The sequence below is a fragment of the Dermacentor silvarum genome, chromosome 11 (assembly GCF_013339745.2).
Source record: "Dermacentor silvarum isolate Dsil-2018 chromosome 11, BIME_Dsil_1.4, whole genome shotgun sequence".
Classification (NCBI taxonomy): Eukaryota; Metazoa; Arthropoda; class Arachnida; order Ixodida; family Ixodidae; genus Dermacentor; species Dermacentor silvarum.
In genome coordinates this window covers 30,822,857-30,894,945 of record NC_051164.1, presented here as the reverse complement: position 1 = coordinate 30,894,945, position 72,089 = coordinate 30,822,857, and the positions used below count along the sequence as shown (strand labels likewise).

The 72,089-nt window shown below is 47.8% G+C and overlaps 2 protein-coding genes across 2 annotated transcripts; both read left to right on the top strand.

Moving 5' to 3' along the window:
• Positions 1–35,258: 35,258 nt before the first annotated feature.
• LOC125941278 (uncharacterized) lies at positions 35,259–38,717 on the top strand. The gene is made up of 4 exons (XM_049658264.1): positions 35,259–35,405; positions 35,861–36,089; positions 37,219–37,273; positions 38,592–38,717. Exons 1-4 carry the CDS (start codon positions 35,267–35,269, stop codon positions 38,715–38,717), a joined length of 549 nt encoding a protein of 182 aa, XP_049514221.1. The 5' UTR covers positions 35,259–35,266.
• A 3,701-nt stretch (positions 38,718–42,418) lies between these two features.
• LOC125941489 (alpha-protein kinase 1-like) lies at positions 42,419–50,354 on the top strand. Its single transcript, XM_049658877.1, has 4 exons — positions 42,419–42,722; positions 43,273–43,600; positions 45,796–46,025; positions 50,024–50,354. The coding sequence occupies exons 1-4, from the start codon at positions 42,429–42,431 to the stop codon at positions 50,327–50,329; spliced, it is 1,158 nt and encodes a 385-aa protein (XP_049514834.1). The 5' UTR covers positions 42,419–42,428; the 3' UTR covers positions 50,330–50,354.
• Positions 50,355–72,089: the final 21,735 nt, after the last annotated feature.

Sequence of the window (72,089 nt, the reverse complement as noted above, 5' to 3'; positions counted from 1 at the left end):
ATCGTGTACCAACGCTTCGATACAATAAATTTGCCCTGGAAAATATTGAGAGATGTCCCGCCATCCACCTATCTGCTTTTTCTTTTATCGCTCTTGTTTTCTTTTACTAATATTCTGCATTTTCTTTGTAAGCCTCGAGCGAGACGCCAAAATACTTAACTTCAGTTATGACCCACTTTACGTAGTGTAATGTGTCAGCGTCGACTGTCATTCGCCCTGCCAGAACCCCAGACACTACCCCCAGTTTGCGCAGCTACCCGCGAATTCAATAAAGCTTATCTCTTTCACAGTCGAGCATACAGCCAATCGTCTGCATACGCCAAAAGCTTTACTTCAGTGGCTTTTAGGCTGTTCTTCTAAAAATGTTCTCACTGACCATGTATTCGTATGTAGTGTGGGAAAAACGCCTCGGTCCCGCGGCTCACGGCCACAGCTCCAGCCCTGGCGATCCGTGCCCAAGGGCGCCCAGCCGCAGCTCGCGCGTTCCTCGCACCCCTGCTGGCGCGCCCGTCCTCTTCTTTGTCCAGGGTTGGCTCCTATTCACTATTCACGTCAGCGTTCCCAGAGTAGTTAATAGAAAAGTTATAGAAAATTTATCTTGCGACTGGGCTAATTTGCATTCTTTTCACTCGTTTTAACACATCCATACCCTGGATTGCACTGCCAATGCCCCTATACATAGGCAAATGCTACATCACATACAACCCGATATTAGCAGCACTCAATAAATATTTGTTCGAGGGCCTTGCAGTCACAAACCGTACACTTGTTACCACTACTTTTAAATTACCGTGAATCACACCACACATGATCTCGGTGCCCGCTACAAACTCGGATAGTGCACATTTGAGCCTCAGCTGAATCACAGTCCACAGAAAAGCGTCGGTTACACCTCGAAAAAAAAAGCAACCGGTTTACGAACTGCCGTAAAAACAAGTGTGTATAACACACACCCCCGTCTTTCACTCAATGAAACAAATTCGTGCAACTACAGAGCTCCCAGGTAGAAGCCCATACAAACGTGGCGAAGACCTAAGAGCAATGCAGCACTTGCACTGTGTACCAAAGCTTCGACACAATGAATAAGTTAGATGCAGTGGCCCTGGAAAATAGCGAGAGATGTCCCGCCATCCACCTATCCGCTTTTTCTTCAATGGCTCTGGTTTCCTTTTTCTAATATTGACACGTATACATCTTTATCTTTCACCGGTGGCCGCTTTCCACCGGCTAACAAATGTTAAACGTTATCGCTCGGCGCAGGACGCGCCTGTGTCGGATGTTTCTAGAACGTTATCGATGCTTCTTTCCGTTGCCTGTTTTCACAGACGCTTATGTTATCTGATTGTGTGACCGATGCGAATTGTCTAGAACTTTCTGGAAGACACGCGGGCATCAGGGATTAATCTGGAACCTTCGATGACTCAGGTATAAAAGCCGACGCGTTTCGCCGCTGATCAGATTCCGACGATCGCCGACTGTGTTCGCCGCTATCGTTGTGCTTCAAGTGTAACTTGCTTTTGTGGGCACAGGTTCGCCCAATAAAGAATCAGTTTCGTCATTCCCAGTTTTACGACTGTTTGCTTCATCGTCACTACTACGTGACAATATACTGCATTTTCTTTGTAAGCCTCGATCGGGGCGCCCAAATACTTAACTGCGGTTATGACCCACTTTACGTAGGCGATTGGTCAGGGGTCGACTACTATTCGCCGTGCCAGAACCCCAGGCACTTCCCCCAGTTTACACAGCTACCCGCGACGTCACGAAAGCTTATCATCTCTTTATCAGTCCAACATACAGCCAGATCATCTGCATACGCCAAAATCTTTATTTCAGTGAACTTGTACACTTTTTCAGTGAAGAGGACTTGTACACTAAACCCATGAATAGAGTGATTTTCAACAATACTCCTACACAATGTGTCGATATATATGCTAAACAATAGTGAGCTGAGATGACATCCCTGGCGTACAGAACGCTTCAATTTGATGGGGGGCCCCCAATGTCTGATTTACTATTAATCTCGTACTACAGTTACGATACGACATGGACACCCCCTTATAGTTACGATAGTGTCTTGATTAACATGATTCAACACATTGAAGAAAATGCACTGATCTACACAGTCAAACACTTTTCGAGGTCTAGTTGAAGGGCAGCGACTCGAGCTTGCATGACCTCGCAACACTCCAACACGCTCCGCAATTTTTGTGTGTTCTTGACAATGTTGCGATTAGGTATGCCGCACGTCTGATGTGTCCCAACTAGGTGTTTTATCAGATTCTGAAGATGTCGCGCCAGAACTTTCACAAAAAGTTTATAATCGCAGTTTGTTGGGGATGTTGGCCTGTAAGACGAGTTTGCCTTAAGTTTGTCTCTGTCTTCTGTCTTACGAATCAAAACTGTATGCTGCACCAAATGACGCAGGTAGTGCCTTTAAGTTATATGCCTCATTAAATACTGCCGCCAGAACTTCTAATTTTCTAATTTAGCATCTTTTAACACGTCACTGACTCTTTCTGTAATTACTGAGTCCTGTAGCAAGGTTGAATTAATTTTCCAAAGACCCCGTGACACGGCATCGGGCCTTTTCTGGAGACCAACGCGACAAGTTACCAGGTAGTGATCAGAAAAATGAACAGGAATTACTGCGTAACTATTAAATTTATCCATAAGTTCAACAGACAAATAGGTTCGATCTACACGCGCATAACTCTGCCCCTGAAAATGCGTAAATTTTACCACTCGTGACACGTCCAAACATTCGGCTATATCACCAACGTCAAACTGTGACATGACCTGCGACGAGATGTCACTGCTTCTATCGCAAACTACCCGACCAGGAGCTCTATCGTTCGCTTCAAGCACGCATTTAAAGTCCCCAAGAAATATAGTCATTTTCTTTGGCAAGAAAAATTGATAAGCACTCGAAAAAAAAATCACAGCCCAAGCACTCCGTACAGATGTTTAACCAGCGAAGCTGAAACGTCCGGCCCCGGTGTTTATAACTGGGTTAATCCCGACGGTTCATTAAACTATTTCTCAGTTATTATTTACGTCTTTGTGTTTCTTAATGAGGTTCCACACAGGTTCGGGGTCGACGGAGAGAACTACGTCAATGATGGTATACGCCCGCAGTCCGCCGTTGTCGCTTTCGCGCTTGCAATTCTTCAAAATTAAATTGCTTCAAAATTAAATCTCTCCGTAACGCAACATAATGAATAGCTCATAGCCACCATAAGTAATGGCCTATGCCACCGTAAACGCGGCCTCCCCATTACGACGACTACGACTACGACGGACGGACGGACGAACAGACGCTTGTAAGGCGAACCTTTTTATGGGTAGGCGAAACGAAATAGCGTCTGTTAGTCGCATGTCTACCGAAAATATCGTCACCAGCATTGGCTCGAACGTCGTCGTCTTTTCCGCAGGTGGCTCGTTGATGCCCCTCGGGTTGCGCTTGTGCTCAGCACGCGCTCGTCCACAGCTCCCAAGTTCGTCGTCGTCTTCTTCCACAGCTGGCTGCGTTGCGCTAATCATTCCAGCGTAGCATTTCGCTTCTGTCATCGTAATGGGGAGGCCACGTTTACGGGGGTATGAGCCATTCGTCGTCTTGCGTAACCGACAGATTTAATTTTGAAGCAATTTCGAAGAATCGCAATGGGCAATACAGGGCGAATGCTGCTAACTACGCCGCCGAACAAACTCGAGACATCGAACGCAGCCGACAATGATGTACTGTCGGCTTACCGTCAGTGACGTAGTTCTCTACGTCGAAGCCGAACGTGTGTGTAGCCTCATTAAGAAACACAGACATTACCACGATTAAGAAATACATTAACCAACCGTCGGGATTGACGCAGTGATAAACACTGGTACCGCACGTTTCAGCTTCGCTAATTAACTATCTGTATGGAGTGCTTCGGTGGAGTGTTTTTTTTTTCATTTCGCCTAACCATATAAAGCTTCGCTTTAAAAATAAACTTACTTGTCTGCTCCATTTGGCGCGTGTACACAAATGATGCGCCAATTGATACCAAAAAACACAATCACATACAAATCTTCCTAAACTACAAGAAATAACGCTCGCAACAATAAGGACAACACCCATTCTAATGAATAAAACACACTTCGCTGACTTCCCATCGGCATGGCTCACTAGAGAATAGTTCCGGGGAGTGAAGCTAAAACGGTCTGCTCTTGGTCTGCTCCTCACCTTCAGCATTCATTTCCTGAACTTCATGGTCATGCTCGTCCAACAACCGATACACCAGAGCCTATTTTTTCTTAGCGACTAGACCTCGAGCATTTAGTGTACCGATGCTAATTGGTTAGATCGACGCCATTTTAGCTTAAGGGAGTAAGTAGGCCAGGATAATGGCGCTTAAATGGCGCGTCTAGAAAGCCTCTGGACGCCTCCAGGGCTGTCCGGAGGACAGCGTTCAGAGTTCTGCGGTGGTGGCCTGTCGACAGGCCTCCTTTCAGGTTGGGTATGAGGCTTGGTCCTCAAGGTAGTACGCCTGCCTGAAGGCGCGTTTGCTAGCGGTTCCTCAAGCTTCTTGACGACGGTGCCGTCTCCCGTGCTTGTGGAAGCGTCTCGAGGCTGCTTGGTCGGTACGTCGATGCAGGCACTCCGAGCGGCACTATCGCCAGATGTACCCTCGTTCATGGCCTTGGCCTCCGCAGCGATATCCGCGGCTCGACAGCCTTCACTGTCTTTCACAGAGTCTGCCACTTCGTCTTGAAGTACTACCTCGATGTGGTCATCGGTTGCCCGATTCTGTTCTTTTTCGTTTTCTGGAGAAGATGCCACTCCCGCCGGCACTGACGCCATCACGTCTTCGACGCCATGGGCCGCGTCTACCGTCTCTTTTGCTTCCATGACGTACTCGCTCGGCGTCTCGCTAGACGTAAGGGATCTTAGCTAGACGCGCTCTCCGTTACCGTGGCGTGGACATGTTCGAACCGCCGGCACTGGGAACAACGTGGCACCTTACAGTCTCGGCGAACCTGACCGGACCCCTGGTGTAGTGCAAGGGCTTTATGAGTGTTGCTTATGTGAACGTGGACCTTTTGAGAACTCTTGAGGCTTGTGAACTTGTGTTGAAGAAAATGAGGAAAGAAGAAACAGAAGTAGGCGATCGAGCCAGGGGAAGCTTGCGCGCTTGGCAGCGTCGAGAAAATTGAACAGCAAGAAAGGAAGAAGAGAGGTGGGTGCCGAACGGGCAGAAACATAGGGTCCGCTTCATAAGCATCGACATCATCAGAAGCATCATCCAGCTAGCTCTCTCGGCCTATGCAAAAAGAATCTAGCAAGCAGTCAGAATTTGCAATTCGATCTCATAATAATAATAGTAATAATAATAATAATAATAATAATAATAATAATAATAATAATAATAATAATAATAATAATAATAATAATAATAATATAACAATGAAGTTCGTTGCCAACAACATATATTCCTAGAAACACAGTTACGATCTCGTTTGTGGACATTGCGGTTATTAAGGGTCCAAACAAAATGGTTCAGCGAGTTTCTAAATGCGCGCGAATTTTATTGTTATTTGAAAGGATATGCTCTGGATAGACGTCAACAATCGCGTGGGGTTCCACAAGGAGCTGTCACGTCACCTTTACTATTTATTATATTTCTAAGCTCTATACCTTGTCATAATGACATATACACATATGTATACGCCGATTACATTGCGTTTTTTTTGCATCTGTCAATGACATCCACTCTTTATATAATCGATTGCAAACATACCTGTGCGCTGTAGAAAACTGGTTACAGAATATTCGCCTGTCCCTTAACGTCAGAAAAGGCGGAATTATAGTTTTTCCTTTAATAGTCCCATTGCATATTAACCTAACCTACCACCTGCAGAACATACCTCAGGTGGACTCGGTAAAATACCTGGGCATAATATATGATAACCGGCTAAATTGGCGCATGCACATTGCATACATAAATAAAGAAGTAGTGCGAGCGATTGTAATGCTAAGAAGGCTTTGCAATAGACGACCAGGAATGCGCAGAGATTCTCGTGTGATCGTTTATTAAATGTATACACGGCCAATTTTGAAATTTGGATGTGTTCTATATTTAGGTGCGCCGGCATACAAACTACATCACCTTGTCCTTTTTGAACGGGGAGCTTTACGCCTGTGCCTTGGTATGCGTAAGTTCGTTGCCAACAGCGTATTATAAGTAGAAACACATTTATCATCTTTCTTGTGCAGATTTCGGTTATTAATCGTCCGAACATTCTTAAAGATGCATGAATTTCCTATAAAATTACAAATCATTTTTATTTCTCAGCCTGCAATATTTTTTCAATCTTTCTAGCCTCGATTCCACATTCTTCAGGTCGTCTTTGTGCAGGCACTAGTTGGTCCCTTAGATGTACGATTATGTGAGATCCTTTCTATTTACAGTTAGAGGGAGAATGTTCGAAATATTTTCGACGATATATATCCAAACAACGCAAAACTTCTCTCTTACAATATATTAAATGGGCAATTAGAAAACTTATTGGAGTTAAAAATAAAAGACGCCATAGTGACAGATGCATCGTAATCGGAAGAAAAATCTCGAATTGGAATTTTCTCTACCGCTTTTGACTGATCGTTCCCTTTAAGAGTTCCAGACTACATACCAGTATTTCTAGCTGCGTTTCTGGCGGTTACATTGGCTCTACGAAAAGCGTGCTCTTCAATCACGGAAATTGTAATAGTAACGGATTCTTTGTCATTTGCACTGACTGCAAATAGTGGCTCACAAATTTGACATAACACTAATTAGATTGGTATGGGCACCTGGTCACAAAGGGTTCCTTATCAATGAATTAGCCGACAGCTTGGCGAGAGCTGCCCTTAGTCGTCCAATCCTTCCGATTCTTCCTGTATCAATTTCATAACGGCTATTAGGTTCAGGAGACGGGCAGCCACGCAAGACTCTGGGAACCTGCCATTAACAAATATAGCTTATTATCGACACCCCCTATTGCTTTGGACCAGACAATTCTGCCGTAATAGAAAACTTGAAGTCCTCTTCACCAAATTCTGATGTCGCATTCCTACATTAAACTTTTATCTGCATCGATCTGGTGTGGCGCCCTTCTCCTTGTGCTCACACTGCGGTGAAGAGGAACCAATATAACACTTCCTCGCACGCCGTCGTTTTCCCCCATTAAGAAAACACGCTTTAGAAGAAAAACTTCACAGTGCTGGATTGAATATTACGATTCCTGATATCCAATCTTTTGGTGCCTCTTCTCTAGGACATTGTGATAGGAATGTTGGTGAAGCTGTTGTGGGATATATAATTCAATCAGGACGATCTCCTTGCTAAATTCTTCAGTTTTATCTGAGTTCACTCCTTAATTTATTCAATATTTATCAAAAGTGATTCTTTTTAGACTGCGATAATTTTTTTTTCTTATATTACCCAATTCTTGGCCAATCCGCCGTAGAAGGTATCAGCCACTCTTGAAGGCAAGCAAGCAAGCAAGCAAGCAAGCAAACCAGCTCACGGGCTCGCACACTGACGTGTTCGAGAGGGGATTGACCACATTTTAACTAATTGTAGCGCTTTGTTCCTTGTGTAGGTTGTTTCTTATTTAGGGGCGAAGCACCTTAGGGCCGAGCCTTGTCCCTCCCTCGTCGTCGTTCGTAGCTCTGGTTTACATGGAGTCTGCTAGGGGCGCTGCGGTGCACAAGCGCGTTCGTTCCCGACGCGCGCTCTCTTTCTCTCTTCAGCCATGGATGATAACGGTCGCTTCTGATAACGGCGCGCCCGCTATGGATGAAAAGGCGAGAGTGGCGGCTCAACTGGAAGCGGAGTCGAGGGCTCGCAAAGCTGCCGCAGCACGGCGACGCAGACAACAAGCCGACCCGGAGTCTAGGGTGCGGCAAGCTGCAACAAAACGGCAACGCCGGCAAGCGGACCCGGAGCTGAGGGTCGCGAAGCTGCAGCAGCACGGCAACGCCAGCATGCGGACCCGGACCTGAGGGCTCGCAAAGCCGCAGCAGTATGGCAACGCCGGCAAGCGGACCCGGAGCTGAGGGCTCGCGAAGCTCGCGCTTGAACCGAGCATCGGCGCCACCAACCTCAGGTATAGAACGCTTCCGGCGTGTTGCCGCCGCTTCCCGCGCTCTCGCCGCCTCCGAGTCCGCTTGCCGGCGTCGCCGTGCTGCTGCACTGATCACAAGGCAGTCTTAATGAAGGGAAAACGAAGTCCGCGCCTAAATACCATATACGACCAATAAAACAGCATCGTATATACTATACACATGTGTTGTCACTCATTTGCATGTTCGAGTGGGAAATCTACGGGGGATTCACGGTTACACGAATGATGCCCCGGTGCTTCGCCCCTCATCATCATTCACTTCGTGGATATGTGGTGTTTTTTTCTTTCCTTTCGTTTCCAGGGACCGTGAATGCCGGTGTCCGGTGCCGGCCAGAGCTCACCATGGTCGGCTAGCCAGCCTACTGAGTCGGTTCCTATGGATGGAGTGTTTCTGTCGGAACGGAGTGAATACGTCGCCCGTGGCGCTCGTTCCCACAGATGAGGATCCATTCGACTGACTTAGTTGGAAAGCTTCCTGGAGGAGCTGCGTGCTATAACGAAACCTTTAATTGACATCTCGGCGGTGAGGCGTTTTGGCAAGACTGGTGTATGGTGTTTACTAGCGCAAGGGCCAGGTATGGCCAAAGAGCACCAAGAAATTCTGACTAGGCTGGCTTTCTGTGAACGTCGTCAAATGTTCAATGCCTCAATGACTTAGCTGCACGAGACTCATTAGCATCGTGGCTCGTGCTTTCGTCCCACCGCATCTTGCATGTGTGAAGGGCATTCTTCGTGGGGTACCCACTAATATCACTCTTGAGGCCTTCTTGAAGCTGCTTTCTGCGGCTGGTGTTGTTTTTGTCAACAGATGCAATTGATCATTGGGTGATAACCGTATTCCAACTGAGAGCGTTATTGTCTCGTTCACTGGTTTAACACGCCCGCCCGAGGTGAACGCATGGCCGTAGTTATCCAGCGTGAAGACTTTGACACCTAGACCCCTGCAGTGCCGAAACTGCTGGAGATATGGACACAGTGCGAATGCCTGCAGATCTTCAGTGAGATGCTGCGGCTGTGGCAGTTCTCATTCTGAAGCAGCCTGCGACGTAGATACACCAAGGTGTTGCTTGTGCGATGGAGCACATCGTACTACAGATAATTAATGACCGGTGCTAGGGCATGAGATTCACGTGCTTAAGATTGCAGAGGAACGCCACTGTTCCCGTGCGGAAGCAAAAGCAGAAATTAAAGAGCGTAATTTTGGATATATGCTGCTCCTGCATCCCGTCGGTCCACATCTCTATAGAAGTCAGAGTTTCGGCCGCAGTAGCAACAGCTATTGACAAGGCAACGCCAATAGTTATGGACCGACGTTTCAACAGGTTTGCCTAAGATATTACTGAGATGCGAACTGCCAAATTCAACGGCCTCATTCAATTCCACTATATTGCCGCTGCCCCCAATTTAACCAGTAGTTCTGCTCAATATTCAAAAGAAAAAAAAAACGCTGGGAATTCAGGCAGAGGTTGAGTGTAATACTTATGTGTGTTATCCGGTATCAACGACTGCGGGGCCCAGCAACTCATTTGGACACATGAGGCTTGGAACCATCAGCAATAGATGTAAGAGTTTCCCACTGCCTCATAATGATTCTCCTAAACCTAAGGCGAAAAAAAGGAAAAAAAGAACAGTGAACACCACGAGCAGTGTGTGTTGGGTTCTGCCGTGGAATCATCCATCCTGGGATCACCATAGCATCAGTAAGAGTTCTTCAATAGAATCGCCGCTCTATATCCTCATTACATTGTCCTTCTTTGTATAGCTCATAACCTAAATCCAGATATAACTTTACTTCAAGAGATGTGGCTTTCGTTACATGAAAGATTTGCTATTAATAATTTTCGAACATTTTGTTTAGATCGCGCCCTGGTACAAGCGGTGGGCTGCTAGCTTTAGTTTCATCAAAAACGGAAAACAAGGTAATTAACTTTTGAACATTTATGTACAGACTGATAAATTTTAGGATTACATTTTTAATGCCTGATTGCGCTGCGTTAACAGTGATTAATGTGTACTTCCCGAAGGGAGTCAAGTGCACTGATCCCCTGGTCTTGTGCCGAAATTGTTCGAATCCAATCATCCTCGCAGGAAATATTAAGTCTCATCTTACATCATGGCGAATTAAAACGGATGTTTGTGGAAAGAGGTTATGAAATCGGGTCAATGATAACAATTTTCAATGTCACAATTTAGGTGAAAGTACTTTTCTACGTGGGTGATTCTCATTTGCAGTAGACCTGACTGTCTATTTCGCACAGATGGACATTTCATCGTGGGACAACCTTTGACAATGAAACAAGTAGTGACCCTTTACCCATTACATTTGAAATTATGCTTTCACGTCAGGCTCCTACTGTCGTCGTCGTAGCTCCCCGTCACACACGCAGTGCACATACCGACCGCGCACAGGTGTTGTGCTGCGCCGGCATCGCTCCGAAACCCCTCTCCGAGCATGCACACGACGTCATGCGCAGAACCGTTCGCAAAGCGTTGCTTTCTTCGCAAAGCAACTCTTTTCAAACATAAAAATGCATATGCAGTTCGAACGCTTGAATTCCACGTGCCGACAATAAATCCATTTTTTCTGTACTGCAATTTTTATCTCTGTAAAAAGAAAAAAAAGTCTCCTTTTCCAATGCTGCGAGTGAAAGTAATCGCATGCGACATTTCAGGTAAACCTTGCAAATGGTGTGGCTGACGTGCGTATTCTTGATCACAAACCATTCATGTGAGTTTGGCGAACCCGCTAGGAAGCTCTACGTATAAATCTTCGACGACGCGGTACTGTGTCGCCAGCTAGCTTGCTGAATGACAATTTTTGCCTCCGAGATCTCGTAAGCGAGTGTGGCCCTACAGAGGCTTCACAAATTGTTGCTGGTGCTAACGCTTGTGACAACAGATACCACTTGCTTTATAAAGTAGCAGTATTTGTCTAAGATTGGGAAGAAAGGCCAGAATGTAAGAAATAAAGTTGATGCGCGTGTTAGAGAGACCACAAAGAAGCATAGCGGCAAGAGGAGCGCGGAAAAGTCACAAAAGCTCGACCACAGTCTGCGAGAGGGTCAAATACGACGCAAACAAGTCAGCTCTGATGCGAACTTTCTCTAGCAACGTCACAACTTTACGCGTAACCACTAGTCGAGTTCAATATTTGCCTTATCGTGGCCTTGGCTGTGCCTCACAAGCACCTATAAAGACGCTCAACAATCAGAAGGGTGCCGCGTTCTCTGCTCAGTGCTACCTTGGAAGCTGTGTTAGTAAAGTTTGTGCATTAGTTTGTACCCCACCTCCATCCCGCGCTGCCTTCCCGCTTTCCTCCTTTCGCGTGCGAGACTGAGTCGCCAGTTCCCCTTACACCGTTGGTGCAGCGTGTTTCTTTACGACAGGACAATCTGTCGGACATTGCAGCTTTTAATAGAGGGCCTAGGTGGATAGAATGCGCGGGACATTTAAAGCATGCCCGCAAATTTAAACGTAAACTATAGTTCTCTTACTGGAGACATTCCAAGCGACACACGCGCTCTTAGAAATCCTTGACTGCGCTCCCCGCAGGGTTTAGCGCATTGTGTTTTATTCGGCTGCGTTGCCTTCTCTGCCGCATTACGGACTCTGCGACACCGCTGCTTTCTCCTAGCACGCTTGCTGGTGCTAATTTCCGAGCCTTGCGCTCGCACCTCGTGATGACCGGCATGCATATGTTGGTCACGATTGCCACCTCAAACGCACAGTCTGAATGATTAGCGGGTGAATCATTCCTCTCATTGCTACCTCCTCCGGCGGAGACCTTCAAACACTTCGGGACAATGCAGCTATTTTCTTTTGCTATTTCCAGCTATTGCAGCTATTTCCAGCTATTTCCAGCTAATGCAGCTATTTCCGTTCACCGAGCTGCTTTTGTACAGAACGCCCTGTCGCGGACGCCAGTTTGTCACAGCTGTCCCCGATTTGTCGTCGGCGCGAAGTCGATCGACGGGGTATACAAGCCGGTTGGTTGTTCCGTACTCAAGCGAACACAGTGAAATGAGTCAGAGTCGGGAGTAAACAAAAAAATATTTATCGACTGACAATGATTCCAAAATTACTAAAATAAAATAATAAGAAAGACACAAGAAAATTAACACACCTGGACACAATATAACTCAATGATGACGACAAAGAAATACTGACGAGCAATTAACAGTGGATACAAAAATGTAACAGGGCACGGATCAATTACACAAGAATACACTTAACAGTAATTCACTAAAACAAAGTTCAAAAGAAAACCAACGACGTCATAGGCGTGGACGGGCAGCAGCAGCAAGTCCGTAAACCGTAAAGTCGGCGCGCAGATCTTTCCCGAAGAATGCTGGCGAGCCGATCTTGTTGAGTTGGATGCGATTGCTGGGCTGGGTTTCCTGGGAGTCTAGATTTCACGACTTGCCTCAAGCAGGTTGAGCTTACTTGAGGCGAACTACCGTGAGCTTCGTTGCAGACGTTGGTTTGTCCTCTCGTACGTCAACTAGTTACTCGGAGTCCCGACGCGGCTAGGCGGTCCAGGCGATACTGGACGGCACTAGCCCCCAGACGGCCTCTCAGCAGCTCATAGGTTCAGCTTCTAGACTGATTAGCAGGGCCTAAAACCTGCACTTAAATAGCCTCTCCTTTCTCTAGTTGCCTATGTCGGGGAACTGTAGGTATGCAGAGTTCACCTAATTATTTCATGACTCCTCCCAAATGTTTTGGCCAGGCCCCTTTCAATCAGGGGCGAGGGAACGGTAGATTCCCCTCTCGATGTCCGACGTTGCACCCCCGCACTGCACCACACGGACGCACTCACACACTTGGGTCCATTATTCGGCATGTCGCTATCTCTATACTATACGCTGCACAGTGGGACCACGAGGTTTTTTGGCGCCCGTTAATCGGCGTGTCGATGATTCGAAACTATGCCACTCCGTGATATTGCCCAAGAAGATGCAGTGACGCCGTCGTTTGCACAAGCTTGAACACAGTGGGGTGTTTTCTTCAAAGCTCTTGCCGGTACATCATCTCAATTCATCAACAATTGGAGCATACGATGCCTCCATGAGATTCATTTACACGGTGGCACTTTACGGTACAACAGAAGTAGCAGGCCAGACGGCGATGAATCTTCTCTTTTACAGCGAAGCTCTTATAGACTAGGTTCCCGGAGATTGCGTCCGGCAACGGAACTAGATAAATAGACCGAAAGTAGATCAACAATTTCAGCCGCGTCGCGCCACCTCATGGCACTGTATGAAAACGTCCGGATGGTGGCGTTTTTAAAGTTCGGGATAGTAACACCACGCTTTTTGCAGAACCTTATGTTTGCTTCTTCATTACGTGACGTAGATCACCCTAGCGGCCACGTGAGCGCGTCAGCTCTAGTACGCGCGCTGTGATTGGCGTATACGCCTTAAATAAAAAAACGTCATAGCCTTTCCTATAGACCAGATTTCTTTAGCCTTGCACAGAGGCTGCGGGCGCGTTTCAATACTCTCGACACCAGGCGCCACCTCTCGGCGTGGACTGCGGGAATCGGTGGACTAGCGTGTGTTTATTTGTGCGTGGCGCTTGTTTGTGTCGTTGCTGCTCAAAATTTGAGTAAGTAGCAACGATGTACAAAAGCTACTCGTCAGGGCGGCATTGTGCCATCGTCGGCATTCTTGATAGAAATGTGGCGAGCGCCAATTTTTTAAAAAATTCCGCTCGGCGTTACACTCTTTGCAACACTTGAAGGCGAAAGCCTAGTGGAAATTTAGTGATGCATTGAGTTATACATTAGGTCACACAGGTTATAAATTACCAAATGATAGGCTTTCGCTACCTGTAAAACCCCCTGCGGCGCATACCCGCATATGCCAGACTTGGGTATGGAGTGAGGCAAGCGCCACGCGTAATCAGGTAGATGCAATTCCATAGGGTCACGTGAAATTTTGCAGCGTAAGCTTTTATGGGTTCATTCCAATAGTCGTTTCGGTTCGCGATGATGCCGCCGCCGGCATTTGACCGTAACAGCTATCACCAGAAATGCGAAAAAAGTTGCCGCTTTTCGCCGGGATCGAGCCCAGGCCCGCTGCGTGATACACGGATACTTTACCACTGAGCCACGCAAGCGCTTGCTATCAGGCAGCAGAAATATTCGCTTTAAACGCGCCCTATAGGCAGGCGCACAGGCGCAGACTAACCGAGCCTCCGCCAGTATGGTGGCGCCATCTAGTTAAAATGCCTGCAACCGCCGCGCGCGCAGGCGCAGATGACGAGATGCTATTCAGGCGAGGCGCGCAATCAACGCTATCCCGATGTAAGATGTGCGCCACGTATTCTGGGCACCTCTTCGGTACACGTTATGGCGTCTCCTCGCAAGGTACGAACCGCTACTGAAAAAGCGAATCGTAGAGCTACGTGCGCGGCTACAACCAGGCATCATCGGGCTCAGCAGACTGCTGTGCAGAGAGCATTACAAGCCGCAGCTCGCCGTCGACGCCGGGCGGATAGTTCAGATTCTCGTCAAAATCGAGGCGAAGACACTTTGCCGCGAAGACTCTGTTGTGCGTATACAGTCACAGACACCAGGCGCGTTCGGCGCGAACGTGGGGGAACGCGATCGGCGTCGGCAGCAGCCATAGATTTTCTGACTATATCCTAGAGGGAAAACTGGCGCTGCTGTGCTGTGGTATCCATGGGAATGGCGGGATATTGTGACTTCGGATTGGTACTATTCTCATAGAGCCAGAAAGCCTTGAAGACGTCCCTGGCTAGCACCGTTCCGTCTGTCACAATGATTTATTTTCTGCCAGAACACCGCGTAAAAAGCTGTTCTAGCTTTATTATTACACAAAACATGTTTTTTTTTAATTTTAAGAACTTACTAATGGATGTACAATTATATGAAACGTAAAAAGTATCAGCTGGCCGCTAAAATGGGAGGACAGGCGATAAGATTCTCGCTCGCTTTCGAACAACTTGTCGTCTGTTCTTGCCTTACTTCGCTTGATTCTGCATTGTAGGTGCGTAAACTTTATTTAGAGATGTAATATGGGTGAATGAAAGCCTTTCACGGAGATTTTATTTTAGGAACGTGTTTTTTGTGTAGCCATATCCACCTTTTAGACAAAGCCTCCTACAACACCAGCCAACACAAGCCTCGCAGACACATATCCCATCGTTCCTATGACATCGCCCTTTAAAAAAACTCGCATAGACGGTGGCGCTATATTACCCCGTAGGTGTTATCGTGAAAAACTCTATGGCAGCAGCTCTATGCGTCCCACTACCGCATCCCTTCACTCCTCGTCTTCACCTCGGATCCTTTATGCTGCGCGATGCCTATTTTTACACTCTGCTTTCACTCTCTCTCAGCTCTCTCTCTCCCAGCTCGGCGAAGCTACCGCACAGCTGGCATGGAGTATGCAGTTTTCTGTTTACGCCACGAAATTTTCCGACCAACGAGAGTTACACAGCTTCGCTGTAGAATTCAAGTGCGGGGCTATGGAGGTCGCGTGCAGGGCTGTTGTAGTGTACACATGAGAGTAGTCCATATCCTGAAGAGGGCGCTTTGCGCTCGCGTCTAAGGAGCGTTTTGGCCACGTATGCAGAAGGAGCGCGTAAACACGCACCAGCAAAATGGCTCCAAAGTGTCCACTCAGTGTCGAAAACACCTAGGCCCCGAAAGAAGCGTCGCGCAGAGCAGGAGCGTCTTCGCTACGCAGCCAAACATGGTGCAAACCGCGAATGTATGAATACAATGTACACATACAGGTATAATTAATAATTGAATAACGTACAGCCCCATAATTCAATTAAAAATTAACACTTCTGCGACGAAGAGAAGTGTCATGTGAGGCCATGTTAATGCTAAACTCTCTCAGAGATTAGGAATATTGACGTACATCAATGCCAGAAGCAAACACGTCTTGCTGTGTGCTCAGTGGACAACGCAGACAAACAGCAGTGGTGCACGCAAGGTAACGTTTTACATCAACTCACCACACTCGTATTAGAATAAAAGTTGAAAGAAATTGCACATTCGTTGCCAACATCACCGATAATTATCGTCAATCATAGCAAACAGCGTACAAAGCGTCGGTTTTATCGATTCCCACAGTGCGTGGGATCAGCCAATTTTTAAGTTGGGCACAGTAATGTGAACTTGGCAGTTCTGCTGGGTCACATCACCGTACGTGTCTTCAAATGTGTCACACACTATTTACATGCAGCACGTTTGCAGTCTTTGCGAAACAGTGGTGAAATGGATCCTGCACGCCATTGGATTCGACTGCGACACAGTTACAGTGAAATATAAAGCATAGCATGGTTCCTTAAAGCCTCGGTTGAGAAAAGCGGAGTGACATTTATACATTACACAGAGTGACATTTAACAGATTGTGTGATACTTTAGAAACATTCTACTGAAGTATTACGCAGCGGATCCTTAATGCCCTCCATATCTAGTATTAACTTCTGTTATCAAGATTTTTTTTTCAAAATATACATTTCTAAAAAAGCAATAAACTTGCACAGTGGAGACTTTCCGTACACATCAACCATTCTCACAAAACATAGTATTGCTGTCACTTCGTTTATTTTTCCGCACAACGGTGAAATTAGGTAAGCGTTTATTAACCACAAGAAGCGAGCGTTCAGCAATTTCCCTTTGGATTTAAATATTTAACCGTCTGCAACAATTACCTGCAAATCAGTACTAACATTGTCCCACGCTAGCACATTCGTTTAAATATAAAATCGGGCAATAATTCAGTTCTCTCATGCGACTGTGAAAACACGCATATAATATTTTCGGGCGTTTCTATTCGTCGTAACTGTTTTGCTTTAATACCAATGCAGCGCCTGCCTTCAGAGAACTCCGCAAGAAAATCGTTAATATTTTTTAAATGCAATAGCTTTGACAAGAACTCGCGGAGCACGAAATAGCTCGGCAAAAAAAAAAAACAAAAAAAAAAACAGAGGCAGTCATTTAACAAAGTCCACATTTTTTAATCCTGAAAGCGAGGGCTTTACTAACCTTGTCGAGCCGAGTTTTGCTGCCACCAGCAATTTGACCTTCATTTGACCGCAGCTGCCCCCCCCCCCCCCCTCCCATAGCCGGGTCAACGCATCACGTTACTCGCCGCCCCGAGCTCCGCCGGCGTCTGACCACCCTGCGGACATAACCCAGCGAACTGCTTCACTGGAGAGGGTCCGGAATGCCAAACGCGCGAAGCTAGCGTCGGAGAATGAGGAAGAGCGAACAGTTCGGCCACAGTGTACTAGAATTCTAGTACGCTGTAGTTCGGCTCGCAAAACGCGTGGACTTGTAGGTTGATTCAGGCATTCTTAATCAGCCGCATAGTCTACTCGTTCCCCTATTATCATCTTAGGAAATCAGACAAAGATAAAATTGAAGTTATAATTTGACAAGCGTACAAATGGGCCCTAGGTTTGCCAGTGTATACCAGCACCTACAAGCTCCTCCAACTTCGAGTGCACAACACCCACGAGGAGCTGATCATATCACACAAAACAGCACAAATAACACGGCTATGAGACACGATGACGGGACTACACATCCTTAGTAGACTGAACATTAAACCCATGTACACCACGGCAGGCAGACCACACACTATCTCCCGCAACCACACATTACCTAAAATTCAAGCCAATACCCAAAAACACCCTCGTGGCCAGGCACGACGCCAGGAGAAAAGCCAGAGCAGACAAACTACGCGAAAAGCACGAGCAAAACCAAACCGCAGGCTTGGTCGATGCCGCCAACCAAGGACACCACCGATACACCCCGAGTTCCGTGTAATAGGAATATAGAATCGTGAAATGGCCTCAACTAGAGCTGCATCAATAAAGAGGCCCAAGAAGTGGCCAAAGCGCTGGCCATCATGAACCTAACTATCCTTACTGTCTAGCGACTCTAAGAGTGCTATTCTCAGCTTCACAAGTTATCTGAAGTGACTTATGAGGAGCAGTGTGGGACTAAATACAGCCAAGATCCTGAGAAACGTCAATCAGAAAGACATAACAAAAAAGTTGTCGCAGTTTCACCCGAAAGGCGAAGCATCAATTGCGATAGCAAATTTGTAGAGAGCTATAGGGAGTAAGGATAGTAGTTTTATCAGCTGTACAAACTTGGATATGCAGCAGCACCGGCAACACACAGAACTGTTGTCGACGCCGTCGGCGTTCTGCCCGCGTTCGCACAAAACGCGCCCGGCGTCGGTGACTGTTGCAGGCATAGAGTTTCATATTACTATATCGGAAGTCTTTACCACCTTCTCGCCTCATAACGTTTTTAGGAGCGAAACTCCTTATAGCGGCACCCGTTCCGTCCCCGTCGTCGTAGTAGTAGTGTGTAACCAGTCTGAGAAAAATGAGAAAAAAAATTCCGAAGGTGTGTCCGTAGCGCGGAATCGAACCAGGGACCCCTCGCTTCCGAGCGCGCGGCGTTAGCCCACTACGCCACGAAGCGGACATGGACACACGCACCACGATGGCAATAAATACCCAACATTAACGAAAGGCCGCGTTTCTAGCGCGTTTCTAACGCGTTTGTGCTAGCGCGTTATGGCCCGTGTAAGAGGCTGGTGTAAGACGCTGTGGCCTCTCCGCCTTACCTTCAACGCGTTTCGAACGCGCTGCCCAAAGCGGTGGCAAGTCAAGTTCAAGTCGAGGAGCGTTTATGAATACGGGGGATATACTCTCTCAGCAGTCATGTGATGGCGTCGGCAAACGCGGTGCACGTTCCGGCATGTGTAAATGGCTGCGTAAGACGCTGTGGCCGCTCCCCCTTACTAGAGAGTACTGCACGTTTCTAACGCGTTTGTTCTAGCGTCCCCTTAAGCGGGAGATCCGATGATTCCCTCCGGAGCTTCGCCCACTCATCATCATTCACCCCGTGGATATGCTGTGATTTTTTTCAGACCGCCCTTTTTCAAGGTTCGGTCCACCGACCGAAACTGTTGGGTAAATAATAAACCTAAGATAACCGCGCATTTGTGCTCCTGATTTTCATATATATATATATATATATATATATATATATATATATATATGTATGCCTACGCATTTAAACGTGGAGCGTAGCAGAATACGTCCCCAGTCCGTACCTTTGGCCTTCGGAAGTTCCATCACACTTCGCCGAGTTTAGCAAATTCAGACAATGAGCGGGTTCGTAGAATCAAATGTCTACAAGACAGGTATATGAATGCGAAGACAAGCTTCTACGTATGATCGGTAACTTCCACAACCTCGAACTATAAACGAAGTTATTGGTTCTGCTCACAAAGGTGCATCACGGACGCGGTGTAAAACGCAAGAAAGCAGGCAGAAAACGAGGGCTCAGTAATTATTTACAACCAGAGCAGAAAGCTTTATGTTTCACTACGAGGTAAACTTCACAGGCTGCCAATTTTCAACAAAGATAAACTATGTTTGGCCTTGAGTTCTTTAGGAACACTTGTAAACGTGGCTGATAATTGCCGCATAACGCTTTCGAGCACTTGGTGAAGGAAATGTTTGCGAAGTCTGTCATTTATCTGCAAGCATTTGCCTTTGCACGCACATCGGCTGTGCATATAACCTTCTAGGAACCTGGTATAATACATGAAAAAAAGGCAGAAAGCTAGTATTCAGTAAATATTAGCAAGATGCCAAAAACGTTAGCCAAAAGCGCTAGCTGACCTCTCTCCGCATATCACTCCTAACAGAAACATGATTGTGTCATGCACAATACTTTCAGGATATAGTGCAGATAACGGGCGCACGACGCATTCAAACACTTGTTTAAGGAATTTTTCGAAAAGCCCATACTTAACAAGGGCTCACGAAACTCTTCCCACACGTCGTACTTTAAGTTTCCTCTATTGGCTTAAAATATAAACTTTTGATACGTTAATTTCGTTCATTACATCAGCATGCTTGATGCGTGGATCGTACAACGACTGGAGCGCTTGTATAAGTCATCATCATCATCATCATCATCAGCCTATATTTATGTCCACTGCAGGACGAAGGCCTCTCCCTGCGATCTCCAATTACCCCTGTCTTGCGCTAGCGTATTCCAACTTGCGCCTGCGAATTTCCTAACCTCATCATCCCACCTGACTTTCTGCCGTCCTCGACTGCGCTTCCCTTCTCTTGGTATCCATTCTGTAACCCTAATGGTCCACCGGTTATCCATCCTACGCATTACATGGCCTGCCCAGCTCCATTTCTTCCGCTTAATGTCAACTAGAATATCGTCTACCCCCGTTTGTTCTCTGATCCACACCGCTCTCTTCCTGTCTCTTAACGTTACTCCTAAGATTTTTCGTTCCATTGCTCTTTGTGCGGTCCTTAACTTGTTCTCGAGCTTCTTTGTTAACCTCCAAGTTTCTGCCCCGTATGTTAGCACCGGTAGAATGCAATGATTGTACACTTTTCTTTTCAACGACAGTGGTAAGCTCCCAGTCAGGATTTGGCAATGCCTGCCATATGCACTCCAACCTAATTTTATTCTTCGGTAAATTTCTTTCTCATGATCAGGGTCCCCTGTGAGTAATTGACCTAGATAAACATATTCCTTTACAGATTCTAGAGGCTGACTGGCGATCCTGAATTCTTGTTCGCTTGCCAGGCTATTGAACATTATCTTTGTCTTCTGCATATTCATCTTCAACCCAATTCTTGCACTTTCTCGATGAAGGTCCTCAATCATTTGTTGTAATTCCTCTCCATTGTTGCTCAATAGGACAATGTCATCTGCAAACCGAAGGTTGCTGAGGTATTCGCCATCGATCCTCACTCCTAATTCTTCCCAGTCTAAGAGCTTGAATACTTCTTCTAAGCATGCAGTGAATAGCATTGGAGAGATTGTGTCTCCTTGCCTGACCCCTTTCTTGATAGGTATCTTTCTACTTTTCTTGTGGAGAACCAAGGTAGCTGTGGAATCCTTGTAGATATTTGCCAAGATATTCACGTATGCCTCTTCCACTCCTTGATTACGCAATGCCTCTATGACTGCTGATATCTCTACTGAATCGAATGCCTTTTCATAATCTATGAAAGCCATATAGAGAGGTTGATTGTACTCCGCAGATTTCTCGATTACCTGATTGATGGCATGGATATGGTCCATCGTAGAATATCCCTTCCTGAAGCCAGCCTGTTCTCTTGGTTGACTGAAGTCAAGTGTTGTCCTGATTCTATTGGAAATTATCTTGGTGAATATTTTATACAATACTGAAAGCAAGCTAATGGGTCTGTAATTCTTCAATTCTTTAACGTCTCCCTTCTTATGGATAAGTATAATGTTGGCGTTCTTCCAGCTCTCTGGTACACTTGAAGTTGTGAGGCATTTCGTATAAAGGGCCGCAAGCTTTTCAAGCATGATATCTCCTTCATCTTTGATTAAATCTACTGTTATTCCATCTTCTCCAGGCGCTTTTCCCCTGGTCATGTCTTTCAAGGCCCTTCTAACTTCATCGCTAGTTATAGAAGGAGCTTCTGGATCCGGTTCATCACTATTTCGAATGGAAGAAGCTTGGTTGTTTTGGCTACTGTACAGGTCAGTATAGAATTCTTCTGCTGCTTTTACTATGTCATCGAAATTGCTGATGATATTACCATGCTTATCTTTCAGTGCATACATCTTGCCTTGTCCTATGCCTAGTTTTCTTCTTACTGATTTCACGCTGCGTCCATATTTTACGGCTTCCTCAATTTTTCCCACGTTATAATTTCGAATATCCCTTACTTTCTTCTTGTTGATCAGTTTTGACAGTTCAGCGAATTCTATCTGATCTCTTGAGTTGTATAAGTAATTTCCTGCAAAGGCTGTAAATACCCAACACAGCTGAAATGTTTATCATACATCACCCACGGTATCGTCCTTTGTTCTATGAAATATAAAGAACGGGAATTGTTTAGTTCAGTGAGGAGACCAAGAAAACCGGCTAAGCACCTCTCATAACTCATTTATTAGATATAATTTGTATTATGCCTAAGGGAAGCTTTCGAAAAAAAAATAAAAACTCATTTATTAGGGAGGAAAAAAGAATTCGGTAACTGTTTTCAACGCTTGTAATTGAGCCAGAAACGTTAAACTTTCTCGATACATCCATCTCCTGTGAGATAGCCTTCGTCTTCGCTTGTTTTGAATTTGGCGTTGTTTGTTTTCCTGTGTTCAAGTACACAGCAAAACAATTCAAAAACTGCCGTATAACGCTTTCGAGAACTTTCCTAAAGAACTTCCTTCAGAGTCCATATTTATCTCACGCTCGTAAAGCTTTGCTTGCATGCCAAACCTAAAGAATACTCTATTTACTGCAAATTTCTATTTTGTGACGCATTTAGTTCGTATGATAACCTTTGATGCACTGGAACGCTTGCACAAGTGATTTGATACGACGGTTGCAGATATCCTACAGATTAGTAGACTTTCACCGTACATCAGCCATAAGACTCTACCCATTTTCTAAAAAGAACTAAACAACATTCTCCGCTCAGATCACTGAGGAGACAGAAAAACAATCTATGGGTCTCGCATAAGGCACGAAAACCGAGAGAAAATAAGAATTTATTTATAATTTCCAAGCACCTTATTAACCCACACACTTCTAACTCTTCAACTGACGCGTCAAACATTTTACGACCCACATTTACTCTAACTAAAAACTTGAATTGCCTAGCCATTGGTAAGGAATTCGCGGAGCATGAAGTTTTTGACAAAGCAAATAGCAGTGGTAGCGTTCCAAACAGTATTTGCTTTATTTTTTTAAACATTTTAAATTGTTCTGAAGACACGCATTGCACGTCCCTCAAAGAGACTTATGATACTTGAAGAATGGGCTTAATTTTTCGAGGCTACGGTGCAACGCGCAGTCGCGTCTCTCGTTTAAAAATTCCTTTCTTCAAGGCGCAACGGCGATGGTAATCTCGACCACCATAATTAGGTCAGCCGGCGGCAGGTTCATCATTCTCGCGTCCAGATGGACAAGCCAAAGCAATGCGAAAGATGTCAGCGTTCCGTAGAAAGCAAAAACAACCAAAACGTTTCGTTACCATGGCAACGCTCGCCAGAGGAGGCAGTCCCGGGACGCTCGGCGTTCGAACGCAAATGTTCTCAACTATAACGAACGCCGCTTTGTACCTTGCACGAGCTTGTATAAGAAAGCGGGCAGTTGAGCTTCATCTGCACACGACACTGCGGAAGGCAGAGCAGAGGGAGCTGTTCAAGCTGCGCGCTTGAGCGAGAGGGAAAGACACATCGCCTTCTTCCTGACATTCCAGAAGACGTCATTTTAGCTTGACCCCTCTAATGAGAGACAGGTGAGCAGTGTGCTCCGTCCACGAACTGTCCCCCACTTTTGTTGAAGTGAAAGCGAATCGCTTCCTCCTCGACAACTTTGCAAGCACTGCGGCAGCTATGGCCGACATCACCGACGATCAGATCTTCGACATCTCCCAGGTGACACTGGACACGGAGAACATGAAGGTCGAGCCACCCGCGACCGCGGGCGGTAGTCGCCGCAAGAACTGCGGACGTCGGTCCTCTGCTAAGCCTCGTCGTAAGTGTCTTCGCCATGTCGGCCGCTTGGCGCTTTCTAAGCCTTTTCCTTCTTTGCCTGCGCAGAGATGATTCGGCGTGCGCTTGGTAATTTTTGGTAAATGTTTACGAGCCTACCTAGCTTGTTCATTGTTTGTTTGTTTCTTTGTTTGCATTTTTGTTTCTTTTTTGTTTGTATCTTTGTTTATTTGTTTCGTTGCTTGTTTTTGTTTGTATGTTTTGTTTGTTTCTTTTGTTTGTTTGTTCGTTTGTTTGTATGTTTGATTTTGTTTGTATTTGATTTTGTTTGTATGTTTGTTTGCTGTTTTTGTTTGTATGCTTGTTTTTGTTTGTTTGTTGTTTGTTTGTTTCTTTGTTTGTTTGTATGTTTGTTTGCTGTTTGTTTGTATGCTTCTTTGCTGGTTGTATGTTTGTTGTTTGTTTGTTTGTATGTTTGTTTGTTTGTATGGCTGTTTCTTCTTTTGTTTGTATGTCTGCTTTGTATATTTGTTTCTTTGTTTGTATGATTGCGTGTTTGTTTGTTTTTCTTTTTTGTTTGTATGTTTATTTGCTGTTTGTTTGTTTCTTTTCGTTTGTTTGTATTTTTGTTTGTTTTTGTTTTTACGTTTTTTTTTGTTTGTATGTTTGTTTGCTGGTTGTTCTTATGTTTGCTTGTTTTTGGTTTGTTTTTTGTTTGTTTGCTTGTGTGTTTGCATTTTGTTTGTTTGTTTGTTTGTTTGTTTGTTTTTGTTTGTACGTTTGTTTGTTCGTATGTATGTTTATTGTTTGTTTGTTTGTTTGTATGTATGCTTGTTTGATTTTTGTTTGTATGTATGTTTGTCTGTTGTTTGTTTGTATGTATGTTTGTTTGTTTGTTTGTTTGTTTGTATGTTTGTTTGGTTGTTTGTTTGTTTGCGGCGCTGCGCGACCGTGCTCGCGGGCACGCTCGGCGTGCGAAAGAAGTTGCGCTCTTCGGTTTTGCAGATCGTAGTGGCAGATGTCACCATTATGGGGGCGCCTTCTTCCCGGACGGCGTGGAACGTACTTTTTTGTTGTTTTGTTTGTTTGTATGTTCGTTTCGCTTCTTTGTAAATTCGTCACGTTCGACACTCTGCTATGGATCATCGCGGAGCTCTAAAGAGCTTTATTTGGGGCTAGCGTGGTAAATATTTTAGATTTTTCCAAAGAACAATGAAGCTTTGATTTTCATTTTTGTATTTTTTGAATTTAGCTGCTGAATTTCTGTCTTTGGGGATGATCATGGCGCATGCGTTCGCGTAATGCCTATCACGGGATAGGGAAAATTTCTTGCCAATGCCGAATCGGTCTGACCGGAAAATTGCTCCGATTGATTGTTCCTATTTTACCCGGACCGGTGTTTATATTCGCTTTAAGTAAAGAAAAAAAATTAACGGTGGTAATACGAAAACACAATGCGCTGTATTTTTCGTTTCGGCACCGATAACAGATAAACTATGTAGGCGCAAATGTGTTCAAGAGTTTTCTTTTTTCTTTCCTCCTTTTTTTCTCTTAATATTTTTGACGCGACGTCTGTCACACGGCGGACTTTCGATCGAGATCAACGCCGATCGGGATCGAATTTCTTGGTAGCTATTGGCTGTTTTTGAGCGAGCTGCGGGAGGAATCCAGTCTTGGTCCACAATTTCGATCCAGATTGCGCTCTATCGCAATCGAAAGTGGCCTTGTGACACTGGTATTGGTTACCAAACAGCGATATGCCTTCATGTCTGGCGTGCGCTTGGCAAGCGTTGGGTGTGCGCCTGCCGCGGGTGTTTGTTTATTTTTATTCTTATTGTAGCTGCAAGTTCAGGGGTCGGCTTGCAAAAACAAAATGCCTACTTCGTTGGCGTAGATCGTAATTGCTGCATTCACCATGACTGCGGCTCAGGCTACCCGGTCATTGTGGAGTCTCATTTTTTTTCTGTATCGTTCGTTGTTTTGTTTCCTTTTTTTGCACTGACCCTATAGCATTTTTTCCGCTAGTGTGCTGAATAGAGGCGGATTTCTTTCAAAGTCTCAGGCTGTATTATTTTAATGTGCTTATCTTCAAATCAAAAACATTTTTTTGCTTATCGCGAAAGTCATTGTGACGCCTAATTTGGAATATGCCTTTGAAGCTGTACTGGAAATCGCTTGGGTATAGCGGGCTCTTCGTATACCGAGCAGTCTGCGCTAATTTTGCTGTTATTACCCGTAATGTTAGTTGAACTTGTTTCGAATTAACAAGAAACATTTTTTTCAGGCAGTAATCAAATGCGCTTTGTATTTCATGTCTGCTCCTGTAGTCAAATTCAAATTCAAAGTTTATTTGTGAATACAGCATATACATACATAAATTATGACCTGCCTAAGCATGTTGTGCTCGTTGGCTGGTCAAGCAGCAGGTGGACAATTTTTTAAAAATAAATTAATAGCCGTACCTCGACTACGAGAGAGCAAACGCGTTCGCAATTCTTTTTTTTCTTTTGCCAACGTGTTAATTACTGAACTACAATCTCACTTGACGCCTGGTATAAATGGTAAAGAAAGCATGGCACCATCACGTGCTCTGCCATTCCTTCCGGTTGCGGCTACTTGTTTTCATTAAACTGACCTTCATTTCTAGATCAATCTGGGCCACTTGCAATGCTGTGCGATATAGTTTATTGGACGAATCAATCGAGTGAATTGCCGCCATCGTATTGCGGAAGTATTGCGAATCATGCAATTTTTATTTCCGAAAAGTGAAGTGGAATTGAACAATTGTTTTGCATAAATATTGCCACCCATTAACACAAAGCTCTTTCTCTGAGCGAAGCAGATATTGTAGTAACGTGATCGTCCTTACTACGGAGTAAAACTACCGGCGGTCCCAAGGAAGCTGCTGGTAAGAAGGTACCTTACATGCCCTCTTTTTTTCCAGTGAGCGCCTCTCTCTGTGTGTGTGTGTTTGTGTACTTGCGTGCGATCGTGTGTTCGTGTTCGTGTATGTGCGTCTGTACGTGCGTGCGTCTGTGTGTGTGTGTGCGTGTGCACACACACACACAGACATGCGTGTGTGTGCATGCGTGCGTGCGTGTGTGTGCGTACGTGCGTGCGCGCGCGCGTGTGCGTGTACGTGCCTGTGCGTGTGTGCGTGCTTGTGTATGCGTGTGCGTGTGTGCGCTTGTGTGTGTGCGCTTGTGTGTGCGTGCGTGTATGTGTGTGCGTGCGTTCGTGTGTGTGTTCTCGAGTGTGTGTGCGCGAGCGTGCGTACGTGTGTGTGTGTGTGCGCGTGCGTGTGTGTGTGTGTGTGTGTGTGTGTGTGTGTGTGTGTGTGTGTGTGTGTGTGCGTGCGTGTGTGTGTGTGTTTGCATATAAACCGTTCATACGCGCACGTATGCGCGGTATGTATGCGTGTGTACTCGTGTGTACTCATTCGCCATTATGATTCGCCATTCGCCGGTTATGCTGGTAATAGCCATCACTGACGTTGACAAGTATTTGTGATGGTCTCCGCACATTATTATTAAAACGGGACGATCAGAGAACGTTTTAAAGCCGTGGTATTCGAGCGTAGGGAGAAGTCTGTTGATGTCGAACAGGCAACGACGGCTGTTCAGAGCACATCTAATCCGAAGAGAGAGAGCAAGTTTTGCCTTGAAAGCTGGCTTCTCCTCACGGCCACTACGCGTGAGGAGAGGCTGCCGCGTTTCCCGCAGCGCACTTTGCTGACAAGCTGAAAAGTAACTTCCACAAGCGTGTCCATCACACCTCAAGTCGGAGGCTCAATCACATTTGCGCGAACGCGCACCGATACCTTTTGCAGGTCGCGTCCGCAAGGCAACCAGCCAGTACAGGCCCCAAGCGAAGACGTGCTCGCAAAGCGCGTTCCGCCGCAGAAGCTTTCGTCGCGACTGCTGCTGCTTCTGCTGCTCCGAAGAGAATGCGGTACGGCGGCTGCGTCAAATCCGAAACGGCCAGTAGAAGTGCCGCTGGAGACCGTCACCGTGGTAAGTGTGAACACCTTAACGCGAGTTCTTGAATTCCGCAGCGCCTCTTCCAGTGTAGCTAAACAATTTTCTATTCGACAGCGTCCAATGGTTCATTGAGCGAGAGAGAGAGACAGAGGATGCAGTTTCATGACTTTCTTCATGCTGACGGCGCATCTATAACAGATATGCTAGCTTTTAACTTTGATTCCTTTCAAGCACTTAGTCTTCATGGTGACGTTGACACATTGGTCAGTGCATTTGAGCATATCGTGAAGTTATGCATTGATAATTTTTTTCCTCTCAAACCCAAAAAGAGAAATCCTTATATTCATGGATGAATCGCAACATACTGCAAGCTTCGCGTCGCGTTCGTCGTCTGCGCCGTTTGAAAAAGACATGTAATCCAGATGTTATCGTTCGCTTAACACTGCCGTGATTGACCTGCGTAACAAAATGCAAAGTGCTAAGAACTTTTATTTTCAAGTGGAGCTTCCGAGATTATTGCAGTCTAACCCGCGCAAAACCGATACAGTTTCCTTTATATTAGATGGCACGGCTGTTTCAGACCCCGTTAAAATAGCCAATGATTTCAATGTCTACTTTCAGTCAGTGTTCACGCATGACAATAACGCTCCCCTTTGCTCACTAGTTCTAATCCTGAGCTGTCCATCGGCGATCTGGTAATCAGTCAAGATGGCATCCCAAACTTGATTCTCAAGTTAGACACAAAGAAATGCACTGGCCCCGATAATATTCCAAACAGCTTTCTCGTGCGTTACGCTCTCTGGTGTTCACGTTATTTGGCAATCGTTTTTGACAAATCCTTGTCTTCAAGTACCATTCCCGAGTCCTGGAGGTTAGCTAAAATCCTACTTCTTCATAAATCAGGCAATAGACAACTTCTGTCCAACTATAGGCCCATATCCCTTACCTGGAGCTGCTGGAGCATATCATTCATAAACATATAACTGAGTATCTTGAATGGAACGACCTTCTGTCCAACACACAACACGGATTTCGTCGTGGTTTCAGCACAATAACACAATTGGTAGAATTTTGACATGACATTGCTAGCAATTAAGACACTGGTAATCAAATGGATGCGTTATTTATAGATTTTTCCAAGGCTTTCGACACCATTATACGCAACAATTATTATTATTTATTTCATTTGTACACATATACACACAAGGACACAAAGGGATTAAGGAGGGAGGGAGCTGACAACTGCCACCGATAGGGGCACAACGCCTGCCTACTCCTATAGGAGGAGAGAATAGAGGAAATGAAAATATGAGAAAAGAAAAGAGGAAATAAAGAAATGACGGAGACAAAGACAGAACAAAACAAAAACACAAATAATGTCTATAAACGGGAGGCCAAGTCAGTCTCCTTCAGAAAACTTAGCAGGGCTCGATGGGCCTGGTCACGTCTTGCAGCGCTCCCCCTTGGAAAATGGCAATCCTCAAGGGTCGCACATTGCAGCCCCATAAGTCTATACTCCTTAACTAGTAATGCGCGCTGCGCAACGAATGCGGGACACTCTAAAACTAGATGTTCAAGTGTCTCACAGGAGCCACAAAACGTACCCGCCGGGCTGTCCACACGTCCTTGTCGGTAATAGGCGTTCGCGCATCAACACAGACCGAACCCTTAACTTGTATAACAGTGCTCTAGCACGACGGGGCAAGCCTCGACCTCGAACACGGGGAGGGAACGATCCGTCTGCAACACGCTGGTCTGGGTGCTGCTTTAGGAGGTGTCGGCGTATCAGGAGACGGGTGTTTTCAAACGTGCACGAAATGTCAGGGCAGTCACATTCATGGTGGGCACAGCTTGAAGCGAGGCGATCAACCTCTTCATTTCCAGCGATGCCCACGTGCGAGGGTACCCACTGTGCAGTTAGGGACACTGCACAGGAAGTAATTTTGCCGGAAGTTTCTTGGATACTGTACAACAATGGGCTATCGGCATCTTGTCTAAGTCTGCTGAGGGCAGCACGGGAGTCTGTAAGAATGACGACCTTCAAGGCGTTTAATTCTTCGTGCACGTATTTCAGAGCAACATCAATCGCTGCTAGTTCTGCAGTTGTTGATGAGGTTGGACGTACTATTCTAAATACCCGTCTGATGCCAGTTGAAGGGCAGAAGAAAGCTGCAGAAGCGCCTTGCGCGTCGCTGTGTACAGATGCGTCCATGAATACTTCAATATAACCTTCTAATTTTTCAAATAGGTGGGACTGTGCCTATTGAAATAGTGCCGGAACAAGCTGACTAGATTTTTTGTGTATTTCGGGAATTGTCAGGTAAATGGGGAAGGAACATTTCTCGCGCTTCTTCGGAGTTGTGAATGAAGTAGTGTCTCCTGAACTGTGAGTAATGTCCACAACAATGCCGCCATTTTCTCCATCCAGCTTCTAAGTAAACTAAACGTAGTTTTAAATAGTCCTCAATTGATCTACTGGATAGGTAGCTTTCTCAACTCGCGCTGTCAATTCGTTTCATTTAATTCCAACTCGTCCTCAGCAATAAAAGTAACATCTGGTGTTCCGCAAGGTTCCGTTCTGGGACCCCTGCTTTTTTATTTTTATAAATAACCTTCCGAGCAATATTAGGTCCAAAGTCGGTCTTTATGCCGACGACTGCATGCTTTGCCAGGTAATAACTTCATATGATCAAACTTTCACTTCACGATTCTTTCAGGCAGTTTTGCTCATGGTGCTCGGATTGGCAGATGCACATAAACTTTCAAAAAACAGTAGTATTGTCATTTACAAGCAGCCATTCTCCATCACAGCATGCGTACGCTTTCAACAACATAACAGTTCCACGGGCGCTGACGTACAAATACCTTGGGGTTATGTTCACACACAACTTGCAGTGGTCCCATCATATAGATTACGTTACCTCTAAAGCACTAAAGAAATTAGGTTATTTAAGACGAACGTCATCTAAATCTCCAAAATGCACTAAATTACTAATGTACGAAACACTCATTCGCCCTATATTAGAGTACGCTTCATGCGTATGGCATGCATATAAAGTGTGCGACATGAATAAAATTGAATCGGTCCAAAGGAAGGCTGTTTCGTTTCATTCACCATCGCTATGATAGTGGTTTTTCACCCTCATCTGCAATGACCTTTTTGAAGTTACCTCACTTGTGTACGAGACGTGATATTGATTCTTTGAAACTGTTACATTCATTTGTTCACTCGTCTTGCCGACTATCTAACGATTACATCGTGCATGCTAGTGCTCTTTCGACTAGACGTGGCCAGAACCTTAACCCAATGCCCTTTTTTTTTTGCGCGCACTAACGTATTCAAACACAGTTTTTTTCCGAGAGTTATTGAATGCCGGAATGATTTACACGGTTGTGTTCGTGAAATGGCGACATCTGATTTTGTAGAAGCATTGGTAGTGATGTGACTTTTCTGCTTCTTTCATTTATGTATTCTATCTACCCCACTCCTGCAATGGCCCTGCAGAGGGCTGCAGTATTTGAAAATAAATAAATAAACTTCATTTGTTTGAGAGGAGGGTTTCTGCAGAGCGCCTGTCGGAAGCGTCGTAAGTAACGCCTCGACGCAACCTCACCCTCGCTCTCTCTCTCGGAAGACGGCGCTATGCGCGCGTTCCTTGTCCGCGCAAGCTCTCACCTGCGTTCTAACTGCACCTCTCGAAGGCCATATCGAAACGCGCCAATCGTATCAACGCGCGAGTTCATAACTCGAAGTACCGTCCAGCGTCGTTCAAGTGCAAATTAATGCTTTCGTATTCACAACTCATAAGAATTGCATAGGTGCCCTCGGATCTTTTTTAGGGGCGAAGCTCCTTAGGGTGTGGGTCTGTCCCTCCTCTGTAGTAGTAGTAGTCGTCGTGGTAGGTAGCCACGTCTACTTTTATGAGAAAAAAAAAATTCCGAAAGTTGTGTCCGCAGCGGAATCGAACCAGGGACCCCTCGCTTCCGAACGCGCGGCGCTAACCCCACGAAGCGCGGCGCTAACCGCACGAAGCGCACATGGACACACGCCCCACGATGGCAATAAATACCCAACATTAACGAAATACTGCGCGTTTCTAATGCGTTTGTGCTAGCGCGTTACAGCCCGTGTAAGAAGCTGGTGTAAGACGCTGTGGCCTCTCCGCCTTACCCCCGTATTCATAAACGCTGATGGCGTCGGCAAACGCGGTGCACGTTCCGGCATGTGTAAACGGCTGCGTAAGACGCTGTGGCCTCTCCCCCTTACTAGAGAGTACTGCACATTTCTAACGCGTTTGAGCTAGCGTCCCCTTAGGCGGGAGATGGTGCAATTATAATGAAGGGCGCTGTTATAAAATACGAATGACGTCACATATGGCGCGTGTCATTGGTGGAAGTCAATCGTTCGATTTAGTGCGGCGAGACTGGGCGAATTACACGGAAGATTCACGGTTTACCGATGATTCCCTCCGGAGCTTCGCCCACTCATCATCATTCACCCCGTGGATATGCGGTGTTTTTTTTTTCACTAGAAATGATATTACACTACATTATTACTAAATCATATACAATATCTGTCGAATTTTTTTATGTGTGTGCTAAATTGGCCCAAATGCAAGGCAATACTAATCCGCGGCGTCACACGTGCGTGCCATTGCGGTTCTTCTCATGCGGAATCTAAGAAAGCGAATGGTCGTCTTGATTTTCTGTAGCAGTAATCACCATTTTTTGCTAAAAATAAGAAGAAACATAATCGGTGAAAGGATACGTGTTACTTTTAAGTTCACGTTTTTATCTATCCTGTGCACGCAACAAAAAGCTTGTTAAAAATAATGAAATACCTAATGTGTGTGCATGCTTTCAATGATGCTGGATATGGAAGAATGTTGTTATACGTAAATTTTCAACAGACGCACCATTTTGACATATGATGGGAGTAGGCCATAGGCCATAGCAACGCGCAGAACTGTTGGCGACACCGTCGACGTTTTGACCGCGTTCGCACCAAACGCGCGCGGTGTTGGTAACTGTTGCCACTGCGTCTGAGGGTGGCTTGGAGGTTTTCGACGAGTTCACAACGGGACACAAGTCGAGCAGCGTCGTAAGTCATTACCACCTTCTCGCCTTGCAACGTTTTATTGCGATAGCAATTATATGGACACTCCACAGCGGATTGCTGCCGTCGGCGTTGTCGTCGCCGTCGCCATTGCCGTCGCCTTTGCCGTGCGGTTCCGTATGACGTCAACGGCGATTAAATCGTCGCCGCGCTCCGGACGCTGTATGTACGAGTGAAAGGGCGCGAGGGACGCGCGCTTTCACGGGGAGCGAACGCACGTCGGAGAGCAAAGGCGCGTTCTGCGCCGTGCTCGCTGAAGGGCTGCGTCTCTTTCCTCCGTTACAATCATCATATATAGAGAGCAAACGCGACTTCTTCCGTGGCGCGAAATGCCGTGGGGGGACGCGAGCGAGGGAGGGAGGGGAGGCGACGTTTAGCTGCGGCACCAAATGCGTATTTATATAAAAACGTTGCGAGGAGAGAAGGTAGGTAAGACTTCCGACGCTGCTCGACGAGTGTCCCATTGTGATCTCGTCGGAAACCTCCGAGCCGCCCCCCAGAGACACCGGCAACAGTCACCAACGCCACGCGCGTTCGGTGCGAACGCGGATAAAACGCCGACTGCGTCGACAACAGTTCTGCGCGTTGCTGGTGCTGCTGCATGTCCAAGTTTATACAGCTGATAAAACTACTACCCTTACTCCTTATAGATCCCTACTAATTTGCTATCGCAATTGATGCTTCACCTTTCGGGTGAACTGCGACAATTTTTTAGGTGCGAATCATCTTATGCTTGGGGCTATGTCACTCCCTCCCTCCGCTGTGCGGCGTCCACACCCCTACTGCGCATCCTCCTCCCCCTCCTCTCCTCTCCGACGCTCCTCTCCTCTCCGGATTGCGGAACGAATGGCAACACCTGCGGCTCCGCGCGCGATAATGCGAAGCACCTTAGGTTAGAGACGCAACGGTAGGCGCCCCAGAGGCACCGGCAACAGTCACCAACGGCGCTCGCGTTCGGTGCGAAAGCGGGCAAAACGCCTACGGCGTCGACAACAGTTCTGCGCGTTGCTGGTGCTGCTGCATGTCCACCTTTATACAGCTGATAATACTACCTTGAGTCGACCCCATGGCTGCTTCGCATACCACTCAGGGTTCCCCTACGGGAAGATGGCGTCATTTTTTTAATATAAATACGTATTTGGCGCCGCAGCTAAACATCGCCTCCCCTCCCTCCCGTCCCCCACGGCCTTTCGCACGACGGGAAAAGTCGCGTTTGCTCTCTATATATGGTGATTGTAAAAGAGGAAAGAGACGCTTAATTCTGGAGCTCTTCAGGGAACACGGCGCTGAACGCGCGCTTGCTCTCCGCCGTGCGTTCACTCCCCGTGAAAGCGCGCGTCCCTCGCTCGCTTTCACTCGCACATACAGCATACGGCGCACGGCGACGATTTCATTGCCGTTGGCGGCATACGCAACCTCACGGCGACAGCGACGGCGACAGCGACGGAAGAAATCCGCTTTGAGTGTCCATATAATTGCTATCGCAATAAAACATGGTGTGAAAGTTCCTTAGCTCCCCTTTTACACCTCGGCATGATAGCGAGCCTTGAGATTGCAGAATGCTGCCGTTCATACTCTGTTACTACGATAAAAAATTGTAGCTTGCTGCATATATGCTAAGCAAAAGCAATCGGAGTCCTTACTAAGCCACCAAGTAGTCCACGCCTAAAGAGAACATTTATACAGCGCGTGCTTTTTTTGTGTTTTTTATAGCAAATGCACAATCGCGCAGCTCTGCAGTAGATCACATGGGGTTTCTAGCGCTGGCATACTTCTGGGCATACAAGCCTGTCGTTTTCGTCAACATAGCTACAGCCGTGATTTGCAGCTAGAGCTGGCACTCTAGCTGCAATGGAGCTGGTCATTTTACACTGGACAGCACCGTACGTCTGAACAGATGCAAAAACGTCATTAAACTACTCTACTACCAGAATTGGCTATCAGGATGTACTATGATGCTATCAGTTATTCATGTCTGTGCCTGATCGCGTGCAAAATTTGCGCACTCAGATTGAAGGGCCCATTCACACTTGCGACTAGGCGAGGTCGCGCGACCAAGTTAGTCGCAAATGCGACCAGTCGCAAGTAGTCGCAAATGGTCGCTTTTCTCGAAATGAGACCGTTTCGGGCCAGTCGCTCACTGCTCGATTTTTCAGTCGCGCGACCGCAGTCGCAGAATAGCTGAACCAATCAGATGCGAAGGAACAGGACGTCCGTATAGGCTGACGCTTATTTTACGCGGCAATGACATTTCAAGCAGACGTGAACAGCATATCGTGAGACATTTCGGTTTAGCGACACGTCGGTCGCATTTGGCAGTGTAAACATCGTTCGTCTTGAGTAGCTTTCTGTTCGCCAGTCGCAATCGGTCGCGCAACCTCGCCTAGTCGCAAGTGTGAATGGGGCCCTAAGTGTGGTGGACCGCGCGTTGATTTCTTGCCCCCCCCCCCCCCCCCCCCCACCCGTTTTGTATCGCAGGAGAGCGAGTCGACCATCGACCAACAGGCCGACATGTATGTCTCGAAAATCCTGCCGGACCCGGCGACCACCGTTTACGCGGAGCGGGGCAGCGTGCCGGCAGCCTCGTGCAGCGACCACGCGTATGACAGCTGCGAGAAGCCACCCACCCCACCACCGCATCTACGCCGCGGTGAGTCCGTAAGCAGGCGTCGATGGCAGAGCAGCGACCAACTGCCAAGTACACTGCACAATGTCTATAGCCGAGCTGGTTTTTGGGGACAGCCGGTTCATACCTAAAGCAATAACGGTAGCGTGTACGGTACGGACACAAGAAAGGTGACAAGGCGCTTGACCCTTTGTCGGTGCACTTATATCGCTGTCTCACATACCAAAATAAACTCTACGTGAGTGTACGGTTCGTTTAGTAACCTATCTGGCGTCCGTCTCATAAACGCTACATAATCACTGCTTCAAGTATACATAAATATGAACACAATTATGGGAATGAAAATGGCGGCTGCAAGCGAAGGCCACAAGCAATCTGCGGGCCATGTACATTCCGTGTCACACGATGCCGCACAACCTGGTTTTCTCCGCCAGTGTGTGGAACGCTCTCGCGCTGTGTGTGTGTCTGTTTGTGTGCAGGAGGTCGCGTTCCACGACCGACCCCAGTGCGCCGGCGCCGGCGGCGCGTGGCCGTAGACGGTGAGGAGCGCGTCGTGTGCAAGCCTCAATCGGGTCGTTGGTCCTCGCGTCTGCCCGTGGGCACGGTGGTGCGCAGACCCTCGGTCAAGCTGGTCCAGCTCGTCGCGCAGGCCATACACGAGAGCCCACACCGGGTGCTGCGAGTCTCGCACGTCTACGCCGCACTGCAGTGAGTCGCCGCGTTCCCAGTTGAACGCTTGCCTTTTCTCAAATGCCTCATCTTGTGCGCAGTTGCAGGATAATCGATCGTTAACAGCGCGGGGGTCAACAGGGGCACGCTGTTCACACTCGAGTTGAGCTGTTCGCGCTCGATGTGAATTAACAACTAGCCGAGTCAGCCGCCTTGCAGGAGAAGCCATCCAACGAACAATCTTCCCATTCTCGCTCTGTTTCTCCGTCATCTGATTTGCAGACGAATAAGACAAAAACGCAAAACTAAGAATCTTCTGATTGTATGCACTTAGGAATAGAGTTTACCGAGAAAAGAGGGCTACGTTTTCGCCTAGATACCATGTCATGGGATATGTGCTTGAGTAAAGCAGTGCGACGAAATAACCCCACCGAAAAGAAAATGGACCCAGTGCCTGTCTGTCTTCCGTAGAGCTGTGTCTGCTTTCCTTTATACATTAGTATCCTGTTTGCATTGCTTGCCTCAAGAATAGAACGCGAACTGGCCCAGCAAGCCATCCTTTTTTGTACGGGGTTCACTTTCTTTTGTGTGTGTGTGCTGGTACATAGGAAAACTTAACCGCTCGAGCTTATGTGTATACAGTGTACTACATCGAATATATTGACGTACGAGCAAGTAGTGCTCTAGTACTATTGGGATGCCGTGCCGACAAATATCATCAGCAGGGACACTTGGCCCGAGCGCATTTTCTATGTAACCACCGACTGACCTAGTAAGAATAACAAAATCCCCTAACTAAAGATCACTATGTCTCATCCTGATTATCTGACTAGCAAACCATGTTAATTTCCTGAAGTAATAATCACATCCTTGTCGAAATCACTCATTCTATCCAAAATTGGTTGTGATAAATTAGCGGTTCGTTTTTTTTATAAGCAATACGTTTTATGCTCTACCATCACTCTTGCTGTAACTAGTCACTTAATGTTTGCGCTATTTCCAAATGTTGCGTCTTTTTTATATTTAAAACAATTACCTCCCAAGTAAACCCCACTTCTTGGCCAATCCCACGAACTTGGTAAGCTTCATTATTTGTGCAGCAAATAAGCAAGCCGAGCCTATTCTACATTATCTTGTTGTTGCATCACGTGACACGCCTCACTTGCAGGAACAGATACCCTTACTACAGGATCCAGGACAAGAATGCCATCAGCAGCTGGAAGGTAAGCGACTCGGTTGCTATAGTTTCCCATAAAGCAATCCTCCGCAACTTGAAACCTATCATAAACCTAAAGCCTGCGTTGGACCTAATGTATAATGGCTAAAGCTTAAAGCCATCGATGTCATAACGAACAGTTTCGTGGTATTCCAGTATCCCTTGTCTTCATTCCATACACCGCATGGGTCTCGAGTCACGGCAGTGTGCTGAAACCAATAACGCATATTTCCATTCCAGTTATGGATATCGTGCTTAGTAAAGTAACCAACAATCGACTTCATTGTAGTCACTGTTGTGGGGAGCCACTTAAAGCGGATAGGAGTAACTTCTGAAAGATTGTAATTAGAGTTGCACGGTGCTATACGCCATGCATGGAAAGCTGCGTTAGTCGCCGATAACAGAAGTTTCCACAGGCGCATAGCACTTCCTGGTGCATGCGCGGCCACACTGAAGGCTGCACACGTTTTTTCGCGAAAGGCATCGCTTGATCGGCACCTTCGCTTTTCTGCAGCCCGCCACTTCCGCGATGTACGCTGCTGTAAACGGGTCGGTACGTTAATACGAAAGGCCTGGAGCCAGATAAGCCAACAAGCACTGATGTGTACAAATAAGCTGGCGAGCAAGTGGAAATATAAGTAAATGGCGGAAAGATAAGGCTTATGACTTTGTGATAATTGACGTTTTGACTGGTGGTGCACATTTTATTATTACATTTACCAGGATGGAGATTGTTGACGTAAAGGCTATATGTTAGAAGTGTAAAAAGAAAAAAAAATGGTCAAGAATGATGTAAGGAGTTTGGGTACTGTTTTGCGAATCCAAGGTAGGTGAACGTTAAACTTTGCGTTCCCTTCATGTCTGTCCTTGCCGGTTATTTCTCATCTATCATCGTTGACTTTCAGCGTCCAGGCTGCGTGAGCCAATTACACACAACAGGTTATCCGGTTATCTATCAATGGTCCAAATTCTAAGTAGAGCGTACAGATATATATATATATATATATATATATATATATATGGCCCGTTTCTGCGTACCTCACGTGCGTATGCCAAGTGTGAGCTAAATTTCACGAGGTTAGGCAGCAACGCAGACGGTCCAAATCCTGACTAACCCATAATCACGAGTACGCACTTTTCAACGATGACGTTCGATATCCTCGCCGAGAGAGGCGCAAGGAGCTGACGTCGAGTGACGCGAGATCTGTTGCAATGCGTCTGACCTCTCACCCAGAGCGAGCAACTCGCCCGGGACGCTAGCGAGATGAATGCAAGGGTGTGACATTATGTCTTTCTCGCTCACCGGCACCTCGATATTCTCGCAGAGCTCGGTGCGTCACGCTCTGTTCCAAAAATGGTTCATGAAGTTCCGCCCCACGTCCGCATTGTACGAGACGTTTCGGCCCAGGAGTTTCTTCTGGGGTCTCAACTACAGCAACAGGTGGGTGTGAATGTGTGTGCGTGTTTGCGGGTATACGTAATCAATGGTCTGGACCCTATGTTGGTAATTTCGTTCAGTAAAGCGAAAACCACGTGTGGTTTATACAGTCAGTCAGCAACGACTGCCGACCGGTGGAGGACTTCTCCGCTGTCCTCAACTAATTCCTTTGTGGTCCTTCGGTTCGACGGGGGGCATACTCAGAAGGATTAGCGACGGATATTGAGAAAGAAAAATATTTTACTTCTTGCTGCTTTTTTCTCGCTCTGACATGATGCGTAGTTCTGTGAACAGTGTATGCATCGGTTGAGCCAGATTTGCAGGTAGATGGAACATGGAGGGCAACGGTGAGGTCAATAATAACTTAACGTCGCCAAATAACAGCGACAGAACGCCCTACAGATCTTGGTGTCATAGTCTATCTCTGGAAATGCAAAACGCCCGTGTGCTTGCGTTGTAGTGCATGTTAAACAACGCCAGGTGCTTAAAAATAATCCGGGCCCTCCACTACGGCGTGCGTCAGAATAAGAACTGGTTTTGGCACGTAAAACCCCAGAAAAACGAAGATGAAAAATTGGCTGTGGTTTAGCTCTGGCTAAGCCTAGTCGAGTAGCGATAGCTGCAGACCTTCGGCTGCGCTTAGGCTTCGCTTGTAGTTAGACTTGTGGTTATTAAACTTAGTGGTTTCCCACTAGACTACGAAAGGAGAGACGTTGTGGTCAACCAACGGGTAAAACAATTTTTCACATCAATGAATACGGTTTTATGACCCGTAAGGTAATGGGCTTTTGTGGCAACATCGTCAATGGCGTAGTGAGGCTCATCAAAGTTCCGCTGAAAAACCAGGTCGAAAATACTTCCCCACAGCGTGGTGGTACTGGGCTGCAACTGATTCACCTCAAGTTGATATCGTTCTTCCAGGCCTTGAATGAACGCAGGGTCTCGTTTCGGGTCCCTGTTGAAATCACCCGTCATAATGGTTAATACTCGTTCTGTGTGACTGGGCAATCCATTGGCCACCACGTCCAAGGCGGTTGAGGCACTGGCCTGAGGGGAGAGACAGCGAGCCCGTCTAGTCGCATTGCTTTCACGGCGTTTGGCCAACCGTTCGGCACGCTCCTCTTGAGTCTCTTCAGTGCGCTGTCTCCTCTTGTCCTCATTTCTACGGCGATCCCTGGCCTCCTTCAGGCTGGCCGTCTTCTCACCATCCATACTGCGGCCTCAACTATGGCTGCGGCGACGCGAGCTCTCCCCTTCTATACTCCCGGTTATCACAGCTGCGGAGCGCAGAGTTTGACGTGATACAGAGGGCGCAGCGAGCGCCCAGCGGCAGGAGCGGTGGCTGCGCGACGACCGCTACGAGGCGAGTTGCCGGAGAATCGAGGCCCTTGGTGTGACGTCACACAGACGACGCAGTGAGCGCGCCAGCTGTGGCGGTTGCCAGGCAACGTCGGACGCGCGCCTGTATGAGCGGTGGCCGCGCGGCGACCGCGACGAGCCGAGTCGCCGGAGAATCGAGGCCCGTGGTGTGACGTCACAGTGCGGCCACGGCTCAAAGTGCAGCGACGGCGAAGAGGCGAAAACCGGGCGTAACATAGCTATCGCTACAAAAGAAGAAGAAGAAGGCGCCCGGATCACGCCTGATTTGCCCGGTCCTTGCGTGGCTGTGTCGAATTCCTGCAAGCGAAATATGCCAGGAGTGCTATAGGTGATCATAAAATAATAGCGGTGGTTCGGAGGGCGGCCTGGGCTGCGACAATGCGTGCTACGAGACGTTTGCTGCGAGGGTGATGGGAGCTCGCGAAAACGCAGTTGAATACGAGGGCAGTCCTCAGCCGGCGGAGCCAGCACTTCGACAGGAGGACGCCTGTTCGTTCGGGCCTCGACGAGCTAAAGACCTCCAGTCGACACGTTGGCCGCAGGCCGAGGCTCCATCCTCGATGAAGTATTACGATGCGCTTCGGGTGATTAAACGTTTTCGCTATGAACCGTTGTCTTGCCATGGAAGACCAAAGCTTTAATAGAAGAGCATAGCCTTACACGGATTGGAGCCGAGGGTTACGTTTACTTAGTAAAAATCCTTAGCTGAGGACGTTGTACATGATAGCGCGTCGTAGTCTTTTCGCGCATTCGCTTTTGTGCTTGCCTTCCATTGGCACAAATACCATGTGGCCCTTTTTATCGGCCTGTTTCTCCCTCGTGTCCCCACTATGCGGAGATAAAAACGACATTGACATTTTTTTCAAAGATTTACCAACAGTCTCGCTGCACGTTTAAAACAAAATGCCACCAGATCACTTGGCAATCGAGAATAAAAAGAAATAAAGGCTAGCAACCGTCCCGTGCTGCTGAACATGTTAGTGGAAATATATTCTACAAACATGTTACATGTACAAATATGTTAGTAGTACATATGTTAAAACAAACCAAAGACATACAAAGCCAAGACAATGAAGCCAGGGAAAGCACTGGGGAAATTAAGTGTGGTTGAAATTGGAATATTCGAAGTAATGAAGAAAATGGAAATGGAAAGTGGACGAAAAGATGACTTGTCGCCGGCGGGAGCCGAACCCGCAACACACAATTGCTAGTGCACCGCACGCGTAAGGCGGAGGTTCCGGGTTCGGTTCCCGCCGGCGACAAGTTATCTTTTCGTCCACTTTCATGTTCATTTTCTTCATTACTTTCTACATTACAATTTCAACCACACCTCATTTCCCGATGCTTTCCTTGGCTTCATTGTCTGTTGGCTTTATGTGGTTATGATTAAGAGAAAGAGAGAAAACGTTTATTTAGACCGTTGAGGTCGTTGACCTTGAGGACGAGTGGGTGGTGTCCTCAATCCAGGACTCCACTGGCCATGGCTGCTCGACGTATTCGGTGGACGAGAGCTTCTTGTCCCGCCAGGGTATCGCTGGTCAGCTGTACCTCCCACCGCTCAAATGACGTGCTAGACGTCTTTAAATATTCAGGTTTGCCCCCGCACCCCCACGATATGTGAAAGAGTGTAGGGCGTGTGTCCCCGCACCAGGGGCAGATGCTGCGACACGTTTGCGGGTATATTTTGCTGTATCAGGGTAGGTTTGGGAATGTGTTTGTTTGCATAAGTCTGAGGGCTATTGCGTCTGCAGTGCTGAGCTTTTTGTGAGGGGTAGGATAAATCCTGTGGTTCATTCGCTGGATATCGAGTCGGTCGCAGTAATTTGATGGCAGGGACACGAAGGTAAAGGGTGGGGATTGATGAGACGATTGGTTTTGCCCCGCGCGGTTGATTAGCGCTCGAGCTAAGGCGTTATGATTATATAATCTAGCCCCTCAGTTACCCTTCTTCTTTCGTGCAAAAAAAAAAAAGGACGCTTTTACCTGATCGAACTAGACGAATGGACTCTTCGTCCACAGATTCCGAGGCGCTGATGCGTGCATGTTGCCGAGAAAGCTGATCAAGCAAGCACACATTCAGGATTCTGAAGTTAAACTTACTTTCAAAGGTGCTTTCTAAATGTGATTGTGTTCGGTCTTCGGAGGCTGGAAAATTTAGTGGGAAACTCTCTACTGTTTCGTCGGATGTGATCGCAGGCCACACGAATGGCAGATGCCCCAACGACTGCCGCGTCTGTTTCTGCCGACCGACGACGAAGGTGAACAGCGGGACGGCGACGCGTCAACTCTGTGCTCGGGCCTACACCTAAACACCGAGTCACCGAGCAAGACGAACACAGCGCTGATGCCGTCGGCATTCCGCCTCCAACTGGAGCACGACCTTTTCGCGCCACCGGAACCCCAGTCACCGGGCGACAAGCGCAAACTGTCCACCGTCCCGTGCAGCGAGTCCGCGCCGGTGACGTCGGCTGCGCAGTCGGAGGACGACCTGGCCTCCGTGGGCAGCCCTCCGTCCGAGAGCATGAATCCGGTCGGCTGGCCGGCGCCGGGGAAAAGGGAGAAGCACGCCTTGCAGCCGCCAAGTGACACCGCCTGTGCTGCGCCACCTAGAGTGTGGGACGGCATGTACTTCCAACCGGTACGTGCTTTCGGTGGTGTGTCACGGTGGGCGACACCACCACCAATGCCTCAGCACTGTGTGCTTAAAACCTGCATGATTGTAGACGATGATAGGGGTTGGTATACAACATAGGCATAAAGGTATCACAACAGTTTTCAGGTGTAGAAAAAAAAACATTGAATCACGGACAAATTGTGACGAGCAGGCGATGATCGCGACTAGACGAGGAAGAGAGAATTCCAGTCCTTAGTTGATTCTCGGCCGGAAAACGACTTCGAAGGTGTACTTGTGTGCGGTCGTAGTTGCGGCTACCAGAAGGGCTATGACCAGCGCGTCGTAATTGTCGTAAGGGAAGATGTCACTCCAGTGTCAACAGGATATATGCTAGGCCACGGCACGTAGGAGCGAAAGAAAAGAGCAACCGGTACGTAGGCTGCAGGACTGATCACTCTGCACGTGCCCTCGGCCTGAATGCTTGCTTCTTTCTTGGCTCAATGTGAGCTCGAGCAGTGGCGGATACTGCAAGGTCTTTGTATGATTGAAACAGCAGCCGCCGTAATATGCGCAGCCATCGGCACCACCTTGCTCAATGACCCCGACCACGTCCCTGACTGCGACGACGGCGTCGCAGCCGACAGCGGCAGTGATTGCGGAGGCCGTTGTGGATTGCTTCCAGAAGCCGCGGCAGTCGCTGTCGGGCGAGCCGTTCGTGCAACGCCAGCAAGAAGAGGAGCAGCAGCAGCAGCTGCTCCACATGCTGCAGGCACCACTTGAAGAGTCCCAGGAGCAGCAGCAGGAGCTGCAACGGCAACAGCAGCAGCAGCAGCAGCAACAACAACAACAACAACAGGAGGAGGAGGAGCTGCTGGACTGGCTTATATCACTGGATGCCGGAGGTAAGTTGCCGATGAGAATCCTCGCTTGCAGTTTCTTACTAAATTTATTAGAGGCCAACAGCGACGATACAATTGTTAAGCTACAGCGCGAATAACGGTGATTACATGACATTTGTTTGATCTGCGTGCTTACAGTTCCATATTTGCCAAAAACCTCATCAGGCTATAGTGGTAAATTGTGCGTGGAACACGTTTGTCGGTTCAGAGGTTCTTGTGTATTCATTTACCACTCGCCGCCTGCCTTAATTGGGCGTAAATTTCAAAGAAAGCCCGTTCTTGTAAACGCAAAAGTCAATAGGTATCGGTGCACAAACAGAACAACGGCGAACTGGTCATTTATAGAGCAATAATCCGTTGAAAACGATCGATTCGTTCAGTCGCAAAGTCGGTTTAACTCAGAAAGACGAAGTTTAAAGGCCTCGCCATGTTAAGCCAGTACGTCAAGGGGACGTCGCGAAATTCAAAGCATTTGCTTGTCGGACAAGCGATTTCGGTGAAGCTTTCGAAACCTGCTGGTTCGAGTTCATCGGTTATTATAAAATGAGGTGCTCCTTTCCTTTCCGAATTACCTTACCCGCGTATTCGTTGGGTATATCCGTAATGTCACGGTGAGTTGGTGCGGGAAGTTCAGGGGAGCGTCATCACCACTGTTTCGTTACTGCGTCTCTTCAAAGCGAAGCATTTTTTTTCTCGTGCCAGGCACTTTACGGTAATGCATAGGATCCTGTCTCGCCTCATTTTCTCGACACCTTATTAAAAGAAACGAAACGTTCGTTGACGAATGGGTGAGCCTCGAATCATTGACCCCCGTCGCAATACCCCGAAATGATCTACACAATGGGCAACATACGTGTTTGTCCTTGCCAACGCTAACTAGGTCTATGAGACAGTTGGCGCAAACGTCACTTCGCAGACGACAGTTTTCTTTAAAGACGGGAGCACCAGCACCACGTGCCAGTTTTAATTACGCCGCAAAGGCGGGAACCTAATGCCAGAATAATTGTCAACCTTGTCTACGTTATCACTGTAATTTACATGCGCCACATCGCACCACAACCACCACTGGCATAGCAGCCAACAGCGGACCACCATCCCAATCCTCCGCACATTGCAGGCAGTGCTACGAGACGCTGTGCGACAGTGTTTCGCCTCTGTGATCAGTCAAGGCTTGACGGAACAGGCTCTAATGTTTCTTCCGCCGGAGTATACGATAAATGAGTCGTCCTGCTGTGACCGTCAGTCTATCGTAGACGATATACAGGGTGTCCCAACTATCATGCACCAAGGTTATGAAAATCACACGCAGCTGGACAGAACCGAGGTAAAGCTGTTTGATTTCGCTTGGAGATACTCAGATTATTTTTGCATTCCGCCTAATTACATAATTAGTAATAATTAAATATTCAACTTCTCAAATATAATTTGATGAAAACTGTCAATGACAAAATTGTAGAGCCACATGAAAAACTTCCCATGCTGCTCAATACGCGCTACATAAAAGTCCTTTTTCCGAGTGTGAAATGAGACCGCGAATACACGCAAAGTGCCTCGGGGGCCCAGTTGCCCGGCAATGTTGTGTGTATTCGCGGGCTTCTTTCACGCTCAGAAGAACACTTTTTGAAAAGTTTGAAAAGTAAATTTTTTTAGACTAGTTATGCAATTAGGCGAGCTGCAAAAAGTTATTTGAATATCTCAAAGCAATAACAAACAACATTACCTTGGTTCTGTCCACCTACATGGCATTTTTATAATTTAAAATCTTATCGCATTATAGTTGGGACACCTGGTATACTGGTCGCGTTGCATCTGTCATATCATGCACAATTCTTCACCTTACACGAACACGTTGGTTCATTTGGTAACGCTTTGCAAAATAGTGAACGATGCTGTGTAGCTGGCTGCCTGCAAAATGCTTCGCCTAACATAGACTTCAACAGAGCGTGGGATATGCATTTTCTTCTTTTTTTTTTGCTTACCATGCATTTTCTCGTGATAAAAGTGGTCGTATTTCTGTTGCACAAGTGCAGTTTACTAACACAACCTAATAGTCCGCTTTATTGTCTCTTTAAAGTAACGACCGCTCAACTCTTTTCCTTCGCCAGAAGAGCGCAGAGCATATCGAAATCGCCAGCGTGCACGACGCAAAAGCGCGGTCAACAAAGCCATCTTGTCATTTGGTGGCGCCCTTTTCGCAGGCCTTAACGACCTCTTCGATGACGTCAGAGCGGACCTAGAGGACATGTACTGGGCGTACGTCAATAACGTCCCCGGATCGGTGGGGTTCGGCCACGACGAACCGCTGGCACCGTCGTACGTGACTATGACATCTCCGAGCCAGACACCGCTTCCCACCGCGGCTTCAACCCGAGTGCAGACCCCATCCCAGCAGCCACCGTCGATTCCCGGACCATCACAGACGCCTGAGGTAATAGAGAGTTTCAGCGTGTCCGGTATTACCGTAAACAAAATGACCTTTCCGGATTACCTCGATACCAGAGGAGTAAGCGTGAGCGACCGGGCTGCTGCCATCTGGTGACGCAAAGTTTTAACAGATAAACATAGAGCTATTATTGCAGTGAGCAAGAGTATTCACTTCGCTGCAGGTGTAAATTTTCGGCAGTGGCGTAATCGTGAACACGTGGCTATTTTAAATGTCTTCTCTTTTCGGCAGTAACACTCTAGGAACACGATGCGATTGGACAAAGCATCGCTAGATGCCACTAGCAGCATCCGGCAACCTGGTATCACGCAAATGCAATTGCGTTTACCGGAGTACCCGACACGCTAAAAAGATTTGTCAAAAGCTTTGGCGGTATACCGCTACCGTACACTGCCATCTATAGAAACGCGCACGTAATAACAATACTGACCGTTATTTCAGTCTGTACAAACAGTGTTGCCATATTTTTTCCAAGCGTATCGCTAAAGTAAGACGAAAAAGACGGAGAATTTCCGCTAGGTATTGCTGCAAACCTAAACGCCTTACCGAAACGCCTCACGTTTGTCGGTAGTGTCCTTAGAACAGTTGACTGAACAGTGAACTTTACAGCACTGTGTAGTGGGCTTTTACTTCACTATTATGCTTGCTTAACAACAGCCGATTACAACTGATATTTGTTTACCCTCAGATTGTGAGGTTCGAAACGCAGCGCGATTACAACAAATCAAGCAATGCGATTTTTCTAAGCACGCAAAGGCACTTGTTCCACATTATCCCTGGCCTGAAAACCTACTTCTTGGCGATTCCGAAAGGCTAGCTAAATTCTGCAAGACGCACATGGTCGCATGTCGACATGGCGAGGACTAATGCGCGACCTTTACGCAGCTCAAGTACTACGCTTGCGCCCCTTGGTCTGCCTGAATGCTATTCGCAGTACAGATTGTCCAACACCCATGCGATAATGAAGCAGTGTGGCATGTCCACGATTCTTGTTTTTAGCATCACCAAATTTTTAAAATTGCCTGTTGCAACACGGCCGTATTCCAACACTTGATCTGAATTATTCGATGAGGCAGCCGTTGCTTGTACGAGAAATCAGAATTCTTTATTGAATATTTACATAATAGCACTAAATAACGCTACTCAGTAAATTACTCAGGACTAAGCCAGTGTCGAGATAATTTTCAAGGTTTATGACAAAATGAATTCCTGTTCTAGTTGCATTCATGCGTCGATGCATAAAATAGCGTTGTCTTTATAAAGTGAGTGGAAAAACAGCGCATTTTTACCGCGAGTTTCACGCTGCATATCTCGAAAGCGGTGCTTGGGAGCAAATCTCCCAAGAATTCTTCTTCCGTGAAAGGCATGCCCTTTACTCCCCTGACGCTGTACCAAAGGCAAGCCTCCGATGTTCGCATTATGGACAGTCTCATGGAAGGCGTTTTAAAGACTGTTCTACGACACATATAAGAAGTACAAGGAAAATGCATATAAGCCTCGATAACATTTTAAACAAAATTCTAAGTTTTGCCAGCAGTCCATGCAGCTATCTTTCTGAGAAATTGCCGAACAGAGGGCGCGGTTTCAATGTACATGTGGTTACGAAGAATGTAGTGCAGTCAAACCCGATAGCAATAAACTATGCTCTATATATGTACAACGAGGCGGCAAATGTTCTAGCCGCAGTAATTCTCAATAACTTCCTTCAAAAAAACCGTACATTGAATGTATCCAACGGTTAGAAGCTGTTGGAAACTCCATAATTCGTTATTTGTGCTGGCAACGCGGTCCAAATGTACAATGATTGTACACGACATCTAGTTTCACGGTGATTCTTTGGTGTGGTGCTGGGCTCACGTTTCTCGTTTGCGGCATAGGATCGAGATGTATTAGTGACATTGCTGCCGACTGATCAGTCTCAAGAATTTCATCAACAAAACCGCGGAAATCGTTCCGCTGACCATGCAATCGTCCAGCCTGCCAAGTGAGCCGCATAGAGTTTTTCAAGCCAGCCGGAGGTTAAAAAAAATCATGAGCCATTCCACTCTGTGAAGGTGGACGACCAGTGAAGCTGTTTAGCGGACGACACAGAGGTGACACGTAATGTCGAACAAAGGCACGAACATATTTATTGTCCTGATCGGTGCTCATCGTGACGATAAGCACGCACACACATTGGCGCATCCCCTCTGTTTTTAAATCTGTCCGTCACGTAAGACGAACATACCCCCTAAGCAATGGCTCATACCCCCGTAAACGCGGCCTCCCCATTACAACAACAGAAGAGAAGTGAAATTCTGCACTGGAATGATGAGCAGTGGCACGAGCGCGATTGCGCCGAGGGGCGCCTACCCTTTCCCCTTGGTCGCCTTACCAGGGGCACACTACGTCACGCACTAGGTCATACATTGACAGAGAGACATCTTTTTAGACATTGGTTAAACCGAGCTCCGACGCTAGTGGCGATAGGCGTTTGCTTTTGCTGTTGACTCTTTCACCCTCACTTTTTAGGGGACAGTTTTTCCGCAAGGACGCCATAAATCCCGGATCCTAGCCATAAACAGCTTCGCTGTAAGCGAGAAGTCTTTGTGCGTAGCGTGCCTCGCAAAAGTGAAAGCACTTGCGCGTCGTCTGCTGCTTTCGGAAACGATAGAATGACGAACTGCTGCTCTTTACGTCGCGATCACACGCATAATGGCTACATAGCCAAATTCTATCAACACTATTCTTTTTTTCGGGCTTGTGCGTGCGCGACGGCATCACGACGATTTCAGAACTACGAGGCAGCATTGCAGCGCACGCTGTAATGTGATAACCTGCCTAGATCGGCTGGTTCTCGGTGCGGCCGCTAGGGCGCGAGCATTTATTTAGAGTAGCGAATTGTGTGGGGACGCTCGACTCTGTCGCATTCGCCGAACTACGTGCGAGAAAGATGCATGCTGGGAGTAAAGGAACCAGTTGGAAAAATTTGGAAACGTGAAACGCGTCGACCAAATTGCGAATAGCTAGACTCGTGACGATAAAGCTTGCAGAAATTGTAAACAAGGACTAGATGGCACGTTCTTTTTCTGGAACCTATGGCTACTCGTGCAGAAAGCATAGCCGCGTGAAACATGTTACCGAGGAAGTACGATCATGCGAAATACGATATGGCCAGCAAGCATTACAAATGTCCCATGTTACTAAATTATCCATGTCCCGAGACTGCTTAAAAAAGATATACACAAATTGAGGCTGATGCCATTTTGAAATGTGAGAAGATGAGCGTAAGCACACCCTCCTTAGCTTTATCAAGCAAGGAACGTGAATTTCTTAGATTGTCAACACAGGTTCAGTGAACGGAAATCGCATGCTTATTTTCTTTATTTTTCTTGTTAGGTCACGTGCGCTTTGTGCGGGCTAAATAACGCGCAATAGGGTCACGAAATAAAACCAGTTGGAAGTTAGCGCTCACCCTGTCACCTGTTCCTTTTTTTCACTTCATACTCAAACTGAGTTGCGTTAAAGCAAGACAAGCATACACAAATAACTTTTAATAAGATAACGTGCAGATAACGTGCTGTCGACGGCGCCATTGTAAAGGAAGAAAGGAGACGCCGAAACAGCACCCGTTCCTGGGCCAGCTGTTCTATGATCAGCCCACCTCCACTTCCTCCACCTTGCTCCTCCCGCAAGCAGCCGAGCCCGGGTGACGTTCTTTTGAACTATATATATATATATATATATATATATATATATATATATATATATATATTGCAACTGGCGGCGGCCAGCGCTGACCACCGTCAGTTGCCGTTCTCTCCTCCGAGAAGAACCGACGTGTATTGAATGCGCTCCCGAACAACACTTTGTAATGTCGTGAACGTGGTTTCAATCATGCATCCGGGACCTCAAGGTGGTGCGACACAATGCTAACGCATTCCTCTCCCATTTACCGCTAAATGTCCACTGATTGTTTTCCTTTTTTTACCTCTCTTCACCAGGAGGCCTTACTGCGACCGATGCCGCAGGAGCAGCCAGATCGTCTGGAGCACATCCTCAGCGGCTACGGACGGCAATGGGCCGAAGACGAGTGCTTCGCCTTCGTGAACGCGTCGTGGACCCTGTGGAATTACTTGATCCGGCTTGGCGTCGTAAAGAGGAGCGCCGAGTCACACGCCAGTGGTGAACGAGGGCGCATTGCGGCGCTCGTGGTGGCGCCACCGTCCACGCCACTCCCCAGCCACGTCGACAACGGCGGGCTTCTCTCGGATGAGGAAGACCGACCCTTCACCGGCCGCGAAGAGTGAAGGTCGTTCCCCGTGGAATCACACTCACAAGGCAGAGTTGTTGAATAAAGTTTACATCAAATTATCGTTCAGATGATCATTTCTCTGTAAAGCATTCCTTAACTGTGGGTGTCACAGTTTCAAGGTGATCTCAAGGTCGATCCACATAGGTCGCGAAGCTTCGGGCGAAAAGCGGTTCAGAACCAATTGTCACCGACATCAGCAAGGGTGGTTATGGGAGCAGCGATTAAAGCGCGACTATTTTGGAGGGAACAAACACCTGGAAAAGAAAAAAAAAGCGTTTTTAATTAAAGCGAGAGACGCAGTTAGATTCATTCAACGAAAATAAAATTCCTAACCCATTTTACATACGCATGGCGAAAAAAGAAGATACAACTCTATTTTACTTGATCGTTGTCAATAAATACCTTTTTTCAGCGCCCATCGATTGCGGCGGGCGTTGACGCCGCTATCACTTGCAATGCAATGCAATGCAACTCTTTGAGTTCGTGGAAAAGCGCGCTCGTAAAGTTTGACTGTTACAATACGCCCCCCTCACGTGTGTTGTTTTGCATGTCGACGTTTTTCTGAATTAGGTGACGCGTGTAGTTTTATGGTTTCTTAACCTGTGCAGTCAAAAGTAGTGAGTTGCGACCGTCAGATACTTGTTTACTTTATATTTTTTTTGGTTCGACAGCGCTGGCTGACGGGCTTGGCGTCCGACGAAAGGACGAGCACTCTACGAAATCTACGCCCAAATCGTTCGTCGGCCTCCAAAGAAAGTATGTTCTGTGCAGCGATGCGATTTTCACGCCCGTACAACTGACCTTTTCCTGCATCGCTTTCCGCGCTGAAAGCTCGGAGCGCCCATCAAGTCGAATGGCGGGGCATTTGAATATATAGCTCTAATGGCAGGCCTCCGAAAACAAATTTCGCGCCGATAAGAACGAAATGACGTCAAATTATTTTTTCTTCCACCAGAAGTGTTCCCTCCTCACACAGATGGCGCTAAGCCCCATGAACCACCGATGAGCCGCCATGTTTTGAACGTATAGGCTTCTATGGAAGCTTCGCTACCAGGTATATTTACCTTGGTGATCTCGTTAAAGCCTCGCTTGCCGCTCGCGAAGCTTTGGACTAAGCTTGCCAAGCTTTTGTCCAATGTTGAGCGTTGAGTGACCGAGAAGCAACTGTATTCATTCCACGTGCAGAGTATGTTAACTTTTTTTTTCATTCTGTGGACGCACATACTATCTCAGCAACAGCCGTTATCAGGCGCAAAGCAATGTAAATCTAACGCAGCCATGTTACTGAGCGGACTCGCCTTTATTTAGTATTTTCGGCATTCATTCATGTAGTTTCTGCATTTCGTTCCAGATATATTACTTTATTTTCAGTTGAGATTCGGTCTTGCTCAAATACCCTCAACGTTTTTCCACATGCAATATATGTGTGTGTGTGTGTGTGTGTGTGTGTGTGTGTGTGTGTGTGTGTGTGTGTGTGTGTGTGTGTGTGTGTGTGTGTGTTGTGTGTGTGTGTGTGTGTGTGTTGTGTGTGTGTGTGTGTGTGTGTGTGTGTGTGTGTGTGTGTGTGTGTGTGTGTGTGTGTGTGTGTGTGTGTGTGTGTGTGTGTGTGTGTGTGTTTGTGTGTCGGCGCAAGCAAATGACCTGTCATTAGGCTCTATCATGATGGCGTACTTTTTCTATGCTGTTGACAGATCGTGCTGCCTTCCTAAGTATCCCACCTTTTCCTTAGTCTTTGACGCTGAATTAGGGCCAAGCATGTCCTCGGTTTCAACTTTTTAAGATTTTAGAGCTCTAAGTGTTCAACGTTAATCGTCGTTTCGGTGCATGTTCGATTACTGAAGCATTATTACTGAACCTTTATCGCATTTTTGCTAGCTGTACTTTCTTATTTAATTAAAATTAGTCTTGTCCTGGCATGAACGTCGAAGTGGGTTTCCAGCACTGAAATGCCCATATCAGCGTTCTCGAGTGCATGTTCGGATCAATATTCCGCTACAGTTTGATCTTCTCAATGGTACCTTAATTTGATTATCTGTATAATGTAGTCCTTGATCGAAGCTGCCACTGTGATAACTTTAGGCGAAGAGGAATATGCTCTGATTGCTGGGCCTTGGGCCAGAGGAGATTAAAGCAAGCTTATCAGTGCGTTCCTTTTTTCGGATAAGCATTCGCTGCAAACATGTTATTGATGTTTAACATTTCTAAAATTTTTCTCAGATCAATACGTCATCTCACTGCTTGCTCTACAACTCCGTCGTTCGCTGTAGGTGGCGCCACTTGTGTGTTCCCCTTTGCTTTAAGTTGTCATGCACCAGCGATGGGAAAAGCTAGAGGATTTTGTTTCAACAAATATTTATAAAGAAATCTCCGTGCGTTATTTTTTAGTGACTTTCCTATGAGCGGTGCACTTCAATACGTTAAAGTATGCTCACGAGAACACAAAGAATATTACTTTCGTGTGCCTGTGGCGTTTGACACGGATGGCTGCGGGACAAAAAATGAAGTGTATCGAGTAACTCTCGCTTGCTTCGTCTCGGGGCAGGGTTACCTCGCGGTGCAATTGCAGGACAAGTAAACGCCCAATGTTTATAATGTTCGCACGTGATGACGCACTGGGCATCGCGGCTGTGGGTGCGAGTACGGAGTGCTTAAAGTCATCCTTCTCAGTTTTATTTGAAGAGCCAAAATTCTTCCTACGCCTACTCGAATAGATTAGATTGTGTGAACAAATGGCGCAACCAATACGATCTCTCTGTCGCTATCTATGTGCGTGCGTGATGTCAATGACACGATATATTACGAATACATTGCACGAGCGCTTTCATGTACATGCACGGCCATGAAGCCTCTTTACAGCCGTGCATGATTGGGGCAGATAAAATTCTTGCCACTGGAGTGCCTGTGGAGTCGTCTAAAGCCCGCGTTGGCCGTTCACAGTCTTGACCAACCACAGTTCGCCCGCATAGATTTCTAACCAGAAGGAACCCACCTCAGGGAGCTCTGAACCGCTCCTTGAGCTTGTTAAGAAAAGGCATTCAGTGGATGCTGCAGGATGCTGTGAACGTCTCTGCAAATAACGTCAGTCGGTGAGCTAGTTGATACATTACTTCGAAAGCAAACCTCCCAGCCAAGTTTTAGAGTTACACACTGTTTGCAGCGCTTGGTGAAACGTAAGTTTGAATTCTGTTCGTTTCAAAAGTGTTCTCTGCATATGCGTCGCAAATGGCGCGGCGGCTTGCGGTCGCGTGACGTCAGTAGCCTGACGTGAGTAGCCTGGCAGTGCCGGCTTGCGGTCACCTGACGTCAGCTTGCAGTAGCCTGTACAGATGGCAGCCGTTGGACAGTCGTTTGGATGATGCATGCACGGAACTTACTGAGTATTCGTGAAATGACTTATTTGGTGTATTACCGCTTATAATATTGTCCTGGGAAGGGAGAGGAGGATTGAGGAGAGCGAGTAGCAAGTAGTCATCGTAGCGATGACTGCCATAGAGTTGGGAGGATTCCGGAAAAGATATAAATACATTTTAAAGATGCGTTAGAAATTACAAAATCTTAAAAATTATATCGACGTTTGGATGACGCCACGCAGTCGAACGATATCTACGTCAAAATGATGGTAAAATAACTATGAAGACTTATGCAAGTGGAACAAATAACCGTCACGGGTATTGCCACATTGGAGTGAAAAGGAGAACCAGAAACAATAAAAGATCAATTGGCAGTGAAATAGAGAGTAAAGAAAAGCAACGTGCAAATAATGACCCACGGCTGTTGGCCTTTAAGGGAGTGAAAAATTCTAGCCAATGAAAACTTCGGTATAGTAAATACGGAAAATTTATGCAGAAACGGCGATGAAACCTGAATGGCAAACGGAGGATAATCAGCCGGAAAGCAAATGAAGAATCTCGGAACAGACAAGATATGAAGACCAACAACGTAATTTTCGGAAGTAATCATCTTCAAATCCAGCAACAGACGCTCTCTACGACATCTCTCCATGAAAAAAAAAATAATTTACTGCCTCTGAAATGCTTGACGATAACATGCTGCTGTCTCTGAATACTAGTCTTAAATCAGTCTTGGAACCACAGACGGTTAAGGAAAAGAGCAAATGTAGGCAATTTGAATGTTGGCAAATTTTAAGTACCTGGGTTAATTAGGGATCTATACAAAAAGTCTGAAAGTCAAGTTTACCGCCTGTTGGCAGGCGTTGATTTATCATTGGAGCTCACAGCTCGTCTCCAAAGCTCCATCTGAGAAAGCGGGGATCCGCCGATGCATTTCGCCGCAAGATTGGGAACAGATATTTTGAAGCTGCTGTTCCTACAAAGTGAGCATGCCTTCAGTACCGGCCTAAACTCTGCTGCTGCGACATGTGCCTCAAGTTGATTAGTAAATGATAGGTGGCGACATATTTCACTGTAGATTGTGTGGTTTATGACATGCGCCATATCTTTAGGGTAAATTTTCTCAGCAAAAGTTACATTGTATCGGATTCACATCTTCTGATCATCAGATACGGTCGTCGCTGAAACAACCCGGCATATACATATGCTGACTTCGCACAGGTAGGTGGCAATGATGGTACCAATATTTCGGTTCCTGGTGACACGATGGATGCCTTAACGAAGGCTAAAACAATACACCATCTTCCCATAGGGGAACCCTGAGTAGTATGCGACGCAGCCATGGGGTCGACTCGAAGTTCGGGATCGGCCTGTCGCCGCTGCCGTTTCGTCGCAGCGGCTCGAGCCCTCTTCTCCGCGGCGCTGTCCACGGCGCCGACACTGGCGTTGACGTTGGCACTGTCCGTGGCACTCATCGCGGCGTTGCGGGAGGAGAATGAGAGGAGCGGAGCGTAGGGTTGCCAGACGGCCCCAACAAAAAATAGCCAAATGATCTCAAAATGTACCCCAAAGATAGCCAGACTCAAATTTTTTTCGACCCAAAAGTAGCCAAAAACATAGCCAAAAGTTTGATGATGTTCTGCAGGTGTCTTATAGATGGTGCATATGGTTTACCGCGTATTTCCGGCTCCAAAATTACTACCGCCGCATGCAACCAGCACAACAGTGGCCCTAGAGATCTGCGTAAATAATTCTAGTGAGAGCTGCCACACAGACATCGATTTAGACACCACTTATTGTTACAACGAGCTGAAGGATTTCGTTTCCGATTGATTCATGACGCTATCAGTATTTACTGAGCCACGTTGTGAGCTAACTTTAGTTGACGCCTCGCTTTACTCTAGGCATTGCAAAATACTGCCAGCTCCAGCCTCTAGGATCAGCTTTGACTGGTCACGATCGAGTGCCCAAGAGGCGGCCCGAGCTCAATGCATTTTAGAATTGTGTTGCCTTTCCTACGCTTGATTCATAAAATTAGCATGTTATTTCCTATCTCGCTCTCTCTCTTTCTCAATTTTGTATTTTTTACTCGAAAGCAGCTTGACGCTGAGTTAGCAAATGCTGCCGCTTGGAGACACACTGGACTCTGGAGAAAAGTTTAAACCTTCTTGCATTTTCCTCGTGCGAAGAAGGGACAGTTGCGACTGCAATAGCGCAAAAACGGAACGACCTGCTGGCCCGTAGCAGAAGATATGTGAATTGAAGTTTACAATTTCAATTGCCACCTGGATTACGGCGCTGGCAATAACCCAAGTGCTATTAGTATCGAAGCGTTGAACTGTGCAATTTTTAAACAGGGATTCCCTGGCATGATTCGTGCAATCTGAAAACGTGTGCGTAAGTTTCTGTGAATGCAGGCACGAATGCGTGTGTTGCCAAATTTCCGAGGGGGGCTGTGTACCTTACCTTCAGTGGGACTTGAAAAAAAACAAAGAAATGTAATTCCACTAGACAACACATACGCGCGCGGCGACGATGTTACCGTGTTTGAACTTTAGACGCAACCTCACAGCGACGACCCCGACCACGGTAGAAATGCTCTTGGACTGCCCATATAATTGCTATCGCAATAAAAGGAAATACGTCTTGCTCATTTACCTGTTATTTTATCATAGACAACCACTTTTGTTAAACCTAGTGAAAGCATTCTCACGTTCCAAAAATACTCACTTTACGGGTAGTCAGCCCGCCGGGGCAGAAAACAGTAAAGGAAACGAGCCCGTGCACTCTGATAACTCCGTTACGTTTGGCCGAGTTGGGTTCCAAGCCGGGAGAAGACGCCGGGAGAAGGAAGAAAGTACTTTTACTGCGGCATGCTTGCCGAAAGTAGGCGTACAAAAGAAGCCGCCAACGGCGTGATCCGCAGTCCTTCATAAAGGAACGCCGTGATCAAAGGGCGAGTGAAAGCATATCAGCGCACATGCGCGAAACAGATTATCGTCCGGAACAGATGAGCCAGACTTGGGCGCCTGCTGATAAGCGGTGCGCAAACCCAACAACTCGTTCTTCGCGAACACAATCGGCTCGACCTGGCTGGCGCACCCTCCGTTACCGTCACTACGTCACACTAAGTGAAAATGGCGCACGTGCGTTTTCGCTTATGCAAAAAGGAAACGCAATAAATATCCTATAGCGCATTCTATTATGCTTTCTTTAATAAAGTTGGTGGGCCGGCAATATCTGTGTGTTTCCAAAGACTAGAAAGGCAAGAGGGGACGGAACGGCAGCGGTCCTCCACGCGCACCGTGGCGTGGCTACCGATCGAGATAACGGCAGACGACCAGCGAGCAAAAAGTGCGTCCACCGCAAGTACGAAGTGCGCTCGTGCCTGTGCCGAAGTTCGTGATCACGTGGGAGCCTCACGCAAGACCTTTACCCTACCTTAACACATCCTCATTCTCAATTGCAATATTTAAAATTTTGAATGGCTTTATGATTTGCAAGAGTTGCCTTCGAATGCGGAATGAGTTTCGGACATTTTGTAATAGAGTAGCAAATTTGCCGAATTTCTTACTCCATTCCGAAACAACGCACCACCAGACGCTTTTAAAACCAAATATGCACATAAAGTAAAATTTACCTTTAAAAGAGGCGTCCTTCTCCCATTCCTTCTTATATGCACGGCTGTATTTCGCCCACTTGCCCATGCTTAGTTTTGAGAACGGTTTTCTGACTGAACCACGCGTGAAGCGGCAGCAGATGGCGCCGAAACCAAAACAAAAAAGAGAGCTTAGTCTGGAAAGACACGGCAGCGATGGCTTAACGCCATACACTCAGTGCCGACATTGCCTAAAAACATAGCCTTCGAGACTGCCTACATAACTTTTTAGCAGCAATGAGCTTGGGGTTTTCATAAACCGGCGTTACCAAATTTTGTCAGTGCTGACGTGGTCCCCGGGATCCGGAAGTCCTTAATACAAAAATAGCCCAAATATAGCCATGTAGCCAACTCGGAATTTTCAACGCCAAGCCGCATAAAAAGTAGCCCAATTTGGCTATTAATAGCCCAATCTGGCAACCTGCCGGAGCGCGCGCGCGTAATTATACCTCGAGCTACAGTGGCGCCCCACATCCGAGTATGCAGCGCCTACCGTCGCGCCTCTAACCTAAGCTGCTTCGCATTATCGCGCGCGGAGCCGCAGGTGTTGCCATTCGTTGCGCAATCTGGAGAGGAGAGGAGCGTCCGAGAGGAGAGGAGTTGAGACAAGGAGAGGAGGGGGAGGAGGATGTGCATGCGCAGTGCCGGTGTGGACACCGCATGGCGGATGGAGGGACGCACAGAGCCGCCGGCAAGAAATGCTTCGCATTTAATAAGGAGAACAAAGACAGAGGCTGCACATTCAAGGGCTATCGGCGTTCTCTCTGTTGTTAGCCTCTCTTGTGAGCTTCTGTGCTGACCCTGTCGACATTCTCCTACTACGCTTTTCATCTCTAATATAAGAAAGACAGAGGTTGAAAGAAAGGCAGATACTTGCGATCAACATTGCCGAAACTAGAGTTTGACACGGGGGTTTCATCATGACGCGCACTAGTCCCACCTTTCGAAGCATTCGCTGGTTTGATTAGGGGAGGTGAAAAAAGAATCGCTGTGGCTTTGAAGAGTCTACTGGGCTATAGTAGACTTCTCGATTACGTGGTGACCGGTTCGCATCCACCAATGTGCGCCTAAATCGAAGTACACCAGCATTTTCGCATCTCGTCCCCATCGAAACAAGACATGGAAATCGATACGACATGGCGTTACGGAATTCTCCGAGATCTTTCGGCGATGGGTGTCCGTGGCAACCTGCTAAACGTAATCGAAAGTTATCTATCAAATCGCACATTCCGCGTAAGAGTGGGTAACGCTCTATCAAGGCCCTTTACTCAAGAGACCGGTGTACCGCAAGGGGGCGTGCTTAGTTGCACGCTATTTAATGTAAAAATGGACTGCCTGCATACAGTCATTCCACGCACTATTTTTTATTCTATTTATGTCGACGACGTGCAAATAGCCTTCGAGTCTTGCAATATTGCCATCTGCGAACAACAGTGCAGCTTGCAATAAACAAATTGTCCAAATGGGCAGACGAAAATGGTTTTAAAGCAAACGCCCAGAAGAGCCCTTGCGTACTGTTTACTAACAAGAGAGGCGTAACGCCTGTCCCAAGTATACAAATCAAAGGAGATGCGCTCTCTGCGACCAGCGAGCATAAGTTTCTAGAAATCATTTTAGATTCCAAGCTGACATTTATTCCTCACATTAAGTATCTGAGGGCAAAATGCCTGTAGACAATGAAACTTTTAAAGCTACTGTCGCGTACGACTTGATTGACTTGTAGTGATTGTAAGTCTCTGCTTAACTTGTACAACAGTGTTGTCCGCTCACGCCTTGATTACGGTGCTATATTTTACAAAATCCGCCACGCCAAGTGCATTAAAAATACCAGACCCCGTTCACCATCTGGGTACCCGCCTTGTGACCGGTGCTTTCCGAACAAGTGCGATCCAGAGGCTCTATCTAGAGTCGCATCAATCGTATTGCGTGAATCAGTGCCCACAAAAACAAGTTGCACTCGGAACCCGACGATAGCGGCGAACACAGTCGGCGATCGTCGAAATCTGATCAACGGCGAAACGCGTCGGCTTTTATACGTGAGTCATTGAAAATTCCAGAGTAACCCCTGGTTTCCACGTCTCTTCCAGAAAGTACTAGACAATTCGCGGCGCCATTCATTCTTGCTTTCTTGGCAAGCGCTTGCTTTCTTGGCAAGCGCGAACTAAAACCTCTTTATTATAAGGGGTTTATAGATGACATTTTTCTGATCTGGCCTCATGGTGAAAATGAACTGTTATCGTTTATAGCCCATTTCAATACCGCCCACCCATCCATTTCTTTTTCGCATGAATACTCTCGTTCTACGATTAACTTTCTGGACGTTACACTTTCCCTATCTAACAACAAACTAACCACTAAACTTTAGAGAATACCAACGGACAGACATCGTTATCTTCACTTTAAAAGTTCTCACGTAAAACACTGGAAAACCAGTGTACCATATAGTCAGGCGCTCCGCTTTAAAGAACTTTGCTCGGAACAGTCGGACTTTTATGAAAACTGTGAACAACTTCGCGAAGCTTTAATTCAGCAGGAATACCCATGTCATATTGTGGATGATGCCGTTAAAGGGGCCGATGCGCTAATTCGGAAGGATTTGTTCCGTGCAAAAAAACAATCGCCCATTCAGACACAAAGTGCCCTCGTTCTAAACCCACTCAGCAGCGGTTCCAAATGTCTCGTCAATCCTTAAAAAACATTTCAACATACTAGCACAGAGTGATCATCTTAAAGTTATCTTTCCAGAGCCCCCACGGGTAGTCTTCAGACGGTCTAGTAATCTGCATGACACATTAACGTCATCTAAAACAAGGATTCCTGAGACTGCGGGTTGCCAACCTTGCAAAAAAAACACGGTGTAAAGTTTGTGCACACATCACGACATCATGTATTGCCAAAACCACTGCCTCCGATTTCCAAATGAAAATTAAAGCTAATTTTACGTGTGACACTAACAAGTGTATCTATTTGCTCGAATGTTCTGTTTGCAAATTACAGTTCGTTGGACAAACTGAAACGGCGTTCCGGTATCGCTTTAACAACCACAAGTGCCACGCAGCTACTCTCCCTCATCTCCCACTATCAAAACACGTGCTCATTTTAGGCCAATCATTTGATAAAATCACCGCAACAATCCTTCAAACTGGTTTTCATTCCCACCACGAAAGAGAGCTTCGAGAATCCTATCTGATTCATAAATTTAAAGCGGTTACTTGTGGAATCAATGAATGTGCTGGCAAACTTTATTTTTTACCCGTTTAGTGTTTTATCCGCGTTTTTACACCTTGCAAGTTCGTAGCCCCTTATCATTGCACATTTAATTTTATCCGTATCACTTTTGGTTTCTTTGAGGTAAAAAAGGTGGGCGCCTGCATTTCCGGCTGTCATTTTTCTTTGACATTTCACTGTGCGGCTGAAACGTCAGTAACGTCATGTTATTGTTTTTTTTTCTTTTTTTGCTCCGTTCTCCTGTCCTTTGAATTATATGTATATATATATATATATATATATATACATGTGTGTGTGTGTACATGTATAGTCATACATATGAACATGCATTTCGTGACGGTTCTATAACACATATTATATGGCATGCTTATGTAGGGATATGCATATTTCCGCAGCTATAATTCGAAATTATATTGCTGTTTATTACTTAATCTTGTCATTAAATATTTCATTTATTTTACATTTTATTTCATTTTTTTCACACACTCATACAATTTGTACAAAATACGCCTGCCTACAAACACAAAGAATACCACGTGTGCAAAGAATTCAATGGATCGCAGTTCGTTCAACTCGGAGGTTAGTGGAGGTCGCAGTACAGGAGTCTTTTAAGCCAGGTGAGGGTGTATGACCGTCTTTGTGGTCAAATACTAACCTGGCAGCAGCGACCGCTCGCATCCCTTTTGGTAATATGTTTTTCACAATGCCACCGTATGTACACGCAGCTTTGTACCCCTTTATGGCACCACTGTACATGCCTGTCGCTTTTGATGTACCTTGACATGAGCCATCAGATGTGTAGACACTCACGACGCCACTAAATCCCGTCATTCACGCCCGCATGCTTTTTGTTAATACGTTTTCAAATCCCACTCCATGCGCGCCCAACTTTTTACCCCTGTAAAGCACCACTGTACATGCCCGTCGTTTTTTTTTTTTTTACATGAGCCATCAGATGTGTAGACACTCACGACGCCACTAAATCCTGTCAGTGATGCCCGCATGCTCTTTGTTAATACGTTTTCAATAATGCCACTCCATGCACGCCCAACCTTGTACCCCTGTATAGCACCACTGTACATGCCCATCGTTTTGATGACTTTGACATGAGTCATTGCACGTGTTGACATCCATGACGACACGAAATCTGTGCACACCTGTGGTCATGGGCTACTCACGATTTAGGAGATTGTTTTCACAGCCTTGTTGTATTCACTTTTTTTTAATAATTCCACTCTGTGCGTGCGCAGTTTTCCATTTACGTGTTCGTTGTACTCTTTTTTACTTTGTATTTTTTTCACTTTGTATTTTTTCTTGTCTCTTTTCACTCTCACGGCAAAAAGGTATAAATTGAGCTCTGTATGCTTATACACGCACTCTTGATGAAGTCCGGACCCCGGCCGAAACGTCAGTAAACTCTTGTTATGTTTTTCCTACGTGATTCTATTGTTTGAACTATATATATATATATATATATATATATATATATATATATATATTGATATGGGGTTTATTGGCGTTAGGTCCAGCTCAAAGAGCACCCGAGCAGTTCCAGCCAAACGCCAGCGCGAGGCAAAACCAGCGACACCGATCCGTTCGTCTTTTTCTTCCTCACTTCAGCAGCCATGCGACCACAGCGACGCTTGTGCTAACTTCGTCATTACAATGGCCCCACGAGAGAAGACTAGCCATCCTGGCGACTCACGGTGACGACACGATAGAGGGATCGTAATACGGTTTAAGCCGGCTGACGTGCACAGTCTCGCGACCACGACGCCGCAGATCGTCAGACAGCGTGAGAGGTTCGACCACATAGTTTACAGGAGAGGTACAGGCGACGATCCGGTAGGGTCCGTGGTATTGAGCCAGCAGCTTAGACGAAAGACCGGGAACGTGAGGCGGAATCCACAACCAGACGAGGGAGCCAACACGGAAAGTGGTAGGGCTCAGGTCGGTGTCATGTCGATTCCGCTGGTGGGCTTGACCTTCCGTCGTGAAGGTACGGGCAAGTTGGCGGCATTCTTCAGCGTACCTGGCTACTTCTGATATGGGTCGATATTCAGAGGCGTCAGGGTGGTATGGCAATACTGTATCGAGCGTGCACGAGGGTTCTCGTCCATACAATAAAAAGAATGGTGAAAAGCCTGTGGTTGCTTGAGTCGCGGTATTGTAAGCGTAGGTGACAAAAGGGGGAATCATGTCCCAATTGGAGTGGTCCGACGCGACGTATGCAGTGAGCATGTCGCCAAGAGTGCGATTGAAGCGCTCAGTTAATCCATTGGTTTGCGGATGGTACGCGGTTGATGTACGGTGGACGACGTGGCGCTCGGCAAGCAGAGCTTCGACCACTTGGGAAAGAAAGACACGTCCTCTGTCACTGAGAAGTTCTCGAGGAGCGCCATGTCGAAGCACGAAATTGCGCAGGATGAAGAAAGCAACCTCACGTGCTGTAGCGGCAGGAAGGGCGGCAGTTTCAGCATACCGGGTGAGATGGTCAACACCAACGATTATCCACCGGCTTCCAGACGTAGAGCATGGGAGTGGGCCGTAAAGGTCGATGCCGACCCTATCGAAAGGCCGCGCAGGGCAAGGTAAAGGCTGAAGAGCGCCGGTCGAGCGTTGCGGAGGAATCTTGCGTTGTTGGCATGCTTCGCAAGCACGGATATACTTTAGGACAAAGCTGTACATACCGCGCCAGTAGAAGCGTTGGCGCAACCTTGTGTAAGTTTTCAGCACGCCTGCGTGAGCACTCTGTGGGTCGGCATGAAAAGCAGCGCAGATGTCAGAGCGCATGTGACGAGGTATTACGAGAAGCCACTTGCGACCACCCGGTATATAGTTGCGGCGGTAGAGCAGGTGGTCTCGCACGGTAAAATGAGAGGCTTGACGGCGGAGCGCGCGGGAGGGCTGATTGGCGGGGGAATCCGACAGAAGGTCGAGAAGGGCAACAATCCACGGATCCTTCCGTTGCTCCGAATGCATGGACTCGACGTTGAGCGCTGAGATAGCGGTGTACTGTGCCGAGAGAGACGCTGTATCGGGGGGTAGAGGAGAGCGAGAAAGGGCGTCCGCGTCAGAATGCTTGCGGCCAGACCTGTAGACCACTTGGATATCATACTCTTGAAGCCGCAGGGCCCACCGACCGAGGCGGCCCGAGGGATCTTTCAAAGTCGACAACCAGCAAAGAGCGTGGTGGTCCGTGACGACATAAAACGGGTGGCCATAAAGGTAGGGTCGGAACTTGGCAAGAGCCCAGACTATAGCCAGGCACTCTTTCTCAGTGGTTGAATAGTTGGCCTCGGCCTTTGTGAGGGTTCGGCTCGCGTAGGCGACAACATACTCGTGATAGCCAGGCTTCCGTTGCGCGAGCACCGCACCAAGGCCCACGCCGCTTGCATCAGTGTGCACCTCCGTAGGCGCCCGGGGATCGTAGTGCCGGAGAATCGGAGGAGCTGTGAGCAGCTGGCGTAGCGTCTGAAATGCGTCATCACATTCACGAGACCAGTGAGACATGTCGGTGCCAACGGTGAGAAGTCGCGTCAAAGGTGCGATAACGGTCGCGAAATTGCGCACAAAGCGACGAAAATAAGAACAAAGGCCGACGAAGCTCCGGAGGGTCTTCACTGACGTCAGCTTAGGGAAGTCGGCGACAGCTCGAAGTTGTTTCGCAGGATCAGGGAGGACGCCGTCTTTGGACACAACGTGGCCCAAGATAGTCAAGGTGCGAGCTGCAAAGCGACACTTTTTGATATTCAGCTGAAGACCAGCGTTCTTAAGACATGTCAAAACTTGGTGGAGACGTGAGAGGTGCGTCGAGAAGTCTGAAGAAAACACGACGATGTCATCCAGGTAGCATAGGCAAATGTTCCATTTGAGACCACGAAGTATGTTGTCCATCATGCGCTCGAAAGTTGCGGGCGCATTACAGAGCCCGAATGGCATGACGGTAAATTCATATAGCCCATCAGGGGTGACAAACGCTGTCTTCGGTCGATCGCATTCGGCCATGGGAACCTGCCAGTAGCCAGATCGTAGGTCCAATGACGAGAAGTACTCAGCGCCTTGTAAACAATCGAGTGCATCGTCAATGCGGGGTAAAGGGTAGACGTCCTTCCGTGTGACTTTGTTGAGGCGGCGGTAATCGACACAGAAACGAATAGAACCATCTTCTTTTCGCACTAGCACAACTGGAGAAGACCACGGACTCTGGGATGGTTGAACGACGCCACGCTCGAGCATGTCATTCACTTGGTCGCTGATTATACGACGCTCCGCCGCTGAAACGCGATAGGGGCGTTGTCTGAGGGGAGAGTGGGACCCGGTGTCGATGTGGTGGGAAACACTGTTCGTACGACCCAAGGCGTGTTCCGTACAGTCGAACGAAGAACGGAAAGTATCTAGGAGAGACAGGAGTTGCTCGCGGTGCTCGAGGGAAAGGTTGGCGTCAACGCATGAATCAAAGACTTCGGTAGCCAATCTGGAGCTTTTCGGAAATGGTGTCATGGCGTCGAGCGAAAGGCCAGAAGAGGAGCCAGGCACGTCCAAACACTCCGACATGTCAATAGGTTCGACACAGCCGAGGCACTCGTCGCGAAGCAGAGTCAGCGGGTATTGGAACGGGTTGTCCACTAGCATAATTGTTGTACCAGCGGCTACGTCAAGAACGGCGAATGGAAGTGGTAGAGATTTGCGGTGAAGAAAAACAGATGAAGGCGTGAACAGTACCGAGGCGTCGGGCGCCGATGGACACAACAAAGCGACTGGTGTTGAAGTGCTTGGTGGCAGATCAGTATCGGCGGCACAATAATCTTTAAGGGGGCGGGAGAGGCGGCAGGCAGAGTGGTGTTAACGACAGACAGAGCAACTTCGGCACGGGCACAGTCAATGACGGCACGGTGGCGCGATAGAAAGTCCCATCCCAGGATGACATCATGGGAGCAGGAAGGCAGAACAAGGAACTCAATTGTGTCAACTACGTCCTGAATAACGATCCTAGCGGTGCATGCGGCTGAAGGTTCGATGGGCTCCGTGGTGGCAGTACGAAGTACAAGGCCAGAAAGTGATGTGGTGACCTTCCTAATCTTACGGCAAAGAGTCTCACGTATGACGGAAACCGCAGCGCCCGTGTCGATGAGTGCGAATGTAGCGGCTCCTTCAACCTGTATTTCTATAATGTTTTGCGGCGATAGCGGAGGTCTTGGGCATTTCGACAAGCGTGCAGCTCTTGCCTCCGAAGCTGCAGCATTTAGTTTCCCTCGTTGGAAGGCGGGCGACGACGCATCGGCGATATCGAACGGCGACGCGGTGATGGTGAACGACGGGGGCTGAAGTTCTGACGACCGGTCCAGAAGTTCGGCGATGGGTTCGAATCAGCATGCTGGTGGGATGCAGGTACCTGTGGCTCAACGACGACGTCCTGACGCGGCAGGCGACGGCGACAAAAGCGCGCCACATGTCCCGCGATACCGCACGAGAAGCATATCGGCCGATTGTCCCGCGTGCGCCAGGGATCTTGTGGCCGGAAGTACTCCGGCATTTGAGGGACAGGGAGAAGCGCTGGGCGCGGTGGCGGCGCCGAGTAGGGGAGTGTCGTTGGTCTAGGACGCGACACAACTTCAGCGTACGTCAAAGGTGCAGCAATTTGAGCTGGTGCAGCAATCTGGTGGACTGGTGGAAGGGCCTCTGCAACCTGCTCGCGGATGGCCTGCTGCACGGCCGAGGACAAAGGTTGGACAGGCTCCTGGGTGAGAGGGAGCAGCGAGAGCTGGCGGGCCACCTCTTCACGAATGAAGGCTTTGATCTGAGGCAGGAGAGACCCGTCATCAGCCTGTCCGTGAGCAGTCACCAAACTGGAAAGGGAGGCCACTTGAGGAACAGTTTGGCGGGCGAGCGCTCGTTGCCGGCGTAATTCATCGAAGCTTTGGCAATATGTGACTACGGCTGCAACGGTGGTAGGATTCTTGGCCATGAGCATCTGAAAAGCATCGTCTTCAATGCCCTTGAGGAGTTCTTTAATCTTATCTTCCTCAGTCATCGTTCGGCTCACGCGGTTGCAGAGATCTATGACGTCCTCGATGTAACTAGTGAAAGTCTCGCCCGGCTGTTGCGCTCGGTGGCGAAGGCGCTGTTCAGCGCGAAGCTTTCGCACCGCAGGACGGCCAAATACTTCCGCGAATGCAGTCTTAAAGTCATTCCATGTCGCAATGGTTGCTTCATGGTTGCGGAACCAGAGGTGGGCGACACCCGCAAGATAAAAAATAACCTTGGTGAGCTTTGTCCGATCGTCCCATTTGTTGTTGTTGCTCACCCGTTCGTACGACGAAAGCCAGTCGTCGACGTCGGTATCAGCGGTGCCACTGAACACAGCCGGGTCTCGTTCACGAACGGCACCACAGGTGACTTGCACAGTTGACGAAGTGGGTCGCTCACCGGCGTCGTCTGGCATGGTCGTGGGGGTAGCGGAGGGCAGAGTGCGGCTGCGGAGTTCCAGGGCGAGTTGGTAGGATAGTTAGTATACCCAGAACTTCCACCAAATGATATGGGGTTTATTGGCGTTAGGTCCAGCTCAAAGAGCACCCGAGCAGTTCCAGCCAAACGCCAGCGCGAGGCAAAACCAGCGACACCGATCCGTTCGTCTTTTTCTTCCTCACTTCAGCAGCCATGCGACCACAGCGACGCTTGTGCTAACTTCGTCATTACAATATATATATATATATATATATATATATATATATATATATATATATATATTGTAAAGAAGAGACACAGAGACAGCACCCGCTCCTGGGCCGGCTGTTCACTATTCTCCTCGTCCTCCTCTTCTTTTCCAGCGCCCGCTTTGCGAGCGGTCGCGGCCAAGTTGACTTCGTCTTTACACTCGGCCACGCTGCAAGTTTCCGGCAAGCTTGGAACTAAGCAACTTGTCCAGGGTTTGAGGTCGTCGTTGGTGAGTCGTCCAGCGCGCGACCAGATGCTCTGGAAGTCGGCACTGAGTGTTGCGCTCGGGTCGCATGTCTCGCCGATGACCGTCCCGCCCCATTCGGCAAAGGATGGCAGGCCATCTAGGACGCCGAACCGCCTTCTGTCTCGCCAAACGGGGTCGGCCGCAGTGGTCGCGGTCATCTGCAGCGCGCCGGACCAGCATGTCATGTGTTCGAGGCAATGACGGGGCGAGCCTCCATGCCGACGTGCGACGCGACCCGCACCCTCGCAGCGACGCAGCCGCCGGTCCAAGGCCCTCCGAGGTGCCTAACCTGACAGGTCTGGGCAAAAAGTCGCGTGCAGCCGAACGGTCGTGCATAGAAGCCGGGCCATCGGAAGGAGACACCCGGCCCGCGATGTGAGCCGTGAAAGTAGGAGTTACGAGTTCATTAAAGCTAGAACCAGTAGAGAGCCGTGTGCGCGCCGAAACCGATGTCCTCCTGGGCCTCGGGTCTCCCGTGGCTTTCTCGCTGCCTCCCAGCGGCTCCTGAAAGCACTCGGCCAACGGCTGCCCTGCAGTCAGGAGCTGTGGTTCGCGTGTGGAGCACGGAGACCGCGTCGCAACAGCAGTGCATGGGATGTCATCTCGGACTCCGGCAGCGATGGTGTGGTGCCGGATGCTGGAGCACAGTCCGAGACCCGCGGCGGGAAAAGCAGCTCGCAACCGTGGTCCACAGCGGGGAAGGCCGCGAGCCTGTCGGCCAAAACCCCGTCGGGTGCAGCCGCAGCGGGGATATGGCGCTGCCCCCGAGCACCGTGGCGACGCAATCGCAGAAGATCGGCTGGCGCAGACGGCCATGTTGAAGCAGGAGAAGAGGTCACCGTGTGCCCCCCACCGTCCCCAGCAGAACCAACGGCGACACCCGGTGAGCCGGTGTCTACGGCGGGGCAGCTGGCGGCCCTTCCTGTCGAGGCGTTGCTGGCCACAGCTGCCGTAGGATCGGATGTGTCGGTCGCCGGAGAGGCTGGCACAGAGCTGCGCTGATCGGACTCACTGCAGGCATGAGGAAGTGGGCCGAAAGCAGCCATCAGAGCTGCACTACATTCAGGCCACGACCTATGTTTAATGCCTGCGTAGTTGCCCCATGCCTTGGCGGCACCGCAAAGTCGTTTCGCGGCAACCAGCCATCTTGTGTGGTCTGGCCAGGCATGACGATCACCCAGGGCATTGACGTTGCGAACCCAAAGGATGACGTCGTCTTGAAAGCCGCGAAACGTTGGTATGTCCACGAATGCTGGAAGCAGGGAAGCGTGGGACGGCGTTCCCAGGCAGGACGCAACCGCTGACGGATGCGAAGGCGCTCGTGATACCCTGGAGCTGTTGTGTCAGCAACGAGATGGCTCGTATGCCGTCCGTCAAGCTGCCGGCTGAGTCGCCCATGAGCCAGGGGTGGAATCCGCGCACCCTGAGGCTGCAGAAGCAGCCGTACTACTCGGGCCAGCCGGACCAGTGGCCAAGGGAGCGTGAGCGGCATCCGTGGAGCCAGAACTGGTGGCGGCCGCTTTACTCACTGCATGCAGCCTAAAGCATGGACAAGGGAGGGTTAACAGCATCCCTAGCTGGCTGAGATGGCCGTGATATCACGGGGCAGAGATTCAGGGAATGGGAAGCGTGGATGGTGTTCCCTGGCCGCAGGAGGAACATACGACGGCGAGGATCTATGTCTAAGGCAGCGTGGAGGCATGCCTTGGTGGATCGGAGGTCGAGGTAGTCCCAGGCGCGGCATCTATGACAAGGGAAGCGTTGACGGCGTTCCCTCGCCAGAAGGACCCTGGACGCAGTGTTGCCAGGTTTTGCTATATATAGCGAAATTGGGCTACGGGAAAATTTTTTTGGCGTCGACTTAGACGAGTTGGCTATGTGGCTATATTTGGGCTACTGAAAATCTGCGACTTGGCTGTGTTTGGGCTATATGTGGCGCCATAATCCAAGCTCCAGAGGTGGCTCTGATCGGGTAGAAGCAAATCTCGAAGGCTGTGTTTTAGCTGGCTGAGCCGGCCGCGTGGCTGTGCGTGTGTACGTGCGCGAAATGACCCCCCCCCCCCGCCTTTCCTTCCCTCTTTGCGCCGTTGACTGAGCCGGTGGCTTTGCTCTTTGATGCCCTTAAACTTACACCCTGCGTTGACCGTCAGGCACCCGATCACCGGGCATCGGGATGAACCTGGGAGTAGTGGGTTTTTCACAGTACACTGTGCTGACATAGCCATGCTCAGGAAGGGAGAGCAATAACACAGGGTCGGGGCAGTCGGGCGATCGTGGCGCCGACATGAAAGAAGGGAAGCACGGGTGGATGACACGCTCAAGTGTGTTCATGGCCATGTCTTCCGGATGAAGTATCGCGCCGGGCACAGCTTTCGATCTACCCCACGTTTCTGGCGCAAAGCTTTACTGCCATTTTCCTTTTCCTGCTAGATGAATATTTCTTCGTGCTTAGATTTGAGATTAATTTCGATAGGTTGGACGTAAGATCGGATCCTTCTCAGGGAGGAGAATCCAAACATGGGCAAGTGAGCCAAGTATGCGAGAACGTATAAAAAGAACGGGAGCAAGACCCCGAGCCAAAGGTGGGTTCTGGTACTTTTACTTCTAGATGGTTTGCCCGTAACGTCATGGATGCAGATACTCATTCTGCCATTATCGAAACATGTTTGCCATGATGACATCAGTGCACCACGTCACATGAACTTCCCCCACCATTTTAGCTTAGCTTGTGAGGTGTCGTGCTGCTGGCTCGATGACGCGGGTTTGATTCCCGGCCACGGCGGCCGCATTTCGATCAAGGCGAAATGCAGGAACATCCGTGTACTCAGGTGTACGTTAAAGAACCCGAGGTGGTCAAAATTAATCCGGAGTCCCCCACTGCGTCATGCCTCCCAATCATATCGTGGTTTTGGCACGTAAAACCCCAGCAATTATTAGAGTTTTAGAATAGGGGCTCAAACGTATTGGGGCCCCAAAGAAATAGCGTCGAAGCCACTGCGCATGCGCAGGACGCAAACTGTGTTTGGGTTTTGCGTCGGGCACGCTATTTCATCGACTTAGTGGGAGCCCCAAAAGCTACCCCAAAAGCGTTCGTCAACAAACATGGCGGCGTCCATCGAAGCGACGGCTGTAACCTGAAACAAAACTGGGCTCGATTCGTGGTAACGCGTGAAGTTTGTAAGCTAGAAGAAGTGATTGCGGTTATCGCTTTCTCTCAACTAACACGTGTTATGAAGATTCATTCATTATACGCCGCTGATTCCGAATTCAATTATCGATTTCATGGCTCGTAGGCCTATCACGGATTGACTTGGCTGGGTGAAGGTACGTAAAGTTGGTTACTCAAAACTAAGCGCAACAAGTTGCTTGCCGCTAATAGAATAAGTTCTAAATTGTAATTAAAGGCGAAAGCACGAAAGTCTAAATTACTTTTCTTAACATAAAATGGTATATTTTATTTTAATATTTATAACAGCTTTTCTTTGACGCCGTAGTGACGCTGCAAACGCAACAGGCTATCCGCAAACGCAAAACGCCTATTCCAAAACTCTTCATTCCGGCATGCCCCAATGCTAACACCCGCAAAGTTATTATTGCGATAGCAATTATATGGACACTCCAAAGCAGATTTCTGCCGTCGGCGTCACCGTCGTCGTCGTCGTCGCCGTCGCCGTTGCCGTGAGGTTCCGTATGACGTCAATGGAGATGAAATCGTCGCCGCGCGCCGCCGAGCGCTGTATGTGCGAGTCACGGGGAGTGAACGCACGGCGGAGAACTAACGCGCGTTCTTTGCCGTGCTTCCTTAAGGGCTGCAGAAGTAGGCGTCTCTTTCCTCCTTTACAATCACCATATATGTAGAGCAAACGCGCCTTCTTCCGACGCGCGAAAGGCCGTGGGCGGGGGGGGGGGGGGATGGAAGGGAGGTGACGTTTAGCTGCGGCACCAAGTGCCTATTTATATCAGAGGCTCCGGCAACAGTCATCAATGCCGCACGCATTTTGTGCGAACGCGGGCAAAACGCCGACGGCGTCGACATTAGTTCTGCGTGTTGCCGGTGCTGCTGCAAGTCCAAGTTTATACAGCTGATAAAGCTACTATCATTACTCCGTATAGCTCTCTACAAATTTGCTATCGCAATTGATGCTTCGCCTTTAAGGTGAAACTGCGACCACTTTTTTGGAGCCCTTCTAAAACTTTATTAGCCATCAATATGGTTTGCTTTTTGACAGTAACTGGTTTTCACAGCATTACAACTGTTATCAATTTGTTGTTTACCATTGCTCTTTGTACGCCATCGCGGCTTTTACCATTTCGAGCGAGTTATAGTTCGGGACGTGTTCGTCGCCGAAAACGACTGCGCGCTTCTTACACTAGTATGCCGGTTTGCGCAGTAATCTTTTAAAGCTTCGCTTACACGAAGTCAGACAGTGAGTGGTATCTGTTGTCTGCCCCTTTTCTTAACGCATGTGCTTGGCGCTTGTGGCTGGGAGTGGCGTTCACGAACGCTTACTCACATCGTATATATGGGAATGGCCGATAGCCCGATGTGCGACTC

Excerpts from the sequence above, each read along its gene's own strand:
- LOC125941278 (XM_049658264.1), top strand. The coding sequence starts at position 35,267 with ATGTATGTCTCGAAAATCCTGCCGGACCCGGCGACCACCGTTTACGCG. Across the intron at positions 35,406-35,860 it reads ACCACCGCATCTACGCCGCG|GAGGTCGCGTTCCACGACCG; the intron begins GTGAGTCCGTAA and ends GTTTGTGTGCAG. Across the intron at positions 37,274-38,591 it reads ATGCCATCAGCAGCTGGAAG|AGCTCGGTGCGTCACGCTCT; the intron begins GTAAGCGACTCG and ends ATATTCTCGCAG.
- LOC125941489 (XM_049658877.1), top strand. The coding sequence starts at position 42,429 with ATGCCGTCGGCATTCCGCCTCCAACTGGAGCACGACCTTTTCGCGCCA. Across the intron at positions 43,601-45,795 it reads TATATCACTGGATGCCGGAG|GCCTTAACGACCTCTTCGAT; the intron begins GTAAGTTGCCGA and ends CCCTTTTCGCAG. Across the intron at positions 46,026-50,023 it reads GACCATCACAGACGCCTGAG|GAGGCCTTACTGCGACCGAT; the intron begins GTAATAGAGAGT and ends TCTCTTCACCAG.